General features: G+C 37.9%; 4 protein-coding genes and 1 pseudogene across 4 annotated transcripts; 3 read left to right on the top strand and 2 right to left on the bottom strand.

The window, feature by feature from the left end:
* Nucleotides 1-10,211: 10,211 nt before the first annotated feature.
* OR52R1 (olfactory receptor family 52 subfamily R member 1) lies at nt 10,212-11,156 on the bottom strand. The gene has a single exon (XM_004433917.2). The coding sequence runs from the start codon at nt 11,154-11,156 to the stop codon at nt 10,212-10,214; it is 945 nt and encodes a 314-aa protein (XP_004433974.1).
* Nucleotides 11,157-26,142: 14,986 nt separating this feature from the next.
* On the top strand, nt 26,143-27,093 carry LOC101400181 (olfactory receptor 51F2). Its single transcript, XM_014790212.2, has one exon. It carries the CDS (start codon nt 26,143-26,145, stop codon nt 27,091-27,093), a length of 951 nt encoding a protein of 316 aa, XP_014645698.1.
* Nucleotides 27,094-36,296: 9,203 nt separating this feature from the next.
* LOC101399920 (olfactory receptor 51A7-like) lies at nt 36,297-37,341 on the top strand (annotated as a pseudogene).
* Nucleotides 37,342-43,856: 6,515 nt separating this feature from the next.
* OR51S1 (olfactory receptor family 51 subfamily S member 1) lies at nt 43,857-44,828 on the bottom strand. Its single transcript, XM_014790211.1, is given in 1 exon segment — nt 43,857-44,828. A coding segment is annotated over 1 exon segment (972 nt).
* A 25,771-nt stretch (nt 44,829-70,599) lies between these two features.
* On the top strand, nt 70,600-71,571 carry LOC101393734 (olfactory receptor 51H1-like). Its single transcript, XM_004434127.1, has one exon. The coding sequence runs from the start codon at nt 70,600-70,602 to the stop codon at nt 71,569-71,571; it is 972 nt and encodes a 323-aa protein (XP_004434184.1).
* Nucleotides 71,572-72,089: the final 518 nt, after the last annotated feature.

The following is a 72,089-nucleotide window of genomic DNA, read 5'->3' as shown; positions in this document are numbered from 1 at the left end:
CATTTGTGTTGCAGTATTTCTTTTAACTGAGTAGGCCCCCAGCGTGGCAGGTTGTTAGGCTCAGGGCCTTACAATTGCTGTAAGCCTCTAGCCTATTAGGTCTCTTGTCAGTTCTCTGAGGATTGCAGCTGGGTGGGGCTGGCCTCAGGCACAGGAGCACCCAATTGTTTCAGGCTTTGGAAGGTGGGGCAAACCTCCTATGTGGGTCTTTGAGAAGCTCAAGTCTTCTGCAGCTTACAAGCCCTGCTGCCCACAGGTCCACACACACAGTCAACACAGTCTTGCCCCGTGTGCGCGCCCCGACCTCCCGAAGCGGACCCAGTCTCTCCACGGCGGGAACCCCACACGCTCCGCCACCGCCCCACACTCTTCACCTGCTTCTTGTGCACACCCTGCCCCACTCAAGTCGGCTCAGTTGCCAGGCTGCAGAGAATCCAGTCACCAATCTATGCAGGCCCACACGTTGCCTGAGGGCTTGTTGTTGGGTGGGGCCAGTCTCTAGGGTGGGCTGCCTGCCCTGGCTGAGCTAGATTAAATCGGTGCTCTAGCGGGTGGAGCAGACCCTGGGCTAGCAGGCCTCAGGGAGAACTCCAATGGCGTCTGTGTCCGCACGCCCACACCGGGCCACAACAATGGCTGCCGCCAATGTCCCAGTCCCTGGAGAAGTCTCACCCCTCACTGAGATGCACTCAGGGCCTATTAGGTGAGTCTCTTGTCACCAAAGCACTGTGCACCTTTCTTTCTGGTGATTTTAGGATGCTTTCTGGAACGGGTGAGTTTGTGCGCAGGCCCTTTAAGAGCCAGTTTTAGTTTCTTTGTGAACCGGGTTTTCTGGGGGTGCTCCCCAATGTTTTAGTAGCAGGAAAAGTCAGATATTATGCCGCTGGTGTCGATTGTGCTGGGTCCCCACAATACCCACTGCGGGGGCGCTCCCGGCTCAGGGCCCCGCGCCTCCAGGGAGGCTGCATACCTGTGAGCTGCTCCCAGCTGCCGTGAAGCTAGCAGCTTGTGGAGGCGGCGTTTTTCCTCTCCAGAAGGGAGCCTCTGCCTCTTCCACCTCAGTTAGGATTGTCCGTTGTTGCAGGAGTTCCTCTTATCCAGTTTTCAGTTCTGTCTCAGGGGTAATTTTTCCATGAGTAGTTGTAAATTGGCTGTGTCCACGGGAGGAGGTGAGTTCAGAGTCTGCCTACACCGCCATCTTGACTCCGCCCCCCCTCTCCTAGAACACTTTAAAAGCACGCTGCATACAAAGCAATTCCTAAAGAAAGGATACTATAATCCTATCATATCCTTCCTCAATCTTCTTTACTCCCTCTGCTTTCTCAGAACAATTGTGTTAACGGGATATTTATTTCTGAGTAGAACAGGCTGTAAAGAGACATGCTACAGACCTTGAACACCCTCTGTGGAGTATTCTCTCACTGATCTTTGGAGGAATCCAGGGTTCCAGTTGCTGGAGTTTTGAGATGCTGTTATGTATACAATTTAAGCTTAAGTAGGGGCAGTGGCTTCTAGGAGGCAGAGGATCAGTCACACTGCATATTACCGGTAATGGCATTGTCTGTCCAATCCATCTGTCTCGTTTTCTATGTGTGACCTGGTGGATAACTGGTACAGAAGAGAATGGTGTCTGTATATGTGTCTAAATGGACATCAGTCTCCTCATTCCTCTCATCATTACTGCTTTCAACATTTGGCGGTCAGCTACAGAAGCAGCATTCACAACACAGTTGGAACTGTCGAAGGGAAGAGCAGTGTAAATTTAGCATGAGTTTTGGACAAAGGACCAGTTTGGGTTTCAGAAGTTTGAAGGGTTAGAAAGATAAGAGTTGGGCTTAATACCAGGAGTAGAGTAGGTGCTTTCTCAGCGTGCTCAATGTGACTTCATTCAATAAAATGAACAAACAAAGTATTTTGTTGACCCCTGTCCCCTTCAAACAGACAAGGTATTCAATATTGTAAACATTTATTGAATGAATGGATGAATGAATATAGACAGGGGATCACAGCTATGTGCTTTTAATCATGTCTCCGTTTTTGCTCTGGTCTGACCTAATGCAAGAGTTATCATTAAGCCTGCATGGCAGAGAATAAAAACCTGTTTCTCTGTGACTTTTAAGACACTTGACTGTTAGTAGGTCTTTGAAAGCAAAGGGCTTCTTTGGATTCCTATGAAACAGCTACTGACACCATACACGTGGGTAAGAAGTCTGATTGAAGAACAATACCTTGTAATGTAAGTAGGGAAAATGTGGTGATGTTGAACGTATATAACTTAGGGGAAAGATTGTTATGTGTCTGTGTGACCTTCCTGAAAAGTTTCCAGATGGATTTCAAAATTTATGTATGTATATATGTATGTATGTTTCAGAAACCTCTTCTCTTGCTTTATATTTTATTAGGATGAATTTGAAAAAAGACTAATTCTCTAACTTTTTCTATTTGGAAAATGAAATGCTTTTGGTGTCTCTGCTACTATATTCTTAAAATATGTATCTCCAGAAGAAGCTAATAATTAATTTTTAACTGTGTTAAAATCCTTGCGTCCAGAATAGAGCTATATATTCTAGGTTACCATAGATTTTATCAGTATACAAATTGATTTTTTTAGTGGGAAACAACTTTTCCTGGAGGTAAAATATACCTTTTAACGACAAATTCACACTGGATGTATTCACTTGATTCAATGTACTATTTATTGAATATCTATTATGTACCAGACAGGCTTATAGCTACACTCAATGTAGAGAAATATTTAAGAAGGTTGGGTCTATAGCATAACACTTAATTTATAATGTGACATATGTAAAGAATCTAACTGGGTATTAAAACAGTTAGACAAATAAGTTTTGAATATTAAAATGTATATCTACATTAAAGAAGCAATCAATCGTAAAATAGTGATTGGAACCACTCTGGCCAAATGGTAGCTAAAGCAATGGAAGAATAAGTAGAGCACTGAAATGTACAGGGACATGATGACACAAATGTGAGTGGCATATACCAAGTACCTTGGGCAGGGCTTCTCCATAGGGTAGCTACAGCATAGTCTGCAGTATCACAACATATGGTGTTGTAATGAGAATATATCAAATCCAACTACAAGGAAGGCCATGAGAGACCATAGATATGGTCTGGTGTCAGAATACATTAGTTTCAGCATAGCCATGTACTCACAGTAGGTCTAGGGGATGATTTTGTTGAGGCAGAAGGGCCACCAGGGGACCATGAAGCAAGGGGAGTTCACTCAGAGCACACTTTGTGTTATCACAGCTGTTCCCAGCTTGGCTGCCAATTATTGGAACAAAATGACATGGTGAGGTGAAAAGCAGATGGTCACATCTAGTACCCAGATGGCATGTGACCACCCTTGACCAACAGAGGAGAAAGTATGGGTGAAGCAGATCTGGCATAGGAGAGGCAGTCATAGTAGTTGATTTTATGGGCTTGGAACCAATACAATGGACAGCACCTTAGGTTAGGTGGAAGTAAGAAGGCCTCTACCACGAAAGTTAGCAGGGCCAGGAAGAAATACATGGTTCATACAAGTAGTTAGTGCAGGCCACATCAAAGAGAGGTCTGTTTCTCACAACAGCCACAGCATAGATGATAATAGAACAGGAAAGAGATCAGAATTGGGAACTCTCCTACCTTGGAAAGACACAAGGAGTGGGGGGGTGGGGGGGGCTAGCTCCCAATGGCGGCATCAGAAGATGACTGCTATTGGAGGAGGAATCTACCCTCTGAAGAGACTAACCAAGTAATTAACACATATTATTTTTGAGAAGGCTGGGAATTATAAGAGCTGAGTGATTAGAAATTGTCTGAACAGGAAACCACTTATCATATGTTAATAAATACACATATTTTTCCTAAATTAAACCTAAAAAAATTGAGCTATATCCAGTTTCTCCTGATGACAGTGTTTATAAATCACAGGCTGAGATTTACAGAATGAAGAATAAACATTTCAAACTTTAAATCTCCAAATGGAAATGAGTCACGGTAAATGCTACATTAACCCTTGTCCTTTTTTTCCACATAAAAGTTAATTGTGTCTAAAGAAATAAATTACTTTTTCATTATTCCTGTGGGCATATCTGACACTCTTTTCTTTGAAACACACTAAATTAAACTAAATTGGAAAAATCAAGAAAATGGAGAGACAGAGAGACATAACTACATCAGAATCTTGTGCATCTTTCCCTTATGCTCTGTTTAATTCTTTACAGCATCCTGAGGATGTTTCCATGATTTTGCTTCCTTGATCTGGGGCCAGCTCTATCTGTCAGGGTTTTCTTTTTTCTCTCAGAACAGAGTTTCCCTCTATAAGTCCCAAGAGAACTAGTCTCCACTCTGAATTTGGCCAGGATTCTTTGGTTAAAACACACAGTGGAGGATCTCTGTCCTACAAGCTAAAACATAACCTGTAGGAAAGATCAAGCCCATATTTTGCTCTGCAGCCTCATTTCTTTCTATATTCGCTTTGCTGTTCCTCCTGGATCTTTCATTGTTTGTTGTCTTTGCAAATGCTGATTCCTCAGCTTTGACTTTCCTTCCCATTTTTATCCATCTTCTGAATGAAAACTACTCAATTTAAGACACAGATTAAGCACCATCTCCTCAGCGATATCTTTTCAGATGCCTTTCCTGCCCTCAAGTCTCCCTGCCAATGGGCGAATTCATAAATATACAAACTTTTTTGTGTATGCATAAAAAGTTTCTCCATTTCTTGGGAAGTAGGCAGGTCTAATCGGTGATTGTTGTTTTATTCTGAGAGCTGAGGAAATGGAGACAGAAGAGCTGGTCCAGGGAAGAGTACAGACTCCTCCAGTCACACCCTGAGGAAAAGCCTGGCTTCCAGGTCTCCTGACTCTGTGTATTGCTTCTCTCACTCCTTTGCTACTTCTAGGGAAATCTTGGGCTTAATTTCTGGGAACCTTGGGAAAAGGAATGACGCCTCAAGGCTAGTTTCTTCAGCAGCTGATGCTTGAAGCCTTGCTGTTGCCAGTGAGTCAATAAACCAGTAATTCAGTTTAGGTTCACGTACTTGCATGCCTTGTCAAATTCAGAGCTCCCGGGGAACCCATAAAATGGTTTACTTGGTTTTTTGAATCCTACTTGGGATCTTTTTAGAATACAGTATTCACCATTCACTTATTTGTTCATTTAACAAATATTTAAGCACTTAGTCTATTCCAGGCTGCTAAGTGTTGGCCATGCAATGATAAGAATAATTTGGTGGCTGCCCTCAAAAAACCTCAATCAGTTGAAAGACAGTAAAAATCATGGCTGTTGAGGATTAGTAAGACAGAAGATACATAGAAAAGTAACTACTGAAAAATTACTGAGTGAATGACTCCCTCTCTGATGTGGATTCAAGAAAACTAGCTTCAAAAATAAGTTTTGTTGGTAATTCAGGCCACCTACCCAATTGATCAAGAGTCTATATCACCACATGTTAGACTTCTCTATTCCTTTTCCAGAGCAGCATTTACCCTACCCTTAACAGATCTTCCCTTCTGGATGTCTTGCCTACACCTTCCTGCTGCAGTGACCTGACACGTATTACTGCTCTGTTTCTGGTAGTAAGAGAACTGCTGCTGCAGATCTGGTTGACAACATCCACTGAGCCCTTTCTACTCCCTTCCAGAAGCCAATTAAAATGGGGAATCTGCTGGGGAGGTAACCTATCTCTATCGTCTCCACACTGGCCCTGATCCTCTTTTAAAACGTGAAGTTCAAAATGTAGCTGGCACATTCAAGAAACAGAAATTACACAAATTTCTTTTTAAATCTCACCCTAGCACACAGTTTTGCACACTCCAGAGGTGTGTTAATATGAATTACGAGGTGAATTTTTCCTCAGAGTTACAAGACCTGTAGCTGATTTCTTAGAAAGGGTCAATTCCTACCAAAGAGATCTGTATTTTTTTTGTTGTTGTTTATTTGTTTGTTTATTTTTTCCCCCACTTTCTGGCTTTGCTATACATTCTGGCTCAGAAATAAACCAACGGATGTTATTTAGATTATTTAGTTTCTGTTTCCTCATCTACAAAATGTAACTGGACGATTGCAGCTACTTGTACATGTGGAGCTGTAGTGATGCAAAGCCCTGTGAGAAACATCAGGGCTAGTATCAGGAGAGCTTCCAGAAACTAGAGAATCTCAAATCTTTTCCATGATGGTCCACACCTAAGATAGACAAATTGAGAATCGGAACCTAAGACTGGGACTTCAGATTTATTTGGGATGGAGATGGGGTGAAGCGTGTGCTCTGCAAAGTCAGGCATTGTGCCTCCTTGGGCCTTTCTTTTCTTCTTCTTCTGGCCCTGGGAGTTCAAGGCTCAGAAGCTAGAATAGAGTTAGTCTGTGACTTTAGGATTAGCAGACTGAGAATCAACATTAAAACACACAATCAGATTTTTAGGGTATAAAGGAGTGAGTATGATGGTGGCAGTTTGTCCCAGGTGATGTGAGACCATAGAAGAGGGGTTTTTAGGATGAACTATGAACTTGTTATCTCTATAACCCAAGCACCAAGCACAGTACTGGCACATATTAAGTGATGAAGAAATGCTTGTTGAATGTGAGTATGCAATGCCATCATACGAATGACACTGTGTTTGGCTCTGTGCCGAGTAGACAATACTGATGAAACATTATCCTTTTGAAATTACTCTAGAACTGAGCCTTGAGAGTATGGCTTGACTCTGAGTAATGTTTAAAAACCAGAAGCTGATCTGCCAAGGACTATTTTTGCTAAGTTTTGTCTGGCCTCTCTTAGTCACCATGTCACATTAGAGATGTGCGTTACTTGAGAGAAGAGAGCCACTGTGGTGACTCTACCCATCTTACAAATGGGAAATTGAGTCCCTCACTCAAAGTGTTCACTTGATAGCTTTTGCAAATGACCATAGACTAGCTCGAGTTTCATTACAATGTTGATGTCCTGGACCCACTTGTTCTTCAGGTTGTAATGAAGGCAATCAGCTATGTTCACTGATTCAGAATACTTAAAGATGCCTCTAATCATGATACAGCTGCATAGCTTAAGCAATTATTTTTTATATTGATGCTGGGATTGTAGGTATTCAGTGTACTTATTTTGGTCATCTTGTACTGCTTAGACACTCTGATTGCCAATTTCTCTTGTTCTCTGCTCTATCCCTTACTCTTGCAGAGTGCTTGGTGCAGAATAATTGCTCAATAGATATTTTTTAACAGAAATTTAAAATGTTTCAAATATTTTATGTTTGTTCATACAAAGAAGTGAGTGAGGGATAATTGTTATTTATATAACAAATTTATCTTATTTGACAAACAACATCCTTCAACATTTCCATGGGAATAATGAAAGGAGCCCTTAAGATTGAGAAGTGTGGTACCCAGTTTCCAAGGAAGGAGGCAAAAATGGACTTCGAAATGCCATCTTGTGGTCAGTAGTGGAATTGTTGGGACAATGGTTTCAGGCACAGGTAAACATGCGATCATTCATTCATGTAGCTAGTTTTTTACAGTGAGCTAGGTTTGGGGACAGAATAGTGAACAATTATGCTATGCCTTTTTGGAATTTATAGTCAAGTCAGAGGTACAGATGATAAATAAGCAATGTAAATAATCACATAGCTAATATAGTGAAGAAATAAAATATTTGTATTAAAAGAAAATTATAGAGAACTGGGTCTAAGTAAGATATGTAGGTTAAGAAACATCTTTCTGATAAGGTGCCATTAGTTGAGACCTGAAGGATGATGAGAGGGAGACAGAATCTCCTAGAAAAGAATAATGAAGGGAAGTAGAATGATTAAGAGCAAAGCCCTAAGACACAGAAGAGGTTGATGTGTTTGGAAGTAAAAGAAGACTAGACAGGCTGAAGCAAAGGGGAAAGGTAACACTGTACCAATTCGGGTATGTTGAAAAAATAAGTATACTGCTCAGAAATAATAGGAAATGAACCACTCATACATGTAACAGTATGGATGAATGTGAAAAATTTTCTACTGAGCGAAAGACACTAGACTCAAAAGAATGCATTATTTATTCTTTTATTTATATAAGGATCCAATGAGAAAAAAATTAATCTATAGTGAATGAAATCGTGTCAGGGTTTGCCTAGTTAGTGTCAAAAGGGGGTGATTGACAGCAAAGAGACAGGAGAACTCTTTATGAAGTGATGGAAATATTCTATATCTTATTTAGGCTGGTAGCTACACAGGCATTTACCTGTGTCAGAACTTATCAAACTGTGTACTAAAATATTTGTATTTTATAATTATATAGCAATAAAGCTAATTTTAAAAAGAAAAATGAGAGACTTACAATCGTTAACTGATTTGCTGATGTGGGGACCATGGTCTCTTACAGTTCTAAAACTTAAGAAGTATGAAAATGTTCCTTCAGGATACACATTCGTTTCAGGGGGCACTTTTAGAATCCAATAGCTGTTTCTTTCTGAGAGAAGCAAACATGTTCCTGATTCCTCTTAAAGCACCTTCATCTGATGTTGGTTTTAGTAACTTAAGAGCTTAAGTTTTGGAACCTTCTTCACTATTGATTGGCTTTGCAAGGAAGCTGGTGAATGAGGAAAAAAAAGTACAAATACAATGATTGTGATCAATACGTTTGTTACCTTGTTTGTGGTGATGGTATCACAGGTGTGTGCATATGTCCAAACTCAGTAAAATTAGGCATTAAATGTGTGCAACTTTTTGTACGCTAAGTACATCTCAATAAAGTTGAAAAAATAAGAAAAAATAAAGGAAATGCAGTTTTCTAAAGTAGCTTAAAATTTTAATTTAAAAGGAAATGGAATATTAACAAATGTTATTAAAATTTCTAGTGCCTTTCTCACTACCTTTAACTATGCATTATAGTTATCTTCAGAAGAGAATTTTATTTCTCATTCTTTTCCAAAAGTTCTTCATCCTGAAATCCATTGTCATCAGGGAATCAGCAATTTTTGGTAAGAGAGATCAACACTTGGCATGTCTAATTCTTATTGTTAGTTGTCTCAAGAAGCTGTGATTTTGGTAGCAATTTTACATCTAGATTTTCAAGCTTTTCTGGAACTTACTTTATTCCAGAGTCCCTGATCCTCTAGGATTGCCAACTCCACTCCTCTAGGGTTTGGCACTATATTAACCTTTTCTGTACATTTTTTTTGCTGTTTCAATTCCTTTTTTCTCATATTAAAATTACTTTTTCTCATATTAAAATTAAAATAAATTTTTAAAACTACATAAAAGTGCAAAAAGAAAATTAAATTACCACAAATATCACTATTCTGAGTAGCTATTATTGGCAATTAGACATGTTCTCTCAATCTTTTTCTGGGCATGTGTAGTCCCTTTTAGAATTGGCATCAGCCGTATGGACAATTGTTTTTTCTTTTTTTTTGCTGAGAAAGACTCATCCTGAGCTAACATCTGTTGCCAATCTTTCTCTATTTTGTTTGTCGGTTGCCACCACAGCATGGCCGCCAACAAATGGAGTAGGTCCGCACCCGGAACCAAACCCGGGCTGCTGAAGCCGAGAGTGCCAAACCACTAGGCCATGGGGCTGGCCCCTGTTTTCTATTTATTATTACATCTAATCGTTTTTCACATCCCTACATATTCTTTGCAAATACAGTAGTTAAATGATACATAATATTCAATTGCTCATTGCTTCATTTGGTTTCTCATAGGTCAATATTTGAATGTTTCCCTGTTTTTGTATTTATAAATAATGAATCTATGCATGTTTTGGATTTTTTTTTTTTGCGAAAATTCTATTTCTATAAAGCGATTCCAAGACGGGCAAAAAATATGCACTTTTAAAATATTTTGATGAAAATTTCTAAACTTCTTAACAAGGTATACCAACTTATACTTCGACTGAGTTTAAAAATAATTTTTACCTTAGTGGTCTGTGGAAGACAACATTTTTTTCAAATTTTCACTAATTTGATAAGAGAACATATTTTTTACTGTGTTCTTGTGATGATAAACATAGGTTAACTCAGCGTTTATTATCAATCCCATCTCCCAGAGAGCTCTTGTTCTGGGCATCCTGAAAATTCTTCCCTTTGCTTCTGCAGGGTGGCCGACCTCTGAGCCAGCTGTTAGAGATGACTTTGTGATGATATGTGATAGCCTGGCCAACTTTCTTCATTTATGTCCCCAGATCAGCAGGGCGATTACGCTTATTGTGAAGCTGTGCCTCTTGGATCAGGGGTCTTTTCCACAACATCCTGGAATAACCCTGTCCCTGATCTGTTTGGTTCTAACTGCGTAGATGATGGGGTTGAGTGTGGGAGGGACCAATGGATAGAGATTAGCCAACACGATGCGAACCACTCGGGGCACATGATGTCCAAAACGGTGGGTGAGGAAAGTAAACAGGGCTGGGATATAAAAAGCCAAGATGACACAGATGTGGGAAGCACATGTGCCGAAAGCCTTGAGCCGGGCTTCGCCAGAGGGCAACCCCAGCACTGTTCTCAAAATCATCACATAGGATATACTGATGACAGTTATATCAAACCCAACCACAGAGAAGGCTACAAAGAGCCCATATGCACGATTTACTCTGGTGTCAGCACACACCAGCTTCAGCACAGCCATGTGCTCACAATATGACTGGGGAATGACCTGGTTGGGGCAGAAGGGCATCCTGGAGACCATAAAGCAGAAGGGGCTCACCCACAGCAGTCCTCTCATCATCACAGCTGCCTCCAGTTTAAACACTGCAGATGGGGTCAGGATACTAGGGTGGTGGAGTGGGAAGCAGACAGCCACATAACGGTCCAAGGCCATAGCCATGAGCACCCCAGACTCCACAGAAGAAAAGGCGTGGATGAAGAAGACCTGAATGAGGCAGGCATGGTATTCAATCTCATGAGCATGAAACCAGAGTATAGCCAGCATTTTAGGTTGAGTGGAAGAAGAGAGGACCAGGTCAGTGAAAGCCAGCATGGCCAGAAAGAGGTACATGGGCTCATGCAGGGTGTGGTCAGTTCGGATTATATGGAGGACAGCACTATTTCCAACTATAGCCACCACATACATGGCACCTAATGGAAAGGCAATCCAAAACTGGGAATTCTCAAGTCCTGGGATCCCAAGCAGAATGAAGGACACAGGATGAGAAGAGCTGTTCCCTGAAGCCAGCATCACAGGATGGTTAATTTGTTCTCCATTGGGAAGATAATCTACTCTCTGCAGGTGATAACAATCAAATAAATCATTGTTATTATTTATAATTTTTTGGAAGGAGCAATTGAATAATAGGGCATTTGGGTTTAATGGTAAACTAGAATAATTTCCACTGTTTTAATAAATGAAATTTTGCAACATAAAATGATACTACTTTTTATTCTTTATGCATATTTATGTCATTCAAAATGGGGTCGGAACATACTAGCTGCAAGTGTAATTTTTTTATAAGAATCCATATTTTTCTTGTAAGTAGAATCTACTGATGGAAAACCATCTTGACAAATAATGTCATAGTAATTCTTGCTCTTCCATTTAGAACTAACAGCGAATTGTTTTAACTTTCCCATAGATCCTTTTCATCCCTTTGTTTAAGCCACTTGGACAACTTTTATGAGTCGAAAACCAGTCTGGAAAACAGTTTGACTTAAAGGCCCATAGCAGTGTATGTAGTGATGTTGATTTAGCTTTGACTCTAGGACAGTTGCCACAGGGATTTGAACTGGCAGATCACTGACTGACCAATTGTCACCTGTAATTAAACTGAATATTTTAATGTATCACTCCTCCTACATTAGGATTCAGCAAACTTTTTTCTGTAAAAAGTCAGATCATAAATATTTTAGCCTTTATGGGCTGTGTACAGTCTCTGTTGCAACTAGCCAGCTTAGCCATTGTAGCATGAAAGCAGCTATAGTCAATACATAAATGTGTGAGTGTGGCTATATTCCAATAAAACTTTATTTAAAAAAACAGACTGCGGGGCCGGCCCCGTGGCATAGTAGTTAAGTGCGCAGGCTCTGCTGCTGGCAGCCCAGGTTCTGATCCCGAGCATGCACCGATGCACCGCTTGTCAGGCCATGCTGTGGTGACATATCATATAAAGTAGAGGAAGATGGGCACAGATGTTAGCCCAGGGCAAGTCTTCTTCAGCAAAAAGAAGAGGATTGGCATGGATGTTAGCTCAGAGCTGATCTTCCTCACAAAACAAAACAAACAAACACAGAAAAAAAACAGACTGCAAGACAGGTTTGGTCTGCAGGCTATAGTTTTCTAACTCCTGTCCTAGATGATAAATTTTCACAAAGTCAGTCCTGAATCAGGCACTATCCCTAGCACCTCTGTTTTTGGCACAGAATAAGAGTTTAATGAACATTTGCTGAAGCAAATAACAAATAAATGCCATTATTCAGTGGCCATGAACTTAGTAACTGATTAACCATATCTTAAAGTGTTCTGATAGAATCCTCTAAACACTGCTTTGACACCAGGCCCACAACAGATTTATGTCCATTCCTCATACTAGAGGTTGCTCTGCTGGCCAGTGAATGACATTGTGAATGTCATCCTCTGCCGGTACCTGCATTACATGGGTTGATCCTACTGTCTGACCTCTCTGGTGACCACTACTTATCTCAGAGCCAATGGAACAAAAACTCACCTGGTCTTTACCCAACACCTTTTCACTATTTAATCTCAGTTGACCTGAGCCTTTGTTTGAAAGCATTAGTTCTTACCTTCTCCATAACAGAAACACATTAACGGGAAGAATAGCTTTTCAAATCCCCCTTAACAAATCACCTGTGGGGACTAACAGAGGTTTCATTCACCCAGACCCAATGGTTCCTAAAAAAGTCTCTTCAAGAACCCAAATAGACTTAACCTCTGTCTGACTTGCCCTAGATTTACAACATTATGAGAGAAATGGGCTCAGAAGTTTTGGGTCTTGCTCTAAGTTGGAAACTTTACCATCCTGCTTAGATAACAGCTACAGATTTCCTCAAAACAAATACTCCTCTCTAGGGTATAGTGAAAAATCATAAACACACACATTATCAAGGGTCTAGGCTCTGTTTCATCTCCTTCTGCCTGGCCTAGTCTTCCAAAACAGTTATAAATTCTGTTTGAGCCAGAGTCTTCCTCCATCCCTCCCTTTTCCCCCTGTATGTTACCCTCCCCTTGTGGGGACATAGTCACTCAGGTGCAGTGGCAGCTGGAAAAGCATACTTAGACCATTGTCATTCTTGCACTGGCTACTGGAAAGATTCTAACTAAAGATCCAATTTCCTAAAGTGCATAATAATCTCTTTGATTAATTGTGGAAGGCTTTGCTATTTTTATAGACATAACACTATAACCTTTTAAATTTTATTGTTCCTAACTTTCACAAAGCCTCTGCATCATTATTTTACAATGAGAAAAAATAGAGTTCAGAGTAGTTACATGATTTTCCCAAGATCCCATAATAAATGAGCGCCAAGTGCACGATTCCACACCCAGCGTTCTTGGTGGTACATACCACTGCCTCTGCCAGAGGTATGAGTGGGTTGCCTACATTGGTTTGGGTGAAACAGAGATTGGTGCCCTATGGTGACAAAGGCAAATATGAAGGGGACTTGCAAAATGATATACTAAATCACAAACAGATCTGCATTTGAACAGAGAACCTCTGCCACTTCACTGAACTGGCTCTGGAATAGGTTCCAGGTCAGTCTTGCGACATTTCTGGGTATGGGCTGCTTTCTCTAGGATGGTATCTTTATTAGGTTTTGCCCATGAGCCTTAATGGAGAACTCACCTGTTCTGCATACTCTTTTTGGTGTGGTGACTCTTCTCAACCAGATTTCAGCTACTCATATTCTGCAGCCCCTTTCAAAAGCCAGTTTCTCTCCTATGCTTCATCTATATCCCAGATTCTCCAATGGCCTTTTCATGGAGCAGAGCTCCCTCATAAGAGATGACTCTCAGCTTCCTCATTCCATTCTCTTGGTTCTGATTTTCTGTTCTCAGAGTTTCAGTCTTGGGCAAACATTGGAGGAGAGGGCTGACCTGGGACCCAAGTCTGAAGTGAGAGATGGGGGCCCTTGACCAGTGCCTCTTTCCTTTCTGCACTTTCTGTTGCTGTCCTATGGAATCTGGTGACTTCACTACTTGCAACTCCTTTGTCCCTTTTTCCCTCACAGCTTTATGAGCTCAACATGTACAGAGTTAAGACTGCAAGTCATGTGGAGTAGACAAGGAGTTAACCACTGCTCAGTCATTTGTGACCAGTGTGTGAGGTTTTCAATACTGTTTCTGAGGGGAAACACAGATTGTCAGCTTGCTGCTGGGTTGAGGGATGGAAATGTGCATTCCCTAAAGGATAGGAAAAAGAAGCAATATTAATTTCCCTTCTTGCCCAACATTGCCTTCTCTCTTCCCTGCTGTTAAATATGCCCCCTAACCCTCACGGGCTAGAACTCTTGTGAACATAGTGCATACTGAACTATGAAATTACATCATCTTTTTCAAGCATGACAGCTGGGGTGATCAAACATTGAACTTCAGATTCAATTTTTCTGTTTCCCAAAATACAATCTAACTCATGAGAACTCAGTATAGCTTTTGGTTCAGGGATCATGGTAACAAGAACTAGGTTCTCACACTGATGGAGCTCAAATTTCATCTGTCAGTATGAGTTTGAATCCAGCAATGGTACCCACTGGCTCTGTTGGCCCTCAATTACTCCATTCGTTAAATGGAAATAGTTAACCTCTCACTTCAGGGATAAAGAATAAAATGGGCTGAGATCTTGCTAAGGAATAGCTTCAGGGAAATTTAGACTGTTTTCTTAATTTTGGGTATCCAAAACTAAGGCATAGAGCAATATTGCTGGAACAAGGTGGGGCAATCCATCTTCCTTTGTGGAGGAATTGTGTATGGAGGATGCCTTCCTATTTTTCTAGAGTTTCCCAGGAGGACATGAGGTGAGTAGTGAATCTTCTCCCTATCTCAGAAGGAAGCTCAGCAATCATGTATCTCTGATGGATTTTTTCCATGGCCCACATCGAGTCAGGCCATTCCTCGCAGTGCATTACCTTGTCTTCCAGCTTCTTTGAGCCTCTGTGAGTCCTACGGCTCTCTGGAAAAGGAGGCAATGCCTGGGGCATAGGGAACCACTCACCATGAGCTCTCCTTTATCTCTGACCAAGCCCGCATGTGACCATAAGCAACTCTACTTGGCTCCGGGGATTCAGCCTTTGGCAGAGACCACAGATTAGGGCCTATTTAAACACCTGCAGAGTCTAGCCTCTCTCTTCCCCCAAGCATTAATTCTCTCTTCCCTCCTAAACCCTGCTGCCTCATACTCAACACTGGCTTCCTCTGAGATCAGAGACTACAGCTGGAAGCATTAACCCCTAACTTTCCTCTCTCCTCTGTATACACAAATGCAAAGGCAGGGATTTGAATGCTTTTGCAAGAATGTGTGTTGTTGAGATTACACGAGTGGGAGTTTATCATGTGTGTATTTTTTGTTAGTCAAAGTATGTACATGTACAATTGAAGGGATATTTTGTGCAACGTGGATGGCAATTGATTCAACCTCCAGACCCCTCCCGTGTCCCTGAAAGTTCCAACCCTCTAATCACATTGTTGGTTGCCCTGGCAGCCAGCCCCCATCCTTAGGTTTTCTAAAGGCTTCCCAAAAGACACCTTTATCACTCTTATAGGAAATTCCAAGGGTTTTAGGAGCTCTGTGTCACCAATAGGGTAGAAAACCAAATGTATATTTCTTATTATAAATCACAATATCATGGGGGTTTCCTCACATTACCAAAGGTTTCTCAGACTCCATCTGGGTGTTCCACCATTGAACTCAATTCTGACACTATCTGTCTGGAGAGAGCAGCACATTCCACTGGTTTAAAACCTAGGCCTACAAGTCTGCCCCTTCTCACACTCACTTCAGACGCCAATCGCAAGTCCAGGTTGTTACCTGTACTTCTAATTGACAGGTTATATATCAAAGATTCTCATAACTCTCTCCTTGGATTTGATTATTTTGCAAGAACAACTCACAGGACTCAGGAAACCAGTTTACTCACTAGATTATCAATTTATTACAAAGGACACAAATCAACAGCCAGATGAAGAGATACATAGAGTGAGTTCCCAAACCAAAGAGCTGGTGTCCTGGTGAAGTGTGGGGCCCAGACACAGTAGTACGTGGAAGCATTTTGATTCCCCAAGCTGAAAGCTATCCACACCCTCTCATTTGGGTTTTTATGGAGTCTTCATTTCATAGATACGATTGATTAAATCATTGGCCATTGGTGATTGATTAAACCTCTAGCCCCTCTCCTTCTCTGAAAATCAGGGGGCAAGATTGAAATTTCCAACCCTCTATTCATGGTTGTTTTCCCTGACAACCAGCCCCCATCCTTAAGTGCTTTCCAAAAGTCACATCATTAACATAAACACAGAGGCAGTAGAAAGGGGCATGTTTGAACAGCAAGACACTCATTTCACTTTTCTGGCTCTGGAGCAATTTCAGGAACTGAGGACAAGAGATCAAATGTTATAAAAAAGAAGTTCCTATTGTTCTTATTACTCAGGAAATTCCAAGGGTTTTGGAAGTGTTGACCTTAAACAAAGCCAGTTACTTTGCCAACAAAAATGAGTTTATTCAGGATCTGCAAAGAATTGCCATTTGAGGTCTATAACCTTGATGAGCCATCTGTAAGTCCCTCAGTAGCAAGGGAGGAGAAACTTTTATAGAGAGAGAGAGGAAGTTGGAGGACTATTTAAACAAAGAGTTCCAGGTGTAGTGGTTTTTCCTTGGCTGTCTCTCATTCTTGAGCTTCTTGCCTGTCAAGAAGAGGAGGTCTTTCTCCTCCTGTGGGGGTCAGCAATCAGTGTAGGGCAGGAGAGCTCCCCCTTTTGGCCTCCCAACTCCAATTTAATGAGGTTTCTCTTTCTTAATTTGAAAGAAGCTATAAACCAGGAGCTGTGGACAAAGACCAAATATATATGAGAAATCATAACATTGCAGCTCCCAAATTCAAATGTTAAAGTCCTAATCCTGTAGTACTTCAGAATGTGACCTCATTTTGAAATAGGGTCTTTGCAGATGTAATTAGTTAGGTCAGGTCATACTGAAGTAAGGTGGGTCCCTAATCTAATGACTGATGTCCTTATGAAAAGGGGAAATTTGGACACAGAGACATGCACACAGGGAGAATGCCATGCGGACATGAAGGCAGAGATCAAGGTAATGTGTCTACAAGCCAAGGTTTCTAGCAAATCACTAGAAGCTAGAAGAGAGGCAAGGAATAGAAACTCCTTCACGGCCAACCGAAGAAGCCAACACTGCTGATACCTTAATCTCAGATTTCTAAGCTCCAGACCTATGACACAATAAATTTCTGTTGTTTAAGCAACTCGTTTTGTAGTACTTTGTTATGGTAGTCCTAACAAACTGATATAACAATAAATATATTTCTGTTCATTATTCTAATTCTTCATCTGTAAATAATTACACTTCACATAAGCCAATGAATTTTTAAATAAGTTCTAATGAAATTATTTATCTAGATAGAGACCCTACAGAACATATTTGCCTCGTGTTTCAAATACCCTAAGGGTGGCCTTGTACATTATTGAAAAAATTATAAAGAAAGCAGACAAGCCGAAAACGTAATTAATTGATTTTAAACAGAGAAATCAATGAACTTTAGTGACAGAAAAATGTCTTTCTGGTGCTAGAATAACTGGATATCTGTATGAAAAGTAAAATGATCCTCAACTCTTACTTCAATGTAAAAAATTTTTATTTGAGAGTAACTGGAGCCTAAATTTCAAAGCTAAAACTATACAGATTCTAAAAGGAAAAATAGCATAATATTGTCATGAACTTGAGGAAAGCGAAGATTTCTTAGACAGAACACAAAAGGCATTAGTCATAGAAGAAAAAAATCAACAATTGAACTTCATCAAAAGAACAATCTGCTACAGTCGATGCCATTATAAAAGTAGAAAGGCAAGACACAGATGGAGAAAATATTCACGATGCATATATCTGACAAAGTCCACAATCAATTAATAGAAAGATAAACAACTTGTTAAAATTTTAAGCAAATGATTTAAAGAGACACTTCACAAATGGAGGTAAATGAATGGCTAATACACATATGAGAAGGTGGTTAACATTATTATTCATCAGGGAAATGAATATTCAAACCCCAATGAGATACCAATGCAAACTCCTTAGAAGAACTAAACCTAAATACATTGACTATACTAAGTACTGGGGGAAATGTGGGTCAATTGGAGCACTCATCCACAGAGTACAGCCACATCTGGAATCTTTTTGGCAATTTCTAATACAGTTAAGCATCTTTTTGACCAGGTAGTTCCACTTCAAGTTGCGTACTCCAAAGAAATGGTTTACATTTACTCCAAAAATGTCAAGGGATGTTTATAGTAGCTATAGACAAACTAGGTAAAATGTGGAAACAACCGAGTATCTGTCAATCAGAGATTAGTCAAACAAATTTTGCAACACTTATCTAATAAAATACTACTTAGCAAAGAGGAAAAAGAATACAGAACCAGGAAAAAAAGTATATATATCAATATATATATTTATACAAAAATACGTATTTTATAAAAAGTATATATTATATATAAAGTATATGTATTTATATAAAAGTATATATGCATATTTAAATATTGTGGAATTTCAAAACAGGAAGAATAATGAGTAGGGCCTGACAGTTTAAAATAAGGAAAAGATGACCTACAAAGTAAAGCCCATAAGTTTAGTTTTAGTCTACACAGGCCTAGAAAGGAATAGGTGAGATTTGTTTAATAGTTTCTACAGTCCATGATCTACCCTAAAGGTTTTAAAACTATATAGTTACATATTCTCTATAAACCCAATGAACTAGGTGTCAACATCCTCATTTTACAGGTAGAAGAACCAAAGGCACAGAGAGGTTAAGATTTTACATTGTAGACATACAAAACCAGAATTTTACCTCTAGTCTTGTTCACTATATTAAATTAAACCCTAAAATGTTCTGAGAAAGTTATTTATAGCCTAACAATTCTGTATACAGCCAATCTATCAATAAAGTTTAAGAGAAAAAAAAAAGAGAGAGAGATTTTAGACAAAAACAGACAGAAAATTTATTTATGCATCACATGCATTTTTTTAATGAATAAAACTGGATTATGTGTCTCATCAAAATGAAATAGATATTCAATCAAGTTCAACAGCTGATAACCAAGTATGAGTGGAAATTACTCAGGGGTGCCATGTAAAGTCATCTCAGGAAAGCAACCGTTCGCTATGTCCCCAAAATGCAGATTGTATTCAAGCCTTGAACAAAATATGCTCTCAGAGTAGAAGTGGTATCAGAAATTCAGACCTCAGGACCCATTTCAGACCTAATGAATCAGAATTTTCAGATCTTGAGAATATTTGTATAGTCATTAAACTTTGCAAACAAATAATTACCATTCTGAATAAATAGCAATAAGTCATTAGTGAGATGATGAAGAAAGCTTGTCTTGATCCTGCTAGCAGGCAAAATGAAAGATAATTTGAATTTCAGAGAAAACACAAAGTTGTCCCAGAAAATCATGGTTCAATACAAATTAAAAAGAAATTTGACATAAATATGGGCAACTGAATCAGTGTAAAAGGAAACAATCAACTTTATTTTGAGGAATGGATGCCTCCTTTTATGATGATATGTATTTAGTGATAGAAGATGACATATTTTGTTTTCTGGTCACATCAGGTATTCTAGATACTGTGGTTAATAATTTTTATTATTATGTTTCAATAAAAATTTATTTGCTTTAAAGTTCAAACAAGTGAAATGTGAATATGTAACATTTGATCATAACTGCAAGACCATATGTAAATTTATGTATCTTATTCAGGGAAATATTATGCTGTGGGTGACTAAAGTTCAGGATGGAGAAAGAAGAGAAGGGAAGAGCAAGGACATTTCTTGCCTGCACCATTCTTAGCAGTACATAGAATGTAAAGCTAAGGGAGGGAAAAAAAGAATGTTTATGTTCATAGAAAAATATTATAAAGATAATAAAATAATTAAAAGGGGGATGGTAAACATATTATTTAGACCTGCTTCAGTCTAGTGTGGTGAGCCTCCTGGGAAATTCTAGTCCACACACTTGGGATCACACTGCTCATCTGATTATATTATCTCCAAGCCCCAAGGGCCTCTTGGCAGCAGGGCTGGGTTACATGCTGGCTCCTTACAGAAGGCAAGGTCCAAGAGCCACCTACATACACACTTGGTTGGGCAGTGAGTGGCAAGAGCAGCTCTCCCTCTGTTGGGAGCCAGGTAAGATGCTAGGACCAGAAAGAGCACACCAAGAAGAGGGACTGTTGAGAGCTAACACGGAGGACAAGGGATAGAGCCTGGGAAGCATAAGGAGTGGGGAGGCAGATACTCAAGGCAAAGGACAGCAAATCAGAAGGGAAAGAGGAGAGATATTGGGAAGAGGGGTTCAGAGTGACAGGCTCAGGCTGAAGGTTGTGGGCATTAAGTGAGACATCAGCAAGAAGCTTGCAAATAAATATTTCTCTGTAGGAGAATACATCAAAGTCAGTTATGTCAAGGAACTGGAGTGAATTGTGATTATGTGTGGCCCAAATTTGACATTTATTGTATATTTTATTGTTGTTTCACTCAGCTTTTAAATTTGACTGATTTCTGTACCCCTATTTGCTAGAAGTTAAGCTCTTTGAGTTCTTTCACTTGGCATCAGCTCCACCTTTTTATAGGATCTTTGTTAGTCTGAGCTTTCCAACAGCTCTCTTAATAGAAATCATTTAGCTTTAGAAAGAAGTACTTCAAAACGTCTTGGCACTTGACCATTACAGGAACACCTGGAAAGAGGCAGACCAGGGATATTTTTAAAGTCCAAGGTTTACAGATGAGGAATTTTAGATGGGAAGGGTTCACCAAGGTCCTACCTCCCATCAGTGTCAGAGCAAGGACTTCTACTTTCATCTTTCTTATTCTACTGGGCCACAATAATGCATTCCACTGCCACCATTTCCTTCATGACCAAAACCTCTGGACATAGAAATCTCTTTAGTATTATTGCTCCTGTTCCCAACTCCCTCACCATCTATCACACTACAGACCTTCACCAAACATAAACAGACACATAATCTAGTTTACAGCAGATGCAGCAGCATTGTTTTGTCTTGGCCTTCCAATGTGTATATGCCATATGCTGTATTTATTTGTTTACGCATATCTTTTACATTCAGTTGTATTTAAGTTTGATGCAGTGTTCTGTATCAATATCTTACTTAATTTCTTTCATTTCATCTTATTTAAGAAAGCGTTCCCTAAAATGTCATCAATACATTTTCCTTTATTGAGTCTCATGTTATTAGAGCTTCTTTGGCCCTGAAATTATTAATGCAAATACAGAAATGTGTAAAATTGGGATCATTTTATATTTTTACAAATTGTTAGTCAACTGGCCAAACACTATTAATCACATATCAGCTCTTTTTTTTAAGTGATATTAGATGCCATTGTCATCATATTCTTCATCCTCATTTATACATTTTTTTGAAATTGTATTGCTTTCTGGGGATATATATTTTTAAACCTTTGAGTATTACACTTTGATAATTATAATAGCTTTATATTACATTTTGACATATAAAAGACGTCCCATCTCTTTGTCATTTTCAATATTATACTAAATATATCTGCACATTTATAGTAATGAATACATTTTAGGATCTGTCTCTCTCCATTTAAAACTCTTGTGTGTTATTGATTGATAATGCTTTGATTTTATGATTGTTAAGGGGAGAATTCACATCTTTTCACTACTGAATATTCATTCCTATCTTCAGGAAAGGAATAAATAACTTTCTCGGGCTGGCCCCTGGCTTAGCGGTTAAGTGCGTGTGCTCTGCTACTGGCGGCCCGGGTTCAGATCCCGGGCGCGCACCGCCGCACCGCTTCTCCGGCCATGCTGAGGCCGCGTCCCACATACAGCAGCTAGAAGGATGTGCAACTATGACATACAACGATCTACTGGGGCTTTGGGGAAAAAACAAGGAGGAGGATTGGCAATAGGTGTTAGCTCAGAGCTGGTCTTCCTCAGCAAAAAGAGGAGGATTAGCATGGATGTTAGCTCAGGGCTAATCTTCCTCACGAAAAAAAAAAAAAAGAGAACTTTCTCTATTCTTCAGTAAATTTTTATAGACGTCCCCTAACCCGCCAAAAACAAACTTTTATTATATTAATACATTTTATAGTTTTGTGGCTATTGTAAATAAACCCTTATTTTTATCAAATATCTTCAGTGATTAATTTTTGTGAACAGAAAAAGCCATTAATTTGTGATATTGATCTTTTATCTGGTCACTTGGGTAGATTCTATGAAGAGTTTGCAATCTATTCTTTTGGATTTTTCAGGTAAAAAATTAGCTAAAATCTAAATAAAGACTTTTTTGTTTCTTTTCAAAGGTAACACTATCTCCTTTTATTTACTTGTCTGTTTTCATTTACTAAGACTGTACCATGAAATATTGAATAGTAATTGTGATAGCAGATATCCTATTTTGTCACTGACTTTAATGGAAATGCTTTTAATAGGTCACATTTAAATATGTTTGCTCCAAATTTCTGAAAAGATACCTTTCATTTGAGAACTTATTTTATCCATAAATATTAAGAATTTTATCATGAATTGCCATTGAATTTTCTGATTCTTTTCCTCATTGCTTGAAAAAAATCATGTTTTGCCTCCTTTAATCAGTTAGTATAGTCATACTATTGATAGATTTCTTAAGGTGAATAATTGTGTCATTTGTAAGACAAAGTCTACTGTGTCAAAGTGCAATATTCTTTAAAATTCACAGTTGCATCTTGCTTGCTAAAAGTTATTTATAATGTTTGTGTATGTCATCATAGTTAATTAGATGAATAACTCTCCATCTTTTTTTTTTTTCTGATTACAAAACCCGTGCTCATTTGTTTGAGAGATATATGTACATCCTGAAATTTTTATTCCAGTTTTATTGAGATGTAATTGACATACATCACTGTGTAAGTTGAAGGTGTACTTTCCATCTTTTTGTATGCTCTAGAATAGGATTGCTCAGATCTACTGACATTTTGGACTGGATAATTCTTTGTTGTCTTGTGCATTTTTGGACTTAACCATCCCTGGCATCCACCCACTAGATGCCAACGGCACTCCCTCCCCAACTGTGACAACCAAAACTGTCTCCATGCGTTGCCAAATGACCTTTGGGGGGAAAAATTCCATCTCTTCTGCTCTACTAAATTTTGTAAAGGATAGAAATACTCTCCTTTTTTTTTTTTTTCTTTAATTTGCTTGTTGGTGGAGTTTTTCCTGTCATTAACATTTCTTCTATGCTGGATTTGATTTCTTGGGCCAGTTTGATGATTGATGTTTTCCCATAAAATTATCCATTTTCTATCTGTTGCCAAATAAGGTGGTATACACACTATTCCATTACATTTAAGACTTTATTTCTCTATATTATTGTTTTCTTTTTTATTTCTCATGCAGCATTCATGCTTTTTCTAAAATATCATTCTGACCACTTTTGAAAAAAGTTCTGGTATTTTCTTTTTAAATAATCAACTTTGGTTTTATTGTTAACTCATTCATTTGTTCTTTATATCTTTGTTAATGGCTTCTTTTGACATTTTTTCAAATATTTCCTTAGCATCTTATATTGAAAACTTATAAAATGGATATTCTATATCCTTGTTTTCTAATAAATTTATATTATTTAGGCTGTACATTGCACATCAATGTCTTGCCGCACAGGTTCTTATGTGTGAGTTTCTCAATTTATTCTGTTTAAAAGATTATTTTTCTCATTTATATTTTTATGGCATAGAGAAGCTGCTTAATAAATGGATGTTGTTATTGCTTTTGAACCCTTGTTATTTTATATTTATAATCAATTACTGTTACTTGTAGGTTAATTTAATAGTTCAGTATATACAGTATGAAGATCTGAAAGATTATTTTGTGTTTAAATAATGAAGAGGTGGAAGAAGAAAGAGAGATATTAGAGGCTGAATAGAAAAGACTTCATAATTGATTGGGAGTTGTGATCATTCAAAAGATAAAAGAGTATAAGATAACTCCTAGAGTTCTAATTTAGATGATTGGTTAAGTTTTGTGAAAATTATGAGCTTTATACACAATATATAGGAGTAAGAACAATTATAGGGGAAAATGATCAATTTGCTTTTGAACATATTAAATTTGATTTACTCATTAGAAATCCATATGGCAATGTCCAAAAGGAATTTCTATCTTCAGGAAACTGGAAAGCAGAGCTGACTTTCAGATATTTATTTGAAATTTGTCATTAAATAGGTGAAAGAGGAAGCTGTAAAAATGGGCAAGATAATTTTTTTAATGACTTGAGAATAGGCAAGGGGCGATACCTGAAGTATACCATATTTAAGGTTCTTGGGGATAAAAAAGTCAGAGAAAAAAAATGCTGAGTGGTATGGAAAGGTAATAGAGACTAATGCCATACAATACATGGGGAGAGAAAATTTCCAGGAAGAAAGTATCATCAGCATAATATGTAAATTGTGGATAAATAAAATGTCACTAAATGAATCAACTGAATTTGGCTGTTCTATTTTGGTGCTGTTTTCCATAGTAGATGTATCCTTGACATCTGATTCTCTGGGTCCTTTTTATACAGAAACTATTAATGATGAGATAGATTCCTTTCCTGAGAAGCCTAAAGAGTTTCATGTTTGCACAAGTCACATGAAATTAACATTCTGAAATTTAAGACTCCAAAATTGCCACATTGACAATAATGTGTCTCTGAAAGCACATATCTGAAAAACGTTTGTCAGGGATGTTCGTCAGACTGGTTTAGAGATTCCTTCTATTCATTCCTCAGCCTTATTGAATGAAGATATTGGGGTCATATATTCAAGTTGTAACTCCAGCTCTTCTGCTGCCTAACTGCATAATTTGGGGCAAATTAATCACCTTAAACATGTTTCTCCATATGTATATTAGGAATAAAAATTTTTTGTACTTCATTGGATAGTTATGATTATTGGATGAGATTATGGATATAAAGATGATTGCATCTGGCACATGATATGTGTTCAAGAAATGCTGGCTGTTATGGTTCTTTGTGTTTTAGCTGTCGCCTGTGTGACTATTTATCAAAATGTAATGCTCTCTGCTCTGTGTTTAAATAATGGCAAGGTTTGCCTTTCTGCCTGCCTTTTTCCCTTCCTTCCTTCCTTCCTTCCTACTTTCCTTTCTTTCTTCCTTTGTCCCCCGCTTCCCTCCCTCCCTCTCCTCGCTCTCAATTTGTCTTTCTTTCTCTCTCTTTCTTTCTTTTCACCAGCTTTTTACATAGTATGTGGATTCTCTCAATAATTAGGCAGTTCTTTATAAAGATAATCTTGGGGGATTATTTAATTTTTGAGTCTCAGTTTCCTCACATGCAAAATGCATAGACTACTACCTACCTCCTAGAATTAGTGGTTAGATAAAATTATATAATGCATATAAATGTCAATAACACAGAGAACTCAACAAATGGGAGCTATATTTATTTTTCTTAGGGTGGTTCCTTGGACCACCTTGTCATCAAATATACAAAAATGTGCGTTTTGAGGATGTTTGGCATTCTTATGGATATATCCCAGGAAAATCTAGTGATATCCATATTTCAAATGTGACTTGATTTTTCATGGCTTTATTCCAGGGTAAAAAAATTATTTTAAAAAAGTAGTGGAAACTAGATTTCTCATCATATTGTGTAGGTATTCCACTGGGGACTTTATACTCAAAGATGATTTAATTGTAATGTTTCTTGCCATCAAAGAGAACTATAGATCTAAGAAAATCTGATGTGGAACTGATCAGGGAATCCTCTCTTCTCAACAAATGAGAAATACTGAGAAGCAGGGAAAGAAGCTTGCAGTTCTAGATAACTCAGAAAATACTGAAGTTCTTGAGATTCAGTGATGGTAATTCAGTGAAGCTCAGAGTGCCAGAAAGATTTATAAGTGATAAGCTACATATTCAGTATCTGTCATGTTTAATTTTTCAAATATACCTTCCTTCTCAGTCCCTCATTATGTTGGTCCTCAATAACACCAGTGCTCAGCCTCTGACCTTCCTCTTGATGGGTATCCCAGGCCTGAAAGCAGCCCAGGTCTGGATCTCCGTCCCTGTTTGTCTCCTGTATGTTATCGCCCTCTCTGGGAACAGCATGATCCTATTTGTGATCCTCCGTGAGCAGAGGCTCCATGAGCCCATGTATCATTTCCTCTGTATGCTTTCAGCCACAGACCTGAGCTTGTCCCTCTGCACACTTTCCACTACCCTTGGTGTCTTCTGGTTTGAAGCCCGAGAGATCACCTTAAACGCCTGCATTGCCCAGATGTTCTTTCTCCATGGATTTACTTTCATGGAGTCTGGAGTTCTGCTGGCCATGGCCTTTGATCGTTTTGTGGCTATCTATGACCCACTGAGATACACCACCATCCTCACCAATGCCAGGATTGCCCAGATTGGGGTGAGCATGTTGATAAGGAATGTTGCCATCATGTTACCAGTTGTGCTCTTTGTCAAGAAGCTGTCCTTCTGCAGTTCTACAGTCCTTTCACATTCTTATTGCTACCACGTTGATCTCATTCAACTTTCATGCACAGACAACAGAATCAACAGCATCCTTGGTTTGATCGCACTCTTCTCCACAGCAGGGTTTGACTGCCCTTGCATCTTGCTCTCCTATGTCCTGATCATCCGATCTGTCCTCAGCATTGCTTCCTCAGAGGGGCAGCAGAAAGCCTTCAACACCTGCGTATCTCACATCAGTGCTGTTGCCATCTTCTACATCCCTCTCATCAGCTTGTCTCTTGTCCATCGCTATGGCCATTCAGCACCTCCATTTGTCCACACCATCATGGCCAATGTCTTCCTGCTCATCCCTCCTGTGCTCAACCCTATCATCTACAGTGTGAAGACTAAGCAGATTCGAAAGGCTATTGTCAAGGTCTTAATTCAGAAGCGGCTCTGTATCTAGTCATTAGTTATCTCAGAGTAGAAATAAAGCCATTCACGAGTGAATTCTTTGGTAGAATGTGGTAATTGTCCTCAAACTGCCTAGGTATGCCTCCAACAGTCCAAACTATGCAACTTAAAGTTTGCATATTTGCTTAGTTAGTTTCCTTGTCAGTAAGTCCATATTAATACCATGAAATTATGATTTTGTTTATAAGATGAAATGAGATATTATACGTAAATAGCTATTTATATTTGAAAGTAGTATGAGACCTGGATAGAATTTTCATTCAGACTCTTTATACAACTCTAAAATTCCATATTTAATGTTGGAAATTTTGTTAATAAGTCAGTTGTTCTTTTCTGAATTATATGCAAAAGGCACTTCAATTATTTGCATTTTTTTTCCTTAAAACTCTCAATTCTCTGCGTACTTCCTACATAGCCACACTATAGAGTGAATCCTAAAATGCACATCAATGTAATTCAACATGGATCTTATGTAGGTGGAGTTATTTTGCCCTTAATTATGTGTAGGAGCATATCCAATGTAAATACAAAATGTCCTATCTAGTGCTCAGGAGCAGTTACTGCTTCTGTTGGTTGAATATTAAAAGTTAGTAATAACATTACTTACAACCTAGAAGAGAGGATCACACAGTTTTCCCAACGTTTTCCCCAAGATTTGCTTTAGTAAAAGGGAATTTATACTTTTGGCTCATGATTAGTCTTTATTTCTGCCATTATGACTCCATCTATGGGCCCACTGGATCAGCAGTGGTGGAATCAATGCTGGCTGATATTTACATATATGTTCTTTCTACCTAGTTGTTGAGGTCCTCCTCTAAGGTGAATACTCTTTGGTGGGGATTAGCATGAGATGCAAAGATTCTCATCCTTTGTATCCACTTCAATACATATTTCACGTACACCTTCTACAGACTTCCTTATCTCTCTTCTTCCAAGGTTGCTAGTTCTACCCTCTGACCAACTATCCAAGCCTTGCAGCAAAGTACAGAAGTCCATATATATCCATGTATCTCAGACAATCTCTCCTTCTTCACAAAGTTAACAACCAAGGGCACTGCCCATTATGAGAATTTTCCTTCATCACTCTTTTTTATGGCCACCCATGTGTGGGGCCATACAGTTGTGCCACTGTATTCTACTTTTTATTAGCACCAACTTGTCCACCAGCCCATCCATGAACAAAGCCTGAATATTTTCCTCCTCTTTCAGCAACTTATCAGGAACCTCCAGTGAGACCACAGATGTGAATTAATGGGGAGGCATCTATGTAACAGTGATAAGTGTCATGGGATTCTGGGACAACTATTCACATAATTTATTTGTGGTTTTTTGACCTTGTACTTTGTCCTTCCTACTACAATGGTTCAAACTTTACAGATTTAGCAACAATATGAAAATTTTTCTAGCTACAAGTGTAATATTACCAATTATATACATAGGCATGTGGGGAATAACCACAAGTAGAGCTGAAAATCATTGGGTTCACTATGGGATAAACTTTGTCCAAAATTCCATTAATCATCTTGCCTCAATAATCTCATACTTTAATCCAAAAAAAAAAGCATAATGGTATGTTTGTTTGCCTATTATCAGTAAGAGATTATATCCTATATCCAATAGTCCTCAAAGAACCTGGGTATTTTCTTTTCTCCAATGAACAAGTACGTTTGTAAATGGACAGGTCCATTTTGGGAAAGATCTGGATAATTTTTGTTGAATATTTACAGTGGCATTGCAGGTTATTTCATCAAGGGAACCAAGACTTATATTAAATTAATGGGCTCTGAATATGGGAAGTGATTTAACTCTTTAAATAGACTGAGGGACCAGAATTTCCCATTAGGGTGGTTAATGTCAGTCTGATTCTAAGAAGTTTTTTATTTTAAATGTATTTCAAGTAACACCCTCGTCAACACCTTAGCTTGTTTCCAGGAACATTGTCAATTGCAACGGATCACTCTGAGTCCTGTCACTCTGACTGCCATTCTAGCCTTGCTACTCTTTACAGTAATTACATTTACCTTACTTCCGATTATTAAGTACTTCCATGAGTCTCAGGATCCCTTTATCCTTATTGTTAGTAGGGAGTCCAGTTCCATAGAAGCAACTTTCTTTCCAAGTCCAGCCTACAAAGCATAGCAACTACTGAACTATTTCAAAGATATCAGCTACCATCTTACAAATGCACTCTTTATTGCCTCAGTGAAGGAGTGTCCTCTCTTTCCTTCCAGAAAAAAATAATCATGTAATAAATTATCTGGTTCTACATAATAAATTCATTCTAACATGTCCACTTCTTTGAGATTTCTATAGTCTATATTATGCCAAGCAAATCTAGCATCTCCTCCTAATTTACTATAGGTAATCATTATGTTCAAGCTTCAAGCAACCATCCCAGCAGTGCACTATCACAGTTTCCAGGTATCCCTGATATAATGGCAACCCCCAAATCATGGATGAGTGTCCTAATGTCAGTAAATTCTCCTCTATGTCAATTTATATTTATACCACTAGCCACTTCACCTGCTGTCTCGGATCTAACACTTCCAAGATCCGTTCATACAATTGTTCATTTGATTCTTGTTAGTACAATTAAGTTCTGCAATGACTTCAGTTGTTAAGCTATTTTCTCTCAAAATGTTAATAACATTTCCCTGCTTGTGCTTTACTGAGATCTGACTGCTTGTTGGCTTGAATACAATGAGAAATGGTGGGAAGATCCTGCATAGGAAAAGCATCATCTTGTAAGGCACTATCTCAGGTTTGGTTTTTGTAAGGTCTCCAGACAAGATTAAAAAAAAAAATTCCTCTGTAAAATGAGATGGGAGCCCCTTCAGTTGGCATAGGATATTTAAATGTTTCAAGATATTAGGCTCATTTACTCAAATGTCAACATTCTAGGAGTGATGATCATACCACTTCCCCATTTTTTTATTCGCAATATTTTTCAGTGTTCTGACTTTATAAAAGAAAATTTGTCAAAACTCAGCATTGAGTTGGCCTTGAAGTTCTGTTACTCTTTCAATTAAATCATTTGCTGGATCTTTAGAACTGTATGATCTTTGGCTGAAGGTAATAAATGTTTCCTTAAATGTTCCCATGCAAGCCCTCTGAGTTTCACAGCATGCTTTGAGTTGTCAATTGTCTGCCCTAAACTTATCATTTTCTATTTAAGGTTTCCAATGCAGATATCAGTTAGCTCATCCATAATCTTTATAGTTAATGTTTTTAGTTACAAATGGGAGACTAGATTCAAAATCCACAGTCACCGTTTAACCCAGCATCTCACCTTCCACCTGAATCTCCTACAACCAACCACAACTGAAATTCTTAGTAACTGTGATGCCACTGCATTTCAGGAATCCTGGTCAGCCCACTGGCTGCTGGCAATAGGGTCTCAGTTGTCAATTGACCATTGATATTGATAATGTGATTCCAGGGATCATGAGTGAGGGACAGCTAAAATCAAAGAGGGAAGGACGGTAAGATGATACAAAAATTTCTTATTGATTTGGACACTGTGTTAATTTGGATCCAAACAGGAGACAGAAACCACACAATGATTTAAAATGGAAAAGTTTAATATAAATAATTATATTAACAGGGAGGTATACTAGTGGGGAAATTGGTTATAAGAGTTAAAAGAGAATTATAAAGAATTTATGTACTCTACTATACCCACCACTTCTAGGGCAGAGATAGAACACCCAAGGAAGAGCCCTCTTCTCTTTCCTCTAAGCCAGTGAAGTTACTAAGCTGCCTTATTGGTGAGGCTTGCCAGAAATCTGCCCTTCAGGAGTGCCAAGGAAGGGCTTCCACAGAAAGGTGCCTACTCTCTGAACTCTAGGTGACAGAGAAGCATATGACTGCTGGCCACTGCAGGAACAAGAATATGGAGAGGCTGCCCTTTATTGAACTATAATACATTTCCATGCGAGGCTCAGTATGGGGTAGCTCTAGGCTGCCCTTTTGGGATGAAGGTTGGGTGGCCAGTTTGCTAGACAGCTAGCCCTCTGTTGCTCCAAAATATATACACATAACCAGGGCTAAAGAAAAGATTTGGGAGAAGCTACCTTAGCTGGAGAGCTAGTCTGTCCTCTCTGGGCTCCTGGTTATGCCACTGTTGTCCCAGTGGAGAGCTGGAGAACCAGCTCAGTGGCTGACTGCTGGAGGAAGATGTGCACTTCTGGAACCAAGCATTGAAGAAATCACACAGTGCCAAGCAATGGAGAAACAGCATGTACTGTGGGTGTCTGGCCAGCAAACCACATGGAAACCAGGAAGAGAAAACTCCTTCTCCTTCCACTATTCCTTCACCACCTTCTACTGACAAGTCTTAACATCGTGCTAGCTGGCAAAAGAGAAATATTTACAGCTCCCAATGTCATTATTATAGAGCAGGCAAAAAGGAATTGGGAGCTGAGAGATGATGAATCAATAATGAGCCAGACGCCATTATGGGTGGCTGTTGCCCAATACTGCAGATCCATCTCTGAAGCCTTATTAAATATGTCTCATGATGGCCCATCCAGGAAAATAAAAATAAACATTTATTCATTGGATCCCACTTCCCATTGGTCAAAGTTTACCCTATGAGTTGTTAATTCCCTGTACTTCTGGGTTGCACATGTGCGAATATTATCAGATGAGTACCTGTGAATGTCCCATGTCTCCGTGTCGGCCCTGGGGCAAGAAGCAAGAGGTACACAATGCGGGCCCAAGTCAAGGTGTTTTCATGCTCTTCCTGTGTGAAGCCTGCCAATGATTGACGGGGCTGGTTGCCACAACAACAACTAGATAAGGAGGCCAAAAGATGTGAAGTGGTCTACGGTAAGACGCTGATTCATGAGGTAAACTCAAACCCTGGTGTTCTAACCTGAAGAGCTTGTGGGTTGACAGAAGATTCGGTTGTCTCAGAGTGAGGTTTGAGTCATCTCTTCTATTGTACTAAAAAACCATCTTTGTTCTTTTTGTTGTTGTTTTTAGTGCAAGTCCTATTTCTCCATTTAACCCTATAAGTCAATTAGTGTGACATACTTATCAACTTCTTCCTTTATTTTTTTTTAAACTCAGATAGAAAAGAGAAATGGCCCAGAAAAAGGTTTTCATGGACCAGGTATTTTAGAAAGGATGGAGGTAGCCTCAGGGTAATGGGGAAAATGCTATGTGCACATACGGCACATTGAAGTGATCTGAGAGATGACTACTGAGAGCAACTCCTTTTATAGGGAATATTTTTTATTGTTGAATTTATAGCTTTTTACATTAAAATTATAATTTTAAAAATAAATTAAAAAAGAGGAATAAGGGAAGGGAAGAAATGGAGGAGGAGGGGCTGGAGCAGCAATCTGAGTTGGAGAAAGGAAAATAAAAAGATAATACATTTTATTTCATCTTTTACCTAAACTTACCTAACTATACTTAGGTAAATTTACCTTTTACCTAAATTTAGCCATTCTGAGGCCAGAGTTCTCAGTGCCTTACTTTCTGAAGAAAAAAGAAAAAAAGTTTTTCCTAGTTCCAGCTGCTTTTCCTCCTGATGACCTTGATGCCATTTTTGGATGGGGAGACCAATGAATTTTCAACTTAGAATGATGCAGATACACGTCAAAGAGTGATGGGAGTATGTAGCATAGACGAATTTGACCTGTATAATTCTATTATGATACCAGACAGATACTGGATTAAGTATAACAAGGTTAGGAATTTGTGTTACATTATCTAGTGTTCTAACTGGAATATACATATTTTTTAGAATGTGGAACAATCAAAATGAATAGTTTATAGGCCTCTTTTCTGCAATTTTCTGCCTGACCTAATTTGATCACTGCAGCCCTTACCTCTAGCATCTCCCGTCTTGTATTAACTTGACGACAGAGTCAGCATTGTTGGCTTATGAAAGTTGGCTCATTTATCTGTTGTTACTTTGATTTTGCCTGAGGTGTTTTGCTAGATCTTATTTTCTATTCTCTGTCTGAAAATAATATGTCCTCCTACAACACGCCACCAGAATTATACTTTTTATTTACTTCCACTTATAAAGTTGAGGGCTGAATAAAAATTGATATCCTCTTCTGAACTTGAGGGTCCAAGATATCAGGAATGTTTGTGACCCTGGGCTTTCCTTTCTGTTCTGTGAGATTAAATGCCTTCAGTGGTCAATAAATGCGAAGAGACTGGATATAAGACAATGAAGAAAGGAGGAGTCTATGATAAATTTGAGAGCTTGTGACTTACCTAAACCCATTCACATTAAAAATAATATTAGACATTGTTATGACCAAACAGAACACATCTGTGGGCAGAATTTTGCCTAAAGTCTGCATGTCTCTGACTTCTGTGGTAGTCTCAGGTTGTGTCTACTACTGCATACACTTAATCTTGGAGCCACAGCTGGATATAGGTTGCCTTACCAATGTCTGAGACAGGCTCTCCTCAAGATCTTCACCTCATGTGAGAACAGGGCCTCAAGGGTTACTTACAGGGCTGTGAGTCAGAACCTACTCTCTGCATTTTCTTAGGAGGGCACCTTAGTGACAGACAGTGATGGAGCAAGTGGAGTCATTGTTCCCAGAGGGCTAAGTGTGTGTTAATTCTCAGGAGGATGTACCTGTGCTAGAGAAGAGTATGAGAGTATAAGTAAGGATATGGATTCCCAACAGGGTGCTGGAGCAGAGAAACTGTAGAACCTGAAGAATTTGAAACCTCTCCACCCTTGCTCTGGGATAAGGCAACCAGAGCCTGGTAGGTGTCCTAGAGATCCAAATTGAATTTCTCTGAGATGATTTTATGTTTCCCAATGAAAACTCTGCAATTAATAGAGATCAACCCTATACCTTTCAGAGGGCCAGAGGTAAAAATGTTTCATGGGTTGTCCAGCCTGAGGGACCAAGCTGCATTTGGGACAGCAATGATAGCTGAAGACATTAGGGTCTGTATGTGGGATGGGGTACATCTTTGTATTTGCATGGTGAACACAGTTGAAAAAACAATGTTGTCAACAGCAACTCTTTTCTTGAGTTACCTGAATTAGGTTGAGAGCTTGTCAAGAAAGGCCTCAGACATGAAATCTTAGAAATAACCCATGTTGAGGGGATTCATTGAACAAGAATGAACTGTGTGTTATCACTTTTCTCCCTCTGTCTGAATCCTACTCCTTTTCCAGTCTAGAGTTTGTTAAAAAGAGAGTTAGTCAAGGTGTCAGTGATGCCAGCATGGAAAATGTGAGCAGGATCAAGTTTAAATACCAGAGATAAGAACCTGAATTGGTCACCAATCTAAAGAGTAGACACAGAGAAGCCAAGAACAATGGGAAAGGAATCCAAGAACAAGAGAGAAGGGCAAGAGTTGTGACCATTCTGAGCAGGGTAAGTAGTAGTAGCTTGGGAAGGGTGTGAGCGCTTAAGTGCCTACAAATGACAGCTGTGGTATGTCAAAGGAACATCAACCACATTTGAACGGCTGAGACAAAACGGCCACTAGTACTGTGAGTAGAAATATGTTCTCCTCATCCAGCATCCTAGCTGCTCTTCTCCATGTGACACAACCGTACATACCACTATACCTCCTTCATAGCCCCTATTTCAATCAACTTGAGGCAAAGGTCCTTTGAGAATCTTAGCAGCAAAGAAAAAAGCTAGTAACTGTTTTCCCTTCTTTACTGCTTTCTATTTCCACCCTTCACCCTTTAATTTCTCCTATCTAGATGCAACCACCTGCTTCTTTACCTTTGCCAAGAAATGTTCATAAACCCCCCAAGAAAGGACAAATGCCTGTACCTGGCCATTTCCTTCTCACCACTTACTGTGGTCTCTTAGCCGCAGCTCACCGCCGAGGTAATGACAGCTGGTGTCAGAAGAGTCCTTCCTCCTCTGCCCCCTGAGGTGTTGTACTCACTCACACTGGTCGGCCTCAGGCTCCTGTCATGTTCTGGCAAATGGCACTTGGTACTGGAGAGCTCTTTGAATTTGGGGGTTTATGGTTCTGGGAGTGTTGCTGTGCAAGACAATTAATGAGGGGAGTAAGAATTAAGAGAATATAGAAGGATACAGAGAGTAACACCTGTGTTTTCACAGTTCTGATGGGAAAATTTAGACATCTGCGTATTTGCTTTATGCATTATTGGGATTTTTTTGAATGAAATAATAAAACATTACTCCTAAATTCGAGGTTCCTTTTGACCCATACTCCATTCCCACCATACTCATTCTATTGTGATTGTGTGTGTGTGTGTGTGTATGTGTGTGTGTGGCTGTATGCATAATATTCTAGTCCAGGGGTCAACAAACGTTTTCTGTAAATGGCCATAAAGTAAATATTTTAGACTTTTCAGGCCACACAATTGTCTCTGTCACATATGTGTTTTCTTCTTTTTTTAAAAAAAACATAGTCCTTTAAATTTTTTTTTTCCCCTGAGGAAGATTCACCCTGAGCTAACATCCGCTGCCAATCTTCTTTTTCTATGTGAGCCGCCACCACAGCATGGCCACTGACAGACGAACAGTGTAGGTCTCCACCCAGGAACCAGGCCCAGGTTGCTGAAGTGGAGTGAGCCAAACTTAACCACTAGGCCACTGGGGCTGGCCCCTAAAAATATTTTTTAAAATCTCATAGGTTGTACAAAAATAGGTCATGAGCTGAATTTGGCTCTATGTCTTAGACTGCCAACCTCTGTGGTAGATCACTTTTATATTTTCACACACAGGTACCATGAATAATAATTCAAGATTTAGGCCTCCTTTAATTCCTGCTACTATAGCATCTGTGGTTTGTATGAGTATATGACTGACTGTGACCATATCCACTATGTTAGAGCTTTTCTAGGTTGCAATATATTCCAACTTAGTTTACTTGGTGATTGAATCTCAAAAAGTGAAGGTTAAAAAAAAGATTATTAAGGCACCTTGTAACTTCCAAGCTACAGAGTGGTTTAGATGTATCAGAGAATAAAGATAGATTTAAAGAGTAGAAAGGTCTTAAATTAATATCATGAAAGACCTGTTTAAATCTACTCCATATTTTTCTTTATATAGGAAAAGTTATATTACATTATTTCTTGACACCTAAGGATGAGCTATATTTAATTTAACTGGCAACCGAACTTAGTTGTGTTCAGTAAATACAACTAAGAGAATTTCTGTTTGCTGTTGATGTTTTTTATCTACCAGGAGCATATAAATGAGAGACCCACTTATGATGTTTCTTCTCAATAACTCAGAAGTTGAAATCTCCACATTCCTGTTGACTGGGATCCCAGGGTTTGAGCGTGTGCACATTTGGATCTCTTTCCCTATCTGCCTCGTGTACTTCATGGCCATCCTGGGCAACTGCACCATCTTATTTGTCGTCAGGACAGAGCCTTCCCTGCATGAGCCGATGTACTATTTCCTCTCCATGCTGGCCCTATCTAACCTGGGTCTGTCTTTCTCCTCTCTTCCCATCATGCTGAGAATCTTGCTGTTCAATGTCATGGGGATTTCTGCTGATGCATGCATTACCCAGGAATTTTTCATCCATGGATTCACAGACATGGAGTCCTCAGTCCTCCCGATCATGTCCTTTGATCACTTTGTAGCCATTCCCAACCCCATTATATAGCTCCATTCTTACCAGCTCCAGAGTTTTGCAAATTGGACTGGCATTTGCTATTAAAGGCGTTCTCCTAGTTCTTCCCTTTCCTTTCACTTTAAAGAGACTCAGATACTGAAATAAACACCTGTTATCACACTCCTACCGCCTCCACCAGGATGTCATGAAACTAGCCTGCTCTGACAATAGGATTAACTTTTACTATGGTCTGTTTGTTGCACTCTGCATGATGTCAGACAGTGTGTTCATTGCTGTTTCCTATGTGTTCATCCTGAAGACTATATTGGGTATTGTGTCTCATGGGGAGAGACTTAAAGCTCTTAACACCTGTGTGTCCCACATCTGTTCTATGCTCATCTTCTATGTGCCCATCATCACCTTGGCTACCATGCATCACTTTGCCAATCCTAAGTCCCCTTTTGCTGTGATTCTGATAGCTGAGGCATTCTTGCTGGTACTGCCCTTGATGAATCCCATTGTATATTGTGTAAAAACTCGGCAGATTAGAGTGAAGATCTTGAAAAAACTGGGTCTGAAGGCTAAATGATGGAGCAAAGGTGAAAGTTCAATTTTCTTTGCAGTAAATTGTCTTAAGAGAAGGACAATATTTCTTTCAAATAGGAGATGTTTCAATTTACTTCATACTCTTTAAATTACATTAATTAATTAGTTAAGTAATTAATCAATTAATCCCTCTCCAGGATGTAATACACCACAGCTTTTCTGCTTCTAAGGAAGAAGAAGCCTGTATTTCATAAAGTAGGTGAGAATCCTGTTGTTGTTTGGGAGATTGAAGAATCCTCAGGTATAAGCGTGAAGACTAAGAATCCAGAGAAGCTTCTAAGGAGGAGCTCTGAAGAGTGGCCCTAAGTGTGACTGGGAACTCTGAAAGTTTCTGGAACCCTTTAATATCTTTATATTCACTACCCCTTATTTGGTTCCTCGTTGTGATTTACATTAAACCCTTTACAATGTGTCTAGGTTTATCTAAGTATGTTCTCTACCTCGCTAGTCAAAGTGAGGGACACTGATCAGTAGCAACAGCAGTACCTGGAAAGTAACTAGAATTGCAGAATCTCACGCCCCACTGCAAGCCTTTTAGTCAGAATCTGCATTTTAGCAAGACCCTAGCTGATTGGTGAGCACATTAATGCTTGAAAAAAACTTTCTTGGGCAATGCAAAAGGGGAATCTATAGAGTGTGTCTTTTGCTGAAGCCAATTTTGGGGGAAATTATAGGAGGGAATTATAGGCAAGCATTGGCATTTGGCCGCATTTTTAGTAAAGGTAAGGGGCTGAGTCTTTGGGGCACAAGGGGTGGACACTCATAGGTGTCTCCAACATCATGCGTATGTCTCTCTCACTGACTACATTGTGAATTCCCACAAGGAAAGAGCTGGGAATTATTCAACTTTAAAACTGTCCTCATAAGAAAGTACCTTGTCCATAGTATGTGCTTGGTAGATGTATATCAACTGTAACTAAAAGAATAGTCTAAAGAAAAGGGTATAGCATCCACTACAATGACTGGCGTAAAGGAGTGTAATAAATATTACAGAACAGATAATAATTCCAGAAGTTTCTGTGAAAAGGAAATCTTGGTCATAGTACCAAAGGGCATTCAATGTGTCATGAAGACCAGAGGCAATAGTTCCTCAGGTTTTGCTGGAGGGGGGATTCAGGGGTGAATCAAGGCTGTTGTCATCTAGGCTCGACTCAACTCTCCACGCTCTGCACCTCTTACCAAGAAGTTAACATTGACAGCGAACTTAAGGGGCCTTTGTGAGAGACAGGGCAACTTCTCTTGGATACTACCTTCTGAATTTAAGGCAGCTAATAATATCATTAGGTAATAATAACTGTCAAGTCATAATACAGAATCTGTACCACTGTGGCCAAGTGGACATCTAAACAATTTTAATACCTGAGGATCCCTAGAGCCACCTGTCACTTCCTGGCATTGTAGATGGAGCCACACTACAGAGCTCCAAAAATCTCCTAATGAGAAAGCGTCAGCAAAGAAACTTTAGGAGCCACTAGGACTATTTATCCTTATTTAGGGGATCAGAGTTCAGGATTACTGCTAGACGGGAAGATATAACGTAGCTCCAGACTGAGGATTTGGGAACCAATCCAGAGAAGGAACAGTAAATAGGCCCCAACAGGCATTACACGTCCTCTAAACTATCTACAGTGATAGCTTAGTCCTGCCAGGGGGGTGACAGGATGAGTAGAACAGCTCAGGACTCAGCCAGGAAACAAGCCTTCTGGTCTCAGCTCTGCCATTTCCTGGCTGTACCATCTTGAAAAAATTACTTTCCATGTATTGTGTATTATGATATATTTCATATGTACTTTGAAATTAAAAAAAAAATTCCTTCTTTCTGTATTGTATGGATTAATAAGTTAATGTTTTTAAAGGCTATAAAAGCCAAATATGGTCTTCAGACAGGTTTGTCTGGAAAAGATAGTGTTTAGATGATTTCATATAAAAGTAGAGATTTACAAATTATTTTAAAAGTGGGAAGATAGGTCTATATTCCCACATGGAAACACTCAGTAAAAACCCACAGAAAAGTGGCCGGCCCCTTAAGTTAACACAGTGCCCACTACTCATAGTCTAAGTGTGTACTTGCTCCACTTATATCTATTTCCACCTTGCTCCTCTAGGTATGAATTTCCAATCCCTGTTTTGTTTTCTTTTTTTTTGAGGGTTAACCAATTTTAGTGGGACCAAAATGATCATATAATAAAATTTTATCTACATTCACTAAATGTGATTAAGATTCACATTCATAATCTCTCTCTATCTCTCTCTCTGTCTCATGCACACACACACGCACACACACACACAATTAAGTTCTGGCTGCAAGTTTAGAAGGCTTTGCTTAGCAATAGGGCCTGACATCTGGATTTTGCAAAGCTTTTCCTGGTCTGCAGTTTCATGCAACTCCCACATTACATTTTGTTTACAATTGTAAATGTTCTTGCTAATATTTCCATTCCCCTGTGGTGTGCTATTAGAGGAGAAAGAATGTTCTTCCAAACTGTCTATCAGTCAAGTTGATGTGGAGTGATTTGCAGAGAGAACAGTGCCCCCTGACAGGAAGGAGTGGTAATAGCAACCACTAGACACTTGGTTTTGACAGGATGGATGCTTGTGCCCAGGGACCAGGAGAGACTGAGAACCAGGAAAGAGCAGTTGAGGCTCTGGTGTGAAAGAGAAAGGTCTTTGCTCCCCTCAGTGAAGTAAAAAACGCATAGAGGCAGCCAGCTGTGCTGGACTTAGTTCACTACCACTGACTACAGAGGTCTATTCAAAAGTGCTTTCAACAGGCAACAAGTTGCAGTTTTCTGCCTATAAAATGAGGTAGTAGGAGCTTAAGGAAACTTCCAGCTGTTAAGTTCTTTATTTATATTGAATATGCATAGAAAGTTTAAAAATAGTTATTTTAATTTCATTACTAATTCCAAATAAGTACCATTTATCGAATAACTTTTATGTTCAGACATTACAATATAGTGACTTGATTTCACGCGATTCTCATTATACCTATTTTACAAACGTGGGAAGGACTGATGCCAAATCACACAGGAAGTAGTGGACTGAGAATTGAATACCAGGCCTGTGTGATTCCACATTCTTTGTTCACATCATTCTTTCAGTAAATAAATGGAAACCTGGAGGTAGGTGTACCAGGGAGGAGGAAAGGGTAGACTTTGGGAAAAGCAGTTTCTCGGAGACCTCATAGCTGCTGCTTCAAGACCAAGCTGTTTCTCTATTCAACAATTTTATTTAAGAGTATTTTGTAGCAGGGGCTTTGGATTAAGGCAAATCTTAAAATAAATGATGTCTCTGTAACTAATTTTATATATTTGGGCATTCTTAAATTCTCAGCCTCAGTATTCTCATTTGTGAAATAGAGAGACGAACTTATCTAATTAGTTTATTAAGGGCATATATAATATACCTTGCTGAGAAACTTGGTATAATATGAGAATATAACTATTCCTGCATTCATGGAATATATTCCAATATATTATTGTATGTTCTTGTTTTGGCACTAAGTGGATTCAATTGCTACTTTTCATTAAAATGCATTCTTCTATAATCACAAGAGAACAAGAATGTTTCCATATCAGAAAAAATTTCAACACATGCAAGCAGACAATCATGATCATGATAGTGGATGCTGACAGAGCATTTTATAGGATTAATTAAATAAGTTTATTAAAAATAAATAAAATTAGAATACAAATGAACTATTTAAATCTTATAAAGTTTACCCAAAGACCTAGCAGCCAAAGGTTATTCTAATAGGTGAAACACTAATGCTATTACTATTAAAATGAGAAACAAGATTTGAATGTTCACTTTCACTCTTAATCTTTCACAATGGGTTGGAAAATCTAGTGAACTAAACAAAAAAAGAAAATGAAATAATTTGTATAAATATTGGGGAAAGTTACAAATTATCTATTTATACTTACATATGCTGAACACAAATAAAACACAAAAATTAAAAAAAAAACTGTAATGTAGATAATTTGGTATAGTATATATTAATGCAAGATAAAAAATGTTTTTCTCAATACAGCAATATGCATGTGCAAATAGAAATGGAGAAATATTTTATTTATAGTAGCAACAAAATCGTACGTTTAAAAACTACATATAAATAAATTTAACTAAAGTAAATAATTTCAGTGAAGAATATTAAAAAATTATTAAGTGAAACACATATCACATATTCTTGGATGTGAAAACTTATTATCATAAATATCGATTCCCTTACATATAATTTATAAAAACAACACAATTCTCGTTAGAATTTCAAAGCTCTTGTTTGTTTTGTGAGAGGGAGATCACTTTATACCACATATTAACTAAATCACACTCTGACGCTACTCTACTAGATCAATGATATGTGATCCATAAAAAGATCTATAAAGCAGAGTCCATACACATACACATTTAAAAGATGACATATATAGTATTTTATTTCAGTGAGAAAAAGAGAATGTATTTAATAGATGATGCTTCCATTAGTACATATTCACCTTGATTAATATAAGTTTGGACTTCTGACACAGAAAGACTTGAAAGTAAAAAATATTACAACAATTTTAGAAAAAAAGAATAAGAAACTATATGTAGAACATGGGGGTCAAAGATACTTTTTTAAAAAAGCAACATATTAAACACAAAAGTTATAAAGGAGAATAAGGGTGGATTTGATTATATAAAACTATCTATATTTGCTCGAGATTTGATTGCCTAAATAAGGCCGAAGACAAATACTAAAGTGGTGAAGGCATAAAACTTGGATCTCTTGCACATTTATATTTAAAACATAAACAATCCAGTAGCAGAACGGATGAAGGTTATTTGAAGAGGCTATTCATGAAGGAGGAAGCAAAATAACCAACAGCTATGTGAAAGGCATTCATTGTTACTATTAGGGAAATTTAACATAAAGTAAAATGAGATAATTCTCACTAATAAAATTGATGACAACTTGATAACAGTGGAAAGAGTGAATTTTGGTGGATTTGCAAGAAAAAGGCACACTCCCACATAGGGTAGAAACATGAATTGACATAGACTTTGGGAGAGGGAATCTACCAAGACATATTGAAATTAAAAATCTACAACCCTTTGAAGTCAGCAGTGATGACCTAGAGATCAGTCTTACAGAAATACAAGCACAAGTGCACATGGAAAGCTGTACAAGAATATTTATCACAGCATTATTTGGAGTGGCATAAAACTGAAGATAACTCCAATACTCGTTACGAGGAAATAGTTGAATTAATTGCAGCCCATCCATCCCATGGAATATTATGTAGGCATTCGAATGAATTATATCCATGCTTATTTACTTGGAGGGATTCCTGATCTCACTCATTAAGTAGTAGATAATAACAACAACAAACACACACATAGACCCAGAGATTGGATTAGTGGTTACCAGAGGGGAAGGGGGGAGGGAGGAGGGCAAAAGGGATAATTAGGCACATGTGTGTGGTGATGGATTATAATTAGTATTTGGGTGGTGAACATGAGAACATGATGTAATCCATGCAGAAATAGAAGTATAATGATGTACACCTGAAATTTATACAATGTTATAAACCAATGTTACTCCAATAAACAAAAAATTAAAAAAAAAAAAAAAACAAGAAACTCCATTGCAAAAATTCCACTTAGGCCCCTGCTCTTATCACATCCACTAACATCCTATTGACCAAAGCAAGTCATGTGTCCAAGCTCGAAATGAAAGTGAAGGTAAGTACAATCTGCTCACTCTGACCCCCAAGATGTGAGTGTGGATATAAAATACTACTACTAGAAAGTAAAGAATTAAGACCAATAATTTTATCTACTATATGTAAGATTCCATTTATATAAAACTTTACATTTATTAGTGTTCACTAAAAAGGTAATTATGGTTACATTTGGATAATACAACTTTCATTTATTCTATTTTTTCTGAATTATTTGAAATTTTAATTATAAATCTGCAAACATATTCAAAAATTATACTAACATTTTGAAAACTAAGTAAAGGGTGAAAAAAAACTGTTCTGTCCTTCTTCTTTTTTCCTGGCCTGATCAGAGTTATCCTGATATTTCAAGAAATAGCATATTTCTTGGTACGAAAAGCCTAAATGAGATACTTACTTGTGTCCTCCTCATTTATCCAATCCCTATGGATAAGTCAGAATTTCTGCTTCTTATGAAGGTCCAACACTAGTTGAAGGTCCTCCATCTAGATGAGTTGAATGTTTCTGTCTTCTCTTTCCGTCGCTGTGTAGCTCACTAACTCCTCCAGTTTCCTTGGTTATTAGGGTATAGATGTGGTGGGGAAATTAACAAAAGCAAAACAACAGACACACACTTGGATCATTGTGACAAGACCTAGATTCTGGATCTTTCTATGCCATGGATCTGCTGTGTAATGGTGGGTATGACACTGCCATTGTCTGGGGCTTGTAAGCTTTTATCAATATACACATGCACACTTTGGGCACAAGCAGATACGTCCATGAATATGTGCTTATGTGTACCTGAGTGACCATTTCATAGATGGTGATCTGAGTTCTCAGTCATAGAAACTTTTGTGTCAGATAGCCTTGAGCTACCAAATGTGGAGGGACATCCTCCTTACTGAGCACAACCCACCTTCTTGGGGTGCAATCTCTTGATAATTCTCTCTCTAATTTCCTTCATCTTGACACTATAAAGAATAGGGTTTACCAATGGAGGAAGCAGGAAGTGGACATAGGAGAGAAGAGTATGGGCAGGCTGAGGGATTGGCACCCTAAGACGGTCAATGAGTGCCAGGAGGATCATGGGCACATAGAAGAGGAGCACAGCAGAGAGGTGGGCAGCACAGGTTTGGCCAGCCTTCCAGCGATCCTCACGGGATCCCAAACCTTGTAATACCCTGCCAATCAGGCCATAGGAGAAGAAAATAAGCAGGGGGTCCAATCCCATGGCTGACAGGACCACAAAGAGGCTGTAGACTGCACCCCAAGCTCCTGGGCAGGCCAAACGGGCCATATCTGGGTGCAAGCAATAAGAATGAGTCAGGACCTGTGGATGGCAGTAGGGCATGTGGGCCAGGATGAATGGCAGGGGCAGATGGAGACCCAGACATCAGAAAGCAATGGCTAGGCCAATCTTGCTAATGACATCATTGGTGAGCAGTGTTGTGTAGTGGAGAGGGCGGCAGATGGCCAGTGCCCAATCTAAGGCCATGGCAAGCAAGACAGAAGACTCCATAACAGAAAAGACGTGGACAAAGAACATCTGTAGGAGGCACACTGATGCAGGGACAGCATAAGCATCAGCAAGGGCAAGACCCAGAAGAGTGGGCATCAGGGTTGTGGCCAAGCCAACGTCAGACACACTAAGCAGGAAGAGGAAGAAGTACATTGGGCGGTGCAGGGTGGGCTCCAGGGAAATGATCCACAGGATAGTACCGTTCCCCAGGGCAGAGAGAAGGTAGACAATGATGAGGGGTACTGTCCACCAGGAAGGTACAGCTGACAGGCCTGGCAAGCCCACCAATAGGAAAATGGGGGCCATGGAGGTGCTATTATTTGGGACTGCCTGGGTGGGGAATGTTGACATACTTCAGGATCCCACTTCGAACTCTAAAACCTGAAAATTGATGAGAAAAGTTTCCTTAATCTTATGACACATTTGCATGGTGCTTTCCAAAACAGCTTGCCTCTTTCCTCTCCGCCCATACACACAGACACACACATTCCCTCACCACATACACATACATTCTAACATCTATGCCATAGTCATCCCTTCTCTTGGAATTTTTTTCTGTAGCTGTCCTCAAGGTTCTGTTTCTTGCTCCTAATTGCTTTCCTGTTTTCCTTTAACCTGCCTTTCCCTGTAGCTTCTTCCTAACTTATCTCTCTCCCTTAATGGCAAACACCTGGAAGAGGGTCTGCACTCCAATAAACACTTTTTCTACTCCTCCCAATCACAGGCAATCTGACTTATGTGCAGCCTTAACACACATATTTCAGGTGTTTTAACTGAAATCTTTAACTTTAACTGCTCTAATTAAGGTCCCCAATTACCCCTTTATAACTAAATCAAGGAGCATTCATTTTTCCTAAATATTTATTTCTCAACGAGCTTTGGCTGTTATGAATCCACTTTCTCCTCTTTTTTTTTTATTTGTGAGGAAGATTGGCCCTGAGCTAACCTCTGTCAATCTTTCTCTTTTTGCGAGGAAGATTAACTGTGAGCTAACATCTGTGACCATCTTCTGCTATTCTGTATATGGGACACTGTCATAGCAGGGCACGATGTGTGGTGCGCCAGTCTGCGCCAGGGATCTGAACCTGCGAACCCAGGGCCACCAAAGTGGAGAGAGCAAACCTAACCACTATGCCACTGGGCTGGCCCCTCTCCTTTTGTTTTTGATTCCAGCTCTCAGAATTTAACTTCTTAGTTCATCTTGTTGTGTCCTATCCAATTTATACATTGGTATTTTGAAGGCTCTTTATTTGCCACTTTTTTTATTCCTCAGTGGTCTTATTTACTCGCATGACTTCAACTAAACTCTATAGACTGATGAATCACAAACATATCACCCAAATCATTCTTTATTCATCTCACCCTGGAAATTTCTGCTTGGATGTCCCATGCATTTTAAATTCAAATAATCCAAAACAGATCCTAACAGATGCATCTTAAAGCCCTTTCTAGCTTCCTCAGTTAGGAGACAGTGGTGGGGAAATTACAATGACAAAAGAGAAACATATCTTGATTCTTTAGGTCAGTTGGTGGCATCATCTCTCACTGATTCCCCAAAATAAAAGCCTCATAATTAGCCTCACTTCACATATAATATCCAAATATTATTTATAATTTGAACCAGGACTGGGCACCATTGTCATATCTCGCTCCCTCAATCAAATGCCCGAAAAAGTTAGAACTGAAATTCTAGACAAAATGACCATGAACATCGTGATGTGGTGAAAAGCAAAATAAAAACCTGCTAAGTTATGTTCTTAGGGGAATGACATGGATGCAAATTAACTTTAAACATTTATTAGAAAATTCTAAATGTATATATCCTAAAATATGAAGTTAAATTTTTTAAATAAAACGTAGAACTCTCGAACAGTAAAAGGAAAATGAATGGAGAAAAGATCGTAATCAATCCAACAGAAAATATTAAAAGAGGAGTAAATAGAAACGGATATTCATTTCTGACATGATGGAGCGAAGAAGTTGAAAAATCTTCTCTCCCAAAAAGCAACTATGAAACTGACAAATCTGTCGATAATATCATCTTAGCACTCTGGAAACCCATCAAAGACACAAGCCTATTCATTAAAACTACTGAACTTTGAAAAATAACTGCCATGTTCTTGGCATTCTGGCCTGGGCTCCCCTCCTCACCCCCACTGCCTCCAGTTCTGTCAGAAGGGGTCAGAGAAGGAAAACTGACGGCTTTGTTCTAGCTGCCTGAGCTGGCTGCCTTGATTTGGAGCTTGTTAAGTGTGGTGATTTTGGTGGCAAGCAAATAGGGAGGGCCAGAGGCTCTACTACCCTGAGGTTGTGGTCTTCTTTGGGGTGAGCCATGGACCAGCAGGCTAGTTGAGGATTTAACAGGGAGTTTTGGGGAAAATGGCAGACAGAATTCCAAGCATATCAATAATTACAAAGCAAATGGACTAAACATTCCTCACAAAAACATTGTTTTACATAATAAAAAATGCAAGAAATAACTATATTCTATACACAGGAGACACACTTTAGCTTCCAAGATATAAATAGGTTGAAAGTAAACAGATGGAAAAATGTATGTCATGCAAACAATGATCATAAGAAAGCTAGCTATACCAATATCAGAAAAACAGACTTCAAGACAGGAAATATTATGAGGCAAAGAAAGACATTTCATAATGAAATAAGGTCAATATCAGAAAGATATAACAATTATAAATGTATGTACAATAACAGTAGATCCCTAAAATACATGAAAGAAAACTGAAAAGAGAAATAAGCAATTCAACAGTAATAGTTGGAGATATCAATATCCCACTCTCAATAATTGATTAAAAAAATAAGACAGAAAATCAGCAACGAAATGGAAGTCTTGAACACCATCATGAATCAAAAATGACATTTAAAGAATACTCTATAAAACATTCGGTTTGATAGACTATAGGCTGGGGGACAAAGTAAGCTCAATAAACTTCAGACTGTTGAATCATACAAAGTATGTTTCTGGCTACAGCAAAGATAAATTAGGGATCCACAACAGCAAGATATCACATTTTAAGTAATGCACTTCTAAACACAATCTTGTGCTCCATAATGATGTTTTGATCAACGACAGACCACATATACAACAGTGGTCCTATATGTTTAGTACCATATAGCCTAGGTGTGTAATAGGCTATACCATATAGATTTGTATAAGTACACTCTATAATGTTTGCACAACAACGATATCACCTAATGAAACATTTCTCAGACATAACCCCATCGTTAAGTGACACATGACTGTAATCAATGGGTCAAAGAAGAAATAACCAGGGAAGTTAAAAACTATTGTGAACTATATGAAAATGAAAACACAACATATCAAAACTATGATGTGAAGTTAGAACAGTGCTTTGAGAAGAATGTATAGCCTGGAATGCCTATATCAGTAACGAAGGTCTCAAATCAGTAACTTAGGCTTTTACTTTAGGTAGTTGTAAAACAAAAAACAACCAAAACCCAAAGGAAATACAGATGAAGTAACTAGAGTAAAGATCAACAAAATGGAAAACTGAAAACAACAGAGAAAATTAATAAAACCAAAATTTGTTCTTTGAAAAGATCAATAAAATTTAAAAAACTCAGCAAGCCTTACAAAGAAAATAAGAGAAAAGATACAAACTATCAAAATCAGGAATAAAATTGGGAACATCACTGTGGACCTTAAAGAAATAAAAATGATTATTATAAACAATTGTATGCCAAGAAATAGACAGCTTAGATGAAGTGAAAAAATTCCTAGAAAGACATCAATTACCAACTTGACTCAAGAAGAAATAGGAAATCTAAACAGACCCATAGCAAGTAAAGAAACTCAATTACTAATTAAAATTCTTCCTACAAAGACCTGGCTTCGATGGCCTCATTGGTGACTTATATCAAATGTTAATATAAGAAATAATACTTAATGTTTCTCAAACTCTTCTTAAAAATAGAAGAGATTTTAATAAAATCCAACTCATTCTAGGGGCCAGTACGGTGGCATAGTGGTTAAGTTCACGCGCTCTGCTTCGGCAGCCCAGGGTTCCCAGGTTCAGATCCCAGGCGCAGACCTATGCACCGCTTATCAGGCCATGCTGTGGCAGGCTTCCCATATGTAAAGCAGAGGAAGATGGGCACGGAAGTTAGTCCAGGGCCAATCTTCCTCACACACACAAAAAAAATCCAACTCATTCCAGGAGTATAACGTGACCTTGATTCTAAAGCCAAAGACATCACAAAGAAGAAAACTACAGATAAATACCTCTGAAGTGAATAGACATACAAATTCTTAATGTAATATTATCAAGTCAAATTCAGCAACATATAAAAAGAATTATACACTGTGACTAAGTGGAATTTATCCCATAAATGCAAGATTGGTTTTACATTTCAAAATCTGTTAATATAACATGCCATATTAGTAGAATAAAGAAAAAAACTGCATGGTTATTTCAATAGACACAGAAAAAGCTTTTGTCAAAATCCTATACTTACTCATGATAAAAACTCTTCAAAACTAGAAATAGAAAGGAACTTCCCCAACTTGATAAAGGGCATCTGTGAATAAACTTTGTGTTAATATCATATTTGACTGTAAGATTTAGAATGAGGACAAAATATCTGCTTTTGCTACCTCTATTCAACATGTACTCAAGATTCTAGGTAATGCATTAATGAAAACAAATTAAAGTTTCCAGTTTAGTAAGAAAGTCATAAGATGATCTTTATTCACAGATGACATAAACCTATATGTAGAAAATCCTAAGAATCCATCAAAAACTATAAAATCAATCAATGAGTTTAGCAAGGCTGCTGGATACAAAGTCAAGATACAAACATCAATTGTATGTCTATATAATAGCAATGAACAATCTGAAAATGAAATTAAGAAAGCAATTTTATTCACAATAGCACCAAAAGTTTAAAAATAAGTATAAATTTAACCAAAAAAATACACTATTTGTACCCTGAAAACTACAAAAAAAAATGCTGAAAGAAAATAAAGAAGCTCTAAATAAAAGGAGAAATTTTCCATATTTATATATTGGAAGACTTAATATAGTTAAAATATCATTTATGATTTTGAAAGAAAAAAAGCAAAGTTGGGAAAGTTATGCTACCCAATTTCAAAACTTGCTATAAAACAGCACTAGGTAAGGCAGGGTGCTGTTAGCATAAAGATAGGCATCTAGATCAATGAGACAGAATTAAGAGTCTAGAAACACGTTCTTGCATTTATGGTCAATTGATTTGCAACAAGTATGCCAAGACAATTAAGTAGGGAAAGAATATTCTTTTTAACAAATAGTACTGAGACTATTAGATATCTATTTGCAAAGAAGTAAATTTAGATCCTTATCACAAATCATCCACAAACGTTAACTTAAAATGGATCATGAACCTAAATATAAGAGCTCCAACTATTAAACATTTAGAAGAAAAGAGTATAAAAACTTCTTGACCTGGAGTTAGGGAAAGAGTTCTTATATAGGACACTACCAGCCTAATCCATAAAAGATAAAACTGATATTTAGAGTCCATTAAAATGAAAAAATTTTGCTTTTCAAAACACACTAATGTAATATATAAGAAAACGGAATAAAAATGTCACCGTCTCACTCATATTAATAGAATTACTATATAATCTAGTAATCCTGCTTCTGGGTATATATCCAAAAGAATCGAAATGAAGATCTTGAATGATATCTGCACTGCCACACTCACTGCAGCATTATTCACAATAGCGAAGATATGGAAGCAGCCTAATGTCAATCAATGGGTGAATGGACAAGGAAAATATGGTATATACATAGAAGGAATATTATTTAGCCTTAAAAATGAAGACTATTCTGTCATATGCAACAACATCAATGGACCTGGAGGACAGTATGCTAAGTGAAATAAGCATGTCATGGAAGGACAGACACAAAATTGTTCCACTTATTTGAGGTATATAAATAGTCAAACTCATGGAAACAGAGGAGAATGGTGGTTGCCAGGGTCTTGGGGGAGTGGGAAACAGGGAATTGCTGTTTAATGAGTATAAAGTTACAGTTATGCAAGACAAATAAGTTTTAGAGATCATCTGTGCCTAGAGTTACCAACTTAAAAATTTGTTGAGTGTAGATCTTATGTTGTGTTCTTAAAACCATAAAAAAAATTTCACAGCAAAAAAAATCTACTATAATCATTGTACCATATATGAAATTAAAAGATAAGGGAAAGAACAGGACAGAGTGTCCCAGAAGGGGACAATATTTCCAACTTACATTATTGAAAAAAGTTTAGAATTTGGAATATATAAAGAACTACAAATAAATGAGATGGGCAATCTAATATAAAATCTGTCAAAATATGAATTTTTTCATATAAAATAGATATAAATGCTAAACAAATGTGTAATAAAATCAATCTCAGTGGTTACTAAGAGAATACATATTTTAAAAAATGATAAAACATTTCATACCCATCATGTGGGATAAAATCATAAAATTTGATACAATTAGATGCTGGAAAAGATAGTAAAAGACTACTCTTAATCAAAGCTGTCAAGATTAAAAAACTGTGTAGCCCTTTTGGGAGCAATTTGGAAGAATCCATTAAAATAAGAAATTTACTTGATTTCGTAATTCCAGTTTCTGATATATCAATCAGAGAGAAAGACTCTCATAAGCATAAAGAGGCATAAAAAAAGATTTTTGTTTGCAAGAGGAAAAAAAGTGGAGTTCTTTATAATTGGTCATATTAGTTCTGATAACTAATTAATCAGAGAGAAGGTCCTGATGCATAATAGCCTCAACAGTTAAAAATGAAGACATATTGTTGAGTTAAAAATGCATAATGATTTATGCATTATGATATCATGTATGTTTTAAAAGCCTCCTAAAATACTCTATCTCCCAGATAGCTACATTTATATGTAAGTTCCTAGAAGTCCTGGAAGGATTATCATTAAATTGATTTGATTTAAGTAATAGTGGCTGAGAGGAGGGAACTAATATTGAATTGAGGATAGGATTCAAAGATGACTTTGGCCTTAACTCTAATACTTTATTTTTTCTTGGCAAGATATATTCTCATATCAAATAAGTTATTCAGTAAGCTTCATTGTCGCATCTCAAATTTTTCTCCTGTGTACTCATCAACAGGGCTGTGGTCTTTGCTGATGTTTTCGGTTGCACTATTCTAATTTGTTTCTCTGCTGCCAGTTCTTCTGCCTTTCGTTCCTCCATACAGATCCAACAGTGTTATTTCTAATTTGCAATTTGATAATGTGGCTATGGCATCTTTCCTTAAAACCAACTGCTTTAAAATACCCAAAGGCCACACCTTTATTTGTCACAGAAATCCCTTCACCATCTGGCCCCAGACAAACTTTACTGCTTACCCATTTCTATTCTATTTCTACCCATGCATCTTAGCCTCCAAAACTACCACAGTTCCTCAGATAGGTCATTGATTTTTACACTTTCAAAAATACAGTTTGTAAGCGGAATTTCCTTCTCCTTCTCCGTATCATCATACCACACATATATCATGAAATTCCAACTCAGACATTGTTCCTCTCTTCCCTGAACCCCTGCTGACTGCCTTTCCTCAAACAGGCCCTGGGATGGAGTATTTACCCTCCCCAATCACACTATGGCACATTCTCTAATATAGTCTCTATCATTCTCAATTATTAATATTTCTTTCTGTGCCTTCCTCCTCAATGGACTGTTACTTCTGCAAGAGATTGTTCTTTATTTTATTTATTGTTGTGAATCCAGTTCCTTGTTTATATTGATTCAAATAAATGTGCTTCATAAATCTTTTACACTTCTATTTGACATTTTTGCAATTCTATTTCTCTAAATTTTCTCCTGGATTTGATCCCTCTGTCTGAAATCCCACTTAGTTTCATTATTCCATAAGTATAACCTTTCTCAAAATCTTCCTGTCTACCCTTCATCTACCCTCATGTAAGTTTCTTTCCGCTGACGGAAAGAATAACATTTCTTCCTTTCTTCCCAACATATTTCTAATCCCCACTCTCTCCTTCTATGACTCTTGGGATCTCTGCCTCTCTGCTTGAAGTGTCCCCTAGTTGGAGCTTCTTCCGAGTGTCTGGGCTTGCAATCCAGAGAACGGAGGTTCCTGATATATACCATACATTACATGGAACATTTCTGCTCATTAAAAACAAGTCAGGTGGCAAGTATGCTTGATAGAAGGTAAAGTAGAAAGAGGTTTGGGACAGGTACTTGTTGAAAAAAGCCTGTGAGGCTTTTTTGAGTATATTTAAACCACCACGTGGAACCTTCATATTTGACAGATTCACTGCTTCCCAGAATTTTGAAAGCCCTCTCTTACATACCTAACTAGCATACAAGAAGCACATATATCTTCTCCCTTTTACAATATTCATACACAAAAGGATACTCACATTTTGTAATGAATGTGCATACCCACACATAACATAGACATATATGCATACACTCACACACATGCACACACCCTTATCCACGTTGATACACAGAAACACATACACACTCATACACTCATGTAAAAAAGGTTTATGCTTGTGGACAGAAATACTTTTGAGGCAAATCCGTGTCAAATTAATAGATAGTCAAACAAACATGTAACTCATACTCATACATACATTCCAGAGTGCAGAAATATGCAAACACTCATTCCTTAAGAGAGAAGGGCTTCTGAATATGTACTGAGGTATATGCACGAACTCACATGAAAAGACATGTGGAAGCAACAGCACCTGTATGTGCGCATATGTTGTTATCATATATACATTCGTCTCCACAAATTGTGAGTATCAAATGCTCTTAACCAATCTTTTGCCACCTCACACAATCATAGCCAGGTAAATTCAAAGATTCAACCATTTTTCCAAAACACACATGTGCAGCCAATGAGTAACTCTTATCCCTTCATATGCACACATATTCATCAGAGGTTCACAAACATCCCTTCAATATGCAGCACACATACACGCATCTATATACACCAGAAATGCAGAGGATCATAAATACGTATCTTACAATCACATCTCACATCACTCAAGCTATTCTTATTTTACTTCAAATCCAATAGGTTGCTACAAAGACAAGTAAGCTCCCTTTTTCTCAAATTGAAATCTTGCTTTCTATAGATTTAATTCTATGATTCAAAACTGAAAGTGGGGACATTGTCACCAAAAGACACTTGTAAATACTGAACAACGTTTTCTAGGAGAGGACAAAAGTTTCACTCATTATCAGATTAGTTCCCTGCCATCTGAAAGAAAAAAGGCTAAGGCTACTAAAGGGATGGAACATAGAATATTTGGTTATAGGGGAGATTTGATGCTGGTGTTATGGAGAGATCTGAGCAGCCACATAGAGATAGCAGAAAAACACATAGGGACAGAGATTGGATTGGTGGTTACCAGAGGGGAAGGGGGGAGGGAGGAGGGTGAAAGGGATAATTCGGTACATGTGTGTGGTGATGGGTTGTAATTAGTATTTTGGTGGTGAACATGATGTAATCTATGCAGAAATAGAAGTACAATGATGTACACCTGAAATTTTTACAATGTTATAAACCAATGTTACTGCAATAAACAAAAAATTAAAAAAAAAAAAAGAAAAAGAAAATTATGAACACATTTGCTCACTTTACATTTGTATCCAGACTTCGTCCTGGCTGTTAAGGCATTCACCACAATTATCCCAGCTACATACCAGACCAGTATTGAAGAGTGTATGTCAGACAGGGTCTTTGGTTCCAGATGAATGCTGCGGTATTAGAATGGCTTTAAGAAGTGGCCATGTAAGAGAATTTATAGCATCAACTCCTTAGGAGTTGGGCCACAGGGGGTAAAACAGAGTAGGAAGAAACAGCTAAAAGAGTAGACATATCTCCAAGGCGATGATTGCCCCCTCATACCCTGAGAGACCCCCACATTAACTCTGACTATACTGAAAGAAATATTTTCAGTGCTGAGCAGCAAGCAATCTGCTGGAGGTAGGTGATGTGTCCCATAGAAAACTACCTAACAAAGTGAGAGATCAAATGAGGTACATTATGAAATATGAATATGATAAGAGACCTATGCATATAGGGAGCATAAAAAATAAAAAAACAAGCAGAGCATGTTGGGTTGAGGAATAAAACAATCTAGGGAAGAGAAAGGAGTAGGTAAGTAATAAGGTCCAAATTTAAATAATAACCTCCCATATTCTGAGTCTCAAATCTTTGTGGGTAGTTGGAATATAAGGCAATGATCAGTTCTGCTCCCTATATTCAGATTATTTCTCATGCTATGCCTTTACTGGGGATGCCTATGGGATTTAGCCTTGCCCTGAAAAACCTGGGGGCAGCGACCCTAGCAGTCTATTATTAGGGCAAGGTAGACAGAAAGCCAGCCCATATATAAGGGATAGAAGATACCACCACTGAATTTTCAAGTTTCCCAAGTCCCACTATCCAGAGGTTGCAACCACCAGTAAACTTAGAACTGCACTATACGATTTTAAGACACCTCTCAGCGATATATGTGGTCAGCACAGTCTGCTCCAAGAGAATTCTTAGTCCTAAAGTATGATGTTAAACGTTAAGAGTCCTTTATTTCTAGTTGTCTGAGACTTTTACCCAATTCCAAATGCCGCATGCTTGGTCATCATCCTTGCCTTTGCACCTGCAGTTATCTCTACCTCCTCTCCATTTTCCGTCCCAGGAAACAATTTCTCCTTACTAGAACTCAGACGCTACCAGGTCCCACGGGACTTCTAATAAATTACTCCCTCCAAATGAATCACTTCTTCTCCTACCTCTATCGATCCCTCTAGCATAAACGCGTGCACAGTGTAACTCTTCCCATGCCTTCCTACTACTCTGAGCTATTTGAAGGCAAAGACTATTTTTATATTTTTAATTCCTAAAACAGCATATTTCCATTATACATAAAGTAAGTTTGTTGAATTCCAGGAGCTGTTTTAAAGAGTCAGCTTGTACAAAAATTTCTCTCATTGTCCAGATTCTGAGCCTCATACACAGCTCCCAATATACTACTAAGGGCATTGCGCTTTTCTAATCTCTCCACTTGCTCCCTCCCAAGTTCCCAGCCCAATCTACTTTCCAACTGTTCAAAAATTGAAGTAACTTTCTGGGAATGTTAAAATTTTTTGCCCCATCTCCGTTCTGTCCTTCCAGGCTCAGAAACAGTAAGTTCCACACATATTTCTCCCTCCTCTGTCCTTTATTTCTTGTTTTGTCTCCCCACTTACTAGCCTCTCCCCATTTATTTATCACTTTCACCTGGAGTCTTGTCCTCTCCCACACCTACTTCTCCCTTTGTGCAGTTCACTCACCACAGTCGTTTCTCCAAGCGACCCTCATACACTTTGGTGTTCTAGTGGACTGCCTCAGGTGTATTCTTTATGCCACCATTGTTGTAACCTATCTGGGGGAATGGGTTGGATGTGGGATACAGAAAAGGTGAGCACAGATGTCCAGCCTCTTGTTGCTAAAGCGCCATGGGGAGCCTCAATGAGAATGTTGTGGTTAGTTAAAGGCCTGCTGTTTTGCCCAGAGGAAGCACCGTGATGACATTTGAATTGCAGCAGTAATGGAAGAATCCCTCCATCCCTAGCATCCAGTCCTGCTCTCATAGCCAGTGGAAGCAGGTTCCCCTCCACCTCACACTAGTCCTACGCTTATAGGCTCTATAGGTCCTAATGTCGTGTCTCGCCCTTGCCTGTCTGCTCTTTGGCCATTACCACAACCTCTCCCCAGCCTTTTTTTCAGAGAGCAGATAATGAGCCCCAGAGAGTGTCCCAGGCTCAGTCCACAGGGACATCTTCTGATTTTATTGCTTGTGTTTGTTTTGACTAATTGCCATTAGCTCAATGTAGTACCACATGATGCTAACGGCTCTAGGGTCACAGGTTCCATCTCTGCAGAGATCAGTTAGTCACTTTGCTTTGCATCCTCAGGCTAAGGCCTGAATCAATTCAAAGACTACCTGGACTATAGAATGACGTCTTATCCTTATTATGGTTTGATCCCCATCCCTGGCCACATGCACACTGCTATACATAAAGTCAATCTCTGAAATGCAATAGCTAGCTTGACTGGATCCCCCTCACTTCTCTGGCCCAGTCATTTTGGCTCACTCTTTTTCTCTCTCTTCCTGTACTTTGCACTTTCTCATTCTCTCTGCCATTTCTTGTTCTCTATAGATGCCCTGTTTTCTGATGGATCAAGTATCACTGCCCCTCCTCTCAACCCCCCATGCCAGCTTGTGGCTTTCCCTTCACATTTTGGACATAATCAGCCCAAATTTCCGTAAACAGCATCGGCACTCATTGTGTTCTATGCCATCCACTGCTCCTCCCCTCTCTGAGACCTTTCAGGGGTGCTTTTGTTCCTGTAATCCCTGTAGCAGACCTGGTAACCAGATCCCAGTTTGTGGGTTTATCCTGGTTCATCCCTGTCACTTCTACTGCCTTTCAAGAGAGGGTATGTTAATCTCTCTATCCCCAGGGTACAGCTAACCTTCTCCTGGACTCAGGTTTCTGCATCCGTTCTCTTACTTCCTTTTTCAGGCAATTCTAGCAGGTGTGATCTACTGGACATGGAGGCTGTCCTCAAATGCTCCAAGTGAAGTTTAACCCCATGGTGAATGGAGTTTATTGAGTACATTGACTAAATTAGTCTTAGCTTCTCAGAACACCACAACCTCATATCCAGGTCCTGTTTTTAGGCTCCCTGTTCAGTTCAATGTACCATTCCCTATCCTTTCATTATCGTGGGATCCAAGGCTATCTCTCCTCTGATCTCTAAACCGTAGAAAGGACTCCATATCTATCTGCACTCTGATCTCCTTGATGTTCAGGATGGTCATTTATTAATGTAATAAATGAATCTGGCCTAATAGTTTGGAGGGAGTGACAGAATTAAACCATCCCTGGGTCCCTCTTTTTCTTAGATCAACATGTATGTCATTTGATATTTTGTTTCAGGAGCCCACAGTACGGTCCTGAGGCTTTCAGATTTAGATTATCTAGGTAAGAATTCTCACTTTGCCACTTTCTAACTGTAAGACTGTGGACAAGCTACTTTACGTCTTTGAGCTTCAGTTTCCTCATCAGTGAAAAGAGCTCAGGTGTAATGTTAGTGAACTGTCCAGAACAATGCCTAACTCCTATTATTTACTATTTATGCACATCAATCTCAGTTTTCTAATCTCTCCTCTTTAGTGTCTAAAATGGCTTTCACTCAATAGATAATTTTTGAGTACCTGAATTACACCAGGTATTATTATAGGCTACAGCAGTAAACAAGGGGGGCAATATCCCCTCTTCTGTGGGTCTTACCTTCCAGTAGGGAGTGATAGACAAAAAATAAGTAAACAATTAGGACAATTCCATTTGGCTCTATCTAAGTTCTATGAAACAAACAAAAAGGATCGTGGGATGATAAATGGAGAGTGGCTGAATACTATAAAAAGGTGACATTTCTGAAGGTGATATTTAAGTTGAGACCAATACTGAGAATGAACTAGCCATGTGGAGATATGGAGGAGATGTGTTCTGGGCAAATACTCAAGCAGTGAAGCAGGCCTAAGCTTGGCATTACTGAGAAACAAGAAGGTGCCCAGTATTCTTGGTGTAGAAGGAAAGGGGATGAGATTAAAACAAGAAGAGATCAGAGATACTTACAGGGCTATGTCATATATTGTCAGATCAGACATGGTTAGGAGTTTTTATTCTAAGTGGCAGGCTTTCCTCAGGGCGTTTTAAAAGCAGAGAAATGTAAAGATATGATTTGTGATTTTAAAAAGTTACTTCCACCTGCCATGTAGAGTAAGAATGGACTTTGGCAGACAAAAAATGGAAGCAGGAAGACCACTGAAGGGAAACCTTTCAAAGCAGTTAAGAGTAGAGGAAAAGTGACTCTTTAGGCTTCTCAAAGTAACCATGTTTCTACATTTGTATGTAGAACTATACATTTAAAAATGGATAGGATTCTTCTATTCAGTCAGGGAAGAAATTACAAAATTATTTTTCTATTCCCTGATCAACCACTGAATATTTATCAAGTTCTGCTGAGTCTCTATGATGCTGTTCACATTGTAGCTTGTTCTTGTTCCCTGTTGTCCCAACTCTCATTAATGCTGCGCTGCCTCTCATCTCCTGTTTCCCACTGTCTCCTCCTCATTTAAGTGACAAGATGTCTGATCATGTCATTTTCTTCTGCATAATTTTTCCGTTGTTTATTATCTGCCCCTTGGGTAAATTTCAAATTCTTAAGGTATTCAAGGCCCTTAATATTCTATTTCCAATATCTTTCACTCTTACCTCTATCCTCCCTTAATCAGTTAACCAGCCATATGGGGCTACTGCATTGTCTCCTGAAAATGCCTTGAACCTTCTCACCTACATGCTTTCACATATGCACTCCCTCTGTCTGAAATATTCTCCCTAATAGATCCTCAATCTAAAATCCTAGTGCTTCTGTAAGACCTAATTTAAATGTCACTTCATACATTAAATTTCCTCAGTCCTCCCTGTGTCTCTACCAGCTAACATCGATCCTCCTAATTTTAAATGCCTGATCTTGGTCTGGCTTCCTCGTACAGCCTATAACACATTTAACATTTCTTGTAGTTATTTTAATGTTTGTTTTATTTTTTTCCAAATATATGTTTTATTATAACAAAAAAAACCACACAACAAAATTTGCCATCTTAACCATTTTTAAGTGTCCAGTTCAGTAGTGTTAAGTATCTTTACATTGTTGTGAAACGGATCTCCAAACCTTTTTCATCTTACAAATCTGAAACTCTGTACTCATTAAACAACAGCTCCCCTTTTCCCTCTCCCCACAGCCCCTGGTAAACACTATTCTATTTCTTGTCTCAATGATTTTCATACCTCAGATACCTCATATAAGCAGAATCTTACAGTATTAAAAGGGCATCACTCATAGTTTTGACACTCCAATAGCAACTACGTTTTAGTAATGTTCATTTATTAACAATACATTAAAATGCTTCTTATTTTCTGCAAAATGAAAATTTACAAACTCTCTTTGGTGATACTTGATGCTATCCAGATATTGTTGAAGTAGATATTTGAACTTTAAACCACTAATTTTAGAAAAATTTTGTGACATATTCCATACAGAGACTCAAAGATAAAGTTCTCATCATTAAGGAGATCAGTAGTTACTCTTGATCAGATTTTTCTCTATATATACATATCTTAAAAAAAAAGTCTTAATGAACAATTTGATGAATGAAGGGTATTATTACACATGGTTATATAAACAGCTTTTGAAAACAATGTCCAACTCAATGTTATTTTGTTTTACATAAATGAAATGAAGAGCTTCTAAAAATATTGCTCATATGTGTTAAATTAAAACCAAACTAAACAAACAAAAAGAATATGTGATACAGTTGCAAAAGACACAAAGCTCTGTTCTTATTTCATTGGTGCCTACACGCAGAGTTAGTGTTAAAGAAAGAAAAAACATAGTATATTCATACATAGGGTTATTATTTTTTATTGCTCAGTGTAATGGGACTGAGACTAGAGGCAAAAGTAACTAGAGAATTAAAAGGTTTAATATACTTTATTTTTCAATGTATACCATACAATGTAGACTTGGTTATGCAATGCAGCTAATAAATCACTGATAAAAAGACATATTAATATGTATCTAAAATTTATCATACAAACATTTTAAGCAGGATCACTGAAAGTCAGAAAAACAAATCAATCAAATTTAATAACAAAGAAGTATTCATAGAAGATCAAATAGCTTAATAGTTACTTTTTGAGAATATGTTCCTTTTTACTACAAAATATCTCCTTTACTAACAACAAAGCACAATCCAGTTATGGAATTTGGCAAGGTCACTAAATATTTTCAGGTGAAAAAGCAGATGTAAGGACATAAAATACATTTCTGCTTTCATGTTCTAGAACATTTAGCTCACTTTTTCTTTCAACATGGTTTCTTGTTTTCTGGGAGGTATTAGGTGGCAGAGCAAGTGATACTGTGGTTGACATCAGGACCATGTTGGTCATATCACATGGTCAGAAAGGGAAGGTGTGAACTGTAATGGAAGTTATAGTGCCTGATGCTTTACTTGTAAATGCTGAAATGCAGAACAAAACAGTTGAAAATTACTTTGTAGGAGCATTCACAGGTAGGTAACAACAAAACTCATATCTTGTGCATGATAAGAGTGAAAAACCCTCAAGAAAAGGAAGAATATCCAAACTGAAAAGGAAAGAGAATGAAAAGTTATAGTGACTATTTCCAGGAATTTACTCAGAGTCTTTGTTCGTCACCTAATCCAAGGATGTCCTGCATGGAAGTCCCCAGAGAAAGAAATGAGAGAATAGCCACAGAAAAGGAAGGAAGAAGTCAGTGGAGTTGAAATGGGTATGACCGTGACAGACGGTGTCGCCTAAGAAATCTGGATCCCACTCTCTTCTTTTGAAACAATGTTCACCCCAAACTCCCTGGGCTGGCCTTCAAGACAGAAATTTCTGATTTGTAAAACAACTTGAAAGGTTTGAGCAGAAGACTGTTAAAAAAAAAAAAAAGTTTCAACAAATACCATTTTTGCCCACTGCCAATGTTGTCACAGAAATGTAGCACTTAGAGCAATGATCTGTTCCAAGTTTCATGAAAAATTCTTTGATTTGGTATTCACCAACACAAGCTCAATGTTGAGCAAGTATTTAACATTTACTAGTAGGACAAATGTGCTAGTAATCAATATAGGTAATTTAATTGCTCCCAATTAGCTAGTATCCCCCCAAAAAAATATGGCAATGGAATCTAATATTTCTTCCCAGAAAAGAACTTGTCTCAAGCCCAAGAGAGTTGCTTGATAGAAAAGACAAACTAGACTCAGTCTGTAGCCTCCACAACTTATTGTTTGGTGTCAGCTTTGGTTCACTCTCATATCCTAGAGGCTACTCTGATCCTTGTATGTGATCTCTTCCATCTCCAAAGCCAGCAAAGGCATGTTGAATCCAATATAATTTTCATGGTAAAAACTCTCAGCAAATTAGAAATACAAGGAGAACTTCCATAATTTTATAAAGACATGTACCAAAACCTTCTAGCTAACATTGTGCATGATGATGAAAGACTTAAGGCTTTCTTCATAACATTAGGAAAAAAAGGCAAGAGCATGTGTTCTCACCACTCTTATACAGCTTTGTACTGGAAGTCCTAGTCAATGCAGTGAGAAAAAAATAGAAGGCGTACAGCCACAGATTGGAAAGGAAAAAATAAAACTGTTCACAGATAGCATGATTCTAAGACATATAAAAAATTCCTAGAAATTAAAGTAAATTTGGCCAGATCACAGGATACAATGTCAGTACACAAAAATCAGTGATATTTCTACATCCTAGCAATGGATAATTGGAAATCGATTTTGTTTTAAAGTACCGTTTACAATAGCACAGAAATGACACGCTTGCGTCTACAACTAACGAAATTTATGCAGGATTATTATGTTCAAAATTATAAAGCATTACTAAAAGAAATAAAAAATGACCTACATAAATGAAGAGTATGAGTTACAAGACTCATCGTTGTTTAAGATTTCAATTCTACCCAAATTGTTGTAAGATTTAATACAATTCCAATTGAAATTCCAGCAAAGTTTTTTGCAGATATAGACAAGCTGATTCTAAAATGTATATGCAAAGTCTAATATAGAAGAAACTAATATAGACAAAACAATTTTGAAAAAGAAGAGCAGTTTGAAGACAATACTTGACTTCTAGACTTCCTATAAAGCTACAGCAATCAAGAAAATATGGATTGGGCAAAGGAATAGACAGATAAATCAGTAAAATAGTACAGACAATCTAGAAACGGACCTACAGAAAAATGGTCAATTTATTTTTGAACAAAAAGATAATAAATCTAAATGTAAATCATAATACTATAAAACTTCTAGAGAACATATGAGAAAAATCTTTGAAAATTTTTGTTATACAAATAATTGTTAAATTATACAACAAAAGCACAACTCATAACAGCAAAAGAAAAAAAAGATAAATTATATTTCCTCAAAAGTTTTGCAAAAATTCTTAATGAAAGACACTATTAAGAGGATGAAAAAGCAAGGTACAGGCTAGGCGGAAATATTCACAAATCACATGAACAAAGGCTTTTTATCCAGAATATATATTAAAATAAAAACTCTATTAATTGAACAATAAGAAAAAAAAAAGTAACCCAATAAGAAACAATGGGAAAAAGATCTGAACAGACACTTCACCAAAGAAGATATATGTACAATACATACATAAAAAGAGGCTCAACATTACTAGTCACTAAGGAAATACAAACTGAAATCACCATGATGAGATGCCATGATATACCTATTATAACGACAAAAAAAAGAGAGACAATTTGAGGTGCTGGTTGGAATGCAAAGCAACTAGGGCTCTCATACGTTGATGAAGGGAGTGCAAATGGATATCCATTTAACAGCACAACCGCTTTGAAAAACAATTTGGTATTTTCTTATAAAGTTAAACATATATTTATCTATGACTGCACAATCCACTTCCAGGTATTTAACTGAGACAAATGAATATAGAGACCTATATATGAATGCCTACACAGCAGCTTTACTCATAACTAAAGTTCCTTCACCTGCCAGATGGATAAACAGAGTATCACCTATATCCATATAAAGGATATCCATACAATGGAACATAGTTCAGCAATAACATGGATAAATCTCAATTTATGTTATAAGTGGTAGAATTCAAGTTTGAAAGATTTCATACCACATAATGAACCAAAATTATAGAGTCAGACAGCAGGTCAGTAGCTGCCAAGGGCCTTTGGTGCATGGAGAGGTTGACTATGAAAGGGTAGCATGAGAGAATGTTTTGGGTTGATAGAACTCTTCTGAATCTGGATTAGAGTGGTGGTTACATGACTCTGTGCATTTTTCAAAACTCATGGAATTGTACAACAAAAAGTAAATTTCAGTGGATATAAATTTTAAAAATATTTAAAAAATGAAAACTCTCATAAGGGCATTTGGCAGTTTCAGTTCTTTGAAACTTACCTTTCAAGGCTCATCCATTTTTTTCTTATGTCCTCCCTCTTTCTCTCCCATTTTCTCATTCCTTGATTGGTTTTCTGCTTCTTTCCTCTCTTCCTTTCTTCTGTGCATCCATCTTGCCATTTTTTTAAACAATAGATATTTTTGGTCACTTTGATCATACAATATATACTAGCCCTGGATTACAGATTGAAGCATCTGTGTTTGATAAATTTTAGTAATCTAGATTTTAAAAGCCCCAGGAATGTATTAAGAATGAGTCAATAGGAAAGAATATGTTTTGGGAAAAAATACACTTTCATGAATGCTAATTATCTTGATGTTATGAAAACTGCTTAAGGATAGACAAGATATATTATATAGGCTTACAAATTATTTGTAAATGCATTTCCAACTTCTCATAATTATGATTTTTCATGAGGCTTTCATAAAAATCAAATTTATATGACAATGAAATCATTTAACTAGAAACAATAAGACATCTGTCTAATTCAAATTTAGTTCGTGCCAAATATTATTAGAGTAATATTTCTTAAAGAAATTGACAAGAAATAAAAGAAACCTCATTTCTCACTCATAGCCAAGAGAAAGAAGGAACAGGAAAAAACAAGAATAAGCAAAGCAATTTATTTTTATATGAGCAAAAAAGTTAGGATATTATTGAAGAAGTCCATGTAGGAGAAATAGAGGGTCTGAAGTTGTATAACATTGTTAGATATAGAAACAAAGACACACGATTAGAAATATTTAAGAGGTAAAATTGTTAAGACATTATTTATTGAATGACTTACATGTTTCTATTTTACATGACTAGATGAATTGAACTATCAAGAGAGATATAAAAGTTAAAGAAATAGGCAGTTAAGGTATGGGGGGAAAGCATAAAATTGCTTTTTAAAGTTGTGAATTTGTTGATTTTTATAAATATGTGTGATACAGAGGTGAAGATGACTATCAGGCAGATACTTATAACTGTCTGAAACTCAACACAAGGATCAGTATCAGAGATATGGATTTGGAAGGAATCTATTTATATGCGGAGTTGAATATATATTTATGTATTGTGGGGGAAGACGAAATATTTGTCTACTCTTTAGGTTCTTCTGGGTGGTCTAAGAATTAAATTGACATGAGACAGAATAGCAAGAGAAAATCAAACAAATTAAACAACATGTATACATGAGAGAAACCCAGGAATACTGAGTAACTCACCAAAATGGCTGAAGCCACCACTTTAAATATCATCTTCAGCTAAAGACAAAGGAGGATGTTGAGGGTAGTGATTTGGAACTTCAAAGGGGAGGAAAGCAATTCACATGGAGATGGAAAGGCAAATATTTAGCAAACAAGTATTTGCAATACCTTGCAAAGACAATGACAGATGGAGAGGACTTTGATCAAATGGGTTTTGCTAGGTTCCTCCCTGTTTACCACACCTAGTTCATATTATAGTAGAGAAATGGTATTAGTTCCTTCCTGGAATAGGCCTTCTATCTTAAACTATTTTAGGCAGTTAGTGGGGGTAGGTCAAAGTTTCTTTCTGAGTCTTTTATTCCTAAAAATAATCAAGCCAAAGAGACACATTTTGGGGTGGCAAATTCTGATACCCCACAATACATATGTATGTATGTGTGTGTGTGTATATGTATATGTAAATTCTTTTGCCAAGGGAGAAGGTGGAATGAGGAAAGCAAGTGGACAAGGAGGAAACAAAGTCCAATATACTGAGAGTGGAGTGGGGCTACTATTGAACCTTCTCTTCAAGTAACCAATTCTAAAGAGTATTCTTTTTAAGAGGCAATTTACTTAAACCCTGAGAAGAAAAGAGTGAGTGTAAATGTATTTCAAGCAGTAGCTAAGAGAGGAGGGATATTGAGAAAGATTGGATCAAATCATCACAATTGTTCATAGAGGAAAAGTTGGAAATGTGATGAATATTTGAAATTGCTTTTGATAAGAATGGGATAGAAAGAAAATTAAAATAATTAACTAGAGATAGATTCTCTAAATTCATAGGACCATACAATCTGACCTGTTTCACAGTCTCCTCTATCCATTTTCAGCTTTGAAGATGTTAAAATAAAAAGAGAGATGGTTATTTTTGCTTAATTTTATAATTTTCTTGGCAGTATATGACAAAGTTAAGATAAAAGAAACCAGAATCCGTGTGAGATACAAATCATCATCATGTATAAGTAAAAACAAAAACCAAACAACAAAATATAAAAACATTGCCTGAGAGATTGGAACAAAATTATGGTAATTCATTTACTCAAAAATCCTAAGTGTCAATACAGAAGAAAAATATGAGTAACAGCATGGCTGAGCTGCAAGATGACACATTTATAATGAGCAACAGAGTATAGAGGTTAAGATATTGCAATAGAGTAATTCTGTATTTTAATTACTTTAAACAATATTGAAGGAATGATTATATGATGAGGACATGGATTTTATTTGAGTTGAGGAACTCAATGCATTGAGATTCTATGGTATTGGAAGAGTAATATGCATTAATATTAAATTACTCTAGGATTATCATGTACATAAATGGTTGGTGAATAAGAGAACCTAGTATATGAGCCTCATTCTATATGAGAATTTATTCCTTACCTGGTCATGGTGACCTTCAAGATGCAAGAAGTCCAGAACACACCTGGGGCAGGGAGGAACCCCTGCTCTATTATTTCTATCTTAAGTAATTTCTACAGTTAAATTCTTATGATTATATTAAGAATCTGGGCCAATTCCCAGTGTGATCCCCTTTTCTCTTTGGAAGAATGAGGATGATAATACTCACCATATCCACTTCACCGGAGTATTAAAGTCATGATGATTTATGGAGATTATAATGATGAAAGTATAAAGCAAATGTGATAAATCATATAACTGATAAAGCTCGGAATTAATATTAGATATTATTATTGTTATTATTAATGCTGCCGCTGATGTTATTATTATTATTTTGAGGGTAGGTGGGGACAGTAGCATTATCTGAGGGTGATAGTTGGATATTGTGGAATATTCATTATCTCTTGATTGATTGGTGCATTGCTTAATGACTCCCTGAAGGACCTTTTGCTTTCCTTTTGCACAGAGCGTGATTAGACTTATTAGGTTGACATTGAAAACTGAAAAATGCAGGTAAAATCTCAGGAAAAAAATCATTCATTAGAGAATTATTTCAATTTTAGAATCCCTTTTGAATGGGAAAATCATGGAGTCACATGTCCTCGGGATGTTTTTGTTAGATTTGATGTGTTTGGAGAAAAATAAAGGCAACCATAATTTATTTCAGGGCGTAGAAAGAATGAGTTAGCTAAGATGGCCCTGAGACACTCTGATTGAATGGTAACCAGCCTCTGAAAGTCCCCAACCACCCAAACACATGTACACTCACACATGAACATACATGTGAGCATACACACGCACAAATGCCTTTTCCTAATAGCCTCCTCAATATTATCTCATTTCCCAGACAAGAGAATCTAAGGGGTGATTTTAGAGCCCTGGAGAGACCTCCTCAATCTTAAAAGCCCCAGGGAATAACCCTGTTCATTGCTCTATGAAACTCTCCATGGTATGGTACAGGGAGGAGTTTTGGAGCAGCTCAGGAGATAAAAGTCTTCATATAGGTAGAGGCAATGGTTTGCCAAGCAAGTCTCAGGCTGCTTAAGAATCTTCTTCCAGCTAGGGATACTCTTATCAACCAGGTAAGTTTTAGAGCAAAATCAGAGGGTAAAGTTGGCCTATCCCAGACTATTTTAAGATATCATCTCTGAAGTTTCTAATTGTCCCCCAACCACTTCTTTCTGTGTCTCCTTATCTCTCTTTTGTCCTTCATTCTCCACCCAAGCACTCCATGCCCTTGTGTTCTTGCCAGAATTCTCATTCACATCTGCTTTAAGGGAACGATATGAAGATAACTTCTTTATCCTCGTGGTGAATAGGTCACCTTTTTCTAAGAGGTAATAGACATCTGATGCTCTATCGTGAATATATGGCCTTAGAAAGTAGGGAACTCCCAGTCCCTGGAACTAATATGGGCAGAAGATAACTCTCCCCTATAGAATACTGTGTAAGTGTTTCTATATTTGCTAGATATTGGGCTTTTAAAATTCCTTTTATCTAGAATCCTAGAATGATTGAAGTTTGGGAATTTTCCCCTTGAGAAGGAAATCTGTGGCTCTACCATCAGGTGAAAGGTGGTTATAATTACTCCCTACATCAGGAGGATTTTTCTTCATTTCCTCAGGTCCTCCCTGCCTATCACACATCCTGGTATCATGAAGCATAAACTTCTCCCTTTACGGCTAGTCCCAATCGTATACTATAATTCACAAATATCCTATAATTCCTGGAAACCTGAAAGTTTCCCTAGTACTTACAGCAAGCAGAAGTGTGTTTTTTTGTTCGTGTGTGTGTTTGCTGCTATTCACATAATAGAGAAATTTTGCAGTTTTATTTTATTGTTCACTTGCTCCTTTAACCTAGGATCTATAATGAGGCCATATAGCTTGTGGTAGCCTAGAGGGCAGATACAAGACACTTACAAAGTCCGTTATTCCATAAATGTGGCAGTATGGACAGTAGAAGTTCAGGGCCACAGGAAACTTTCAAAGGAAGAACTTGGGATCTATGAACCTAATGCTCAGGGGGTTCAGGGGACTTGAACTCTACCTATTTTCTAGATCCTGGGCAAAATAGATAAAGAACAAAACCTAAGGACCCATATTAAGGAGTAAGCATCTTGGCCAAGAGACGCAATTTTGACTTGGTTTTCTTTAATTGAACCCTCAAGCTCTCATTGCACTTAGCAGTGATTTTCCTCAATAAGGCTGTGCCTTCCCCCCACCTCCTTCTCATCCGTTTCACTACCAGTTAGGTGTGTGACTCAGGGAAGTTATTTTCCTTATCAAGCCTTCGATTTCTTTATTAGTAAAATGTGAAATAGATTAACTTTTAGTTCTGCTATTCTTTGGATCTCTGTTTTTCTCTTTTTATTCCTTTCTCTTCTCTCCTTCCTTCCTCCCACCTTATCTTCTCTCCCTTCTCTCATTTGTTTACATTTCTTTACAAATGTTACCTCACTTGTTTACCTCTTTCATTTGTTTACCTCGTTTGTTTATCTTGTTTACCTTGTTTACTCTTGAAACTTTTCTCTCATTTTCAATCTTTATTACAATTATTTGAAAAGCTTAATAAAAACATTCTCTCTCAAAAATCACTAAAACACACAAAAACTAAAACAACAGTTTATTGGAAGGACAGAAACCATATGCTAGCAATCTAATAGGCCAGATATCTGAGCCCACAGCTAGCTGTCTTTCATAAGAGCAATGGAAAGAAATGGATATTAAAGAGAAAATACTCTGGCTAAGGTTGGGGAAATCTGAATCAGTAATCTTTCTAAGAGGATCTTTTGTGAGATTTCAAAAACAATTATAATGTGTTTTTCGATTCATCATGAGTGTGGGTCCGCCAGAGATGTATATATAGCCTGGGGGTGAGATATTCAATAATTGCAGAGCAGAGGGTAAAATTATTCAAAAATTACAAGAGATGCAAAAGTAAATATGATTCTTTGCTGATAGAAGGGAACGTATCAGTTTTCACTTCCACCAACTGCAAAGAACTCTGCTCAAAAAATCCAAAACAAACAAACAAAACAAAAAATAAGAAACAAATAAAAACCCAATATCAACACTGAGAACATATGAAGAGAAGAACTTTTTATTCCAAGTAATCATAATAAAAAGCACACATTCTGCTCTCTAAGCCCTTTACATTTTTAATCCTCACACTGCCCCTATGGAGTAGGTATTATTATTGTCCATGTATTACATATGCAGGGCTATACTGAGGAGCAGAAGGAGCTGGAATCTGATTACAAGATGTGTGGATCCAGAGTCCATGTTCTTAACACTACATTGTCTCTTAGTCAACTTGATTCCAATCAACTGATGAAGGCAACTAATGAGTGTCTTAAGGGTGAGAGCTTCTCAAAGAGAGCATACTCTACCTCTGACGGGTATTCATGTCTAAAGTTGAATGACCCCATCAAGGGGCATTTTGGAATAAATTTAGTTATCACTTCTGGCAATATGAACGTGTCTTCCAAATCTCTACTAAAACCTCTATACTGACTGTCAATCAGAGTGTAACATGCCATTATGAATGATCACTGTGCCTTAATAATAGGAGATTGCCAGATAATCCTGATCCAGAAAATAAAACTTCAGGTGAGCCCTGGGTTCTCACTTCTTTTTGGCCAAAAGAGTTATTCCAAAAAAAGAATTACTGTTGTTACTTTCCTAAATATAGTTTACCCCCATTTCTAATAAGATTTCCCTAGATTAGAGATGACAAATATGTTTTATTTTCTATGATTAGAAGTGACCGTCTGAGGGTCCTGTGTTAAGAATTATTTTGAGGACACAGTAAGAGGAAATGAAGGTGGTTCATGCTCAAATAGAAGCATAGGCATGTGCACTGGGCATTTCCATCTGTGCTGTACACATAAGATCCATTGCCTTCATGAGAGTTGTGGGCATAAGGAGAGTGATGAGCGGGAATGGCCCCCTTTGTGGGGAAAAAAATAATTTATATTTCATATTGATTATGTCTTAGTTATTATGTCTTCAACCTCTGACTCAATAACTTATAAGATATTGATTAGAAAGAGGGAGGAAAGGACAAGAGAGGTAGAATGTTTAGTTACCAAATGCTGTGACACTACAGTGTGTGCTTTAAATTGAATATGACTGATTTGTACTTGGGTGAATCTTTTTCCTTGGGCCAGTAGAAGCTTCTTCAACAGGATACACCTTGGAGTAGTAATTTCAGGGATTCAATCCTCTCTTACACTCTCTCCCATTCATATGAAAATAAAATTGTTCCAATCCCAGGGAAGTCAGATTCTAATATCTTATTAATCCCTGTCACTGTACTTTTAGGAAGTCACCCATCAAGATCTCACAAGATCCCTCTCCATGCCTATGTCACATTGGCTTAATGGCAGATAATAACCACTCCCATTTCCAACACCTTTACTTTGTCTTAACTGGAATTCCAGGGCTTGAACAAAAGTATTACTGGATGGCATTCCCACTGGGTGCTATATATGTCATTGCCCTCTATGGCAATGGTGTCATCATCTCTACCATCAAGTCTGAATTGTCCCTGCATATCCCTATGTACTATTTTCTATGTATGCTGGCATTGGCAGACATGGGACTTGCCCTCTGTACTGTGCCCTCTATGCTAGGCATATTCTGGTTTAACTACAAGTTCATCGCGTATGATGCCTGCCTTGTTCAGATGTACTTCATCCACACCTTCTCAGCCATTGAGTCTGGTGTGCTGGTGGCCATGGCCTTTGATCGGGTTGTGGCAATCTGGAACCCCCTCAGGTACAGCACCATCCTAACCAACGGTGTTGTCTGCAGAACAGGGGCTGTCATCTTGACAAGGGCGGTCTGTGTGGTCTTCCCTGTACCTTTCCTCATCAAGCGGCTCCCCTTCTACGGGTCCAACATCCTCTCTCACTCCTTCTGTCTCCATCAAGATGTCATGCGCCTTGCCTGTGCCAGCGTCCGTGTCAACAGTCTCTATGGTCTCATTGCTGTCATCTTCACCAAGGGTTCTGATTCCCTCATCATCCTCCTCTCCTATACGTTCATACTCCGAACAGTAATGGCCATTGCCTCAGGGGAAGGCCGGCTGAAGGCACTCAACACTTGTGTTTCACACATCTGTGCTGTACTCATCTTCTATGTGCCACTCATTGGGATGTCTGTCACTCATCGTTTTGGAAAGCACATTTCACCATTGACTCATGTCCTCATGGCTAACGTCTACCTTCTTGTACCCCCTGTGCTAAACCCCATAGTCTATACTGTGAAGACCAATGAGATACGAAGGAAGATCATCCAGATATTTGTTCAAACCAAGATCACTGCAGATGGTTGGGGTCTGCCAGCTTGAGAGAGAAAGAATCTTCTGTAAAAGCTCAACTGTGACTATGAGAAATAAACCTTTATGTTTTTCACATTTTCTGTGTGATTTGAATTGGGCAAGGAGATTTCCCTGTCCTCAGAGCACACTTTCCTATTCCTGTGCCAAACTGCCCTTCGCCTAGTATAGAAAGAGTGGTATCTATAGGAACTGTTCAATGTATGGTCATGTAGCCCTGCATTTATGAGTTGGCATATAACAGCTGGAGGCAGGGAATATTACTCATTCCATTTGGTAATAACTCTTTTGAACAGAAACAGGTCGAAAGTTTTACGCTTTTTAAATTGATTTAATTTAACATTCAAGCTCAAAAGTTAGGAATGGCCTCCATTAGCTTAATAGGGGAGAAATGAACTATACTCATCAAATAATAAGAGAACACCTTGGGATACTACATTATTAAATAAAATATGAATCATAAAAATGATCAAATTTTAGAATTAAGACTATAAATGTATGCAATTGAGCAGGGGCCCACTGTGTTGTAT

This window comes from Ceratotherium simum, chromosome 7 (genome assembly GCF_057802395.1).
Source record: "Ceratotherium simum simum isolate JZ-2026a chromosome 7, ASM5780239v1, whole genome shotgun sequence".
Lineage (NCBI taxonomy): Eukaryota > Metazoa > Chordata > Mammalia > Perissodactyla > Rhinocerotidae > Ceratotherium > Ceratotherium simum.
This window is presented reverse-complemented; position numbering and strand designations above follow the sequence as displayed.

Excerpts from the sequence above, each read along its gene's own strand:
- LOC101393734 (XM_004434127.1), top strand. The coding sequence starts at position 70,600 with ATGGCAGATAATAACCACTCCCATTTCCAACACCTTTACTTTGTCTTA.
- OR52R1 (XM_004433917.2), bottom strand. The coding sequence starts at position 11,156 with ATGCTGGCTTCAGGGAACAGCTCTTCTCATCCTGTGTCCTTCATTCTG.
- LOC101400181 (XM_014790212.2), top strand. The coding sequence starts at position 26,143 with ATGTTGGTCCTCAATAACACCAGTGCTCAGCCTCTGACCTTCCTCTTG.